General features: G+C 49.2%; 1 protein-coding gene and 2 long non-coding RNA genes across 4 annotated transcripts; 1 reads left to right on the plus strand and 2 right to left on the minus strand.

Moving 5' to 3' along the window:
* Positions 1–5,055: 5,055 nt before the first annotated feature.
* On the minus strand, positions 5,056–35,091 carry Thbs2 (thrombospondin 2). Its single transcript, XM_040728111.1, has 22 exons — positions 34,898–35,091; positions 32,371–32,521; positions 30,345–30,901; positions 28,505–28,589; positions 26,316–26,512; positions 24,613–24,753; positions 23,782–23,878; positions 22,086–22,256; positions 21,654–21,830; positions 20,705–20,878; positions 20,127–20,254; positions 19,898–20,050; positions 18,787–19,005; positions 16,423–16,530; positions 15,693–15,852; positions 13,531–13,649; positions 12,660–12,894; positions 10,807–11,034; positions 10,105–10,376; positions 9,483–9,580; positions 8,222–8,361; positions 5,056–7,065 (listed from the first exon to the last, which is right to left on the minus strand). The coding sequence occupies exons 2-22, from the start codon at positions 32,420–32,422 to the stop codon at positions 7,058–7,060; spliced, it is 3,519 nt and encodes a 1,172-aa protein (XP_040584045.1). The 5' UTR covers positions 32,423–32,521; positions 34,898–35,091; the 3' UTR covers positions 5,056–7,057.
* Positions 35,092–39,792: 4,701 nt separating this feature from the next.
* On the plus strand, positions 39,793–46,041 carry LOC110343367. 2 transcript variants are annotated; one of them, XR_005869560.1, is made up of 3 exons: positions 39,793–39,979; positions 42,319–42,437; positions 45,806–46,041. It is a non-coding gene; the product is annotated as an uncharacterized LOC110343367 (long non-coding RNA). The 2 variants fall into 2 exon arrangements; XR_002385633.2 differs by having other exon boundaries at positions 39,793–39,900.
* Positions 43,537–59,838, minus strand: LOC121132868. Its single transcript, XR_005869561.1, has 3 exons — positions 59,716–59,838; positions 44,390–44,622; positions 43,537–44,167 (listed from the first exon to the last, which is right to left on the minus strand). It is a non-coding gene; the product is annotated as an uncharacterized LOC121132868 (long non-coding RNA).
* Positions 59,839–71,415: the final 11,577 nt, after the last annotated feature.

Consider the following 71,415-nt stretch of genomic DNA (forward strand, 5'->3'; position numbering starts at 1 on the left):
GTGGTTTGCTGTTATAATAGCTCTACTCATGGATATGGGACAAACATGAGGTCATGCTTGTCCAGTCACCAGAATGTGACCCTGTTAGGGCACTCTCTGATCCATGGTGACTCTGATGACTCTGGCTCCCTCCCAGCTCTGCTGCAGCCCTCAGTTCCAGGCCTCACTATCTTTTCCCCACCCGCTCAGTTATTTTTCTAAAGTGCATTAACTCACAGGGGAACTCATTTGAGCATATAAAATTGAATTCCTCTGGAAGTGCACATTCGAGACGGTTTGATTAGCATTTGGGAGTTGGTTAACTCTTCAGCATCTCGTGCAGAGGCGTTCATGGGATTTTTTTTCCTCCCGTGCAGCAGTGACCTCACTGCCCATGTTCTGTGGCTCACAGTTTCTTCATTCGTCATGGTCCCTCTGTTGCTGCTGCTCCGACGGAGGCTTCTGGAAGCCGTAGGTGATTCTCTCACCACCTCAAGGTGATGCACGGTGCATGCCCTGTCCCGGGTCTATTACACACATTTTCTCTTCCTTCACACTGTCTTTTCTTTTCTGTCTGTCTGCTTCAAAACACCCAAATGAGGAGTTTAGTTTATCTTATTACTATTGGTCTCAGTCCATTCCCATAGAAAGTACCCCCTGTCTTCGTTAGGGTTTCTATTGCTGTGATGAGACACCAGGACCAAATTGGAAAGGAAGGGATTTGTTTAGCTAACATTTCCACAATGTAGTCCGTAGTCAAAGGAAGTCAGGACAGGAGCTCAAACAGGGCTGGAACCTGGAGGCAGGAGCTGGTGCAGAGGCCATGGAGGAGCACTGCTTACTGGCTTGCTCCCATGGCTGCTTTCTTATAGAACCCGGGACCACCAGCCCAGTGGTGATCCAGCCAGAATGGGCTGGGCCCTCCCCCACCAATCACTAATAAAGAAAGCCCCCCATGGGCTTCCCTACACCTCCTCTTTATGGAGGCATTTTCTCAATTGATGTACTACTCAATGAGTCTTGCTTAGATCAAGTTGACGTAGCCAGGGCACCCCCACTAAGCAAAAGATCATTCCCGCTCAGTATGGATAAGGGTTTAACACTCAGAATGTGTAGGTAGCTTGACCAGGGTTACACAGCCAGACTGTGAAGGAGGACAGAGTGCCTGTGCAGCTTCCCTGACCAAGAAGTCTCTAGTTTCCTCAAAGGTACGATCAGTGGCACACTTCCATGCAAGGGACAATAATTAAAAACTAATATTTGCTAACAGTGTATACACCAGATCATCTCAGACTACTCCAGGTAAACTGTATGGCTTAAACATCAAAGCACTTGTGAGTATGTTGAACCTCTGTCCTCACTTCACAAGATAAGGCTGAACAATCCAGAGATGACTGCTCATTGCACTGCACTGCATGCCCTACACACCACACACCACACTGTATTCCATCTCCACACACACACACACACACACACACTGTACTGCATGCCCTACACACCACACACCACACTGTATTCCATCTCCACACACACACACACACACACACACTGTACTGCATGCCCTACACACCACACACCACACTGTATTCCATCTCCACACACACACACACACTGCACTGCATACCCTACACACCCACACACCACACTGTATTCCATCTCCACACACACACACACACACACACTGTACTGCATGCCCTACACACCACACACCACACTGTATTCCATCTCCACACACACACACCACACTGTATTCCATCTCCACACACACACACACACACACACACACACACACTGTACTGCATGCCCTACACACCCACACACCACACTGTATTCCATCTCCACACACACACACACACACTGCACTGCATACCCTACACACCCACACACCACACTGTATTCCATCTCCACACACACACACACACTGTACTGCATGCCCTACACACCACACTGTACTAAATACCCTACACACCCACACCACACTGTACTGAATACCCTACACATACACTCACTGCATGGATGCCTGGCTCATGCTAGCCCATTCCTACTCCAGTTCATTTGTTTGTACACCAAGAACAAACAGAGCCTACTAAAATGACTTGAAAATGTGTGTGTGTACACACATGTGTGTGTGCATGTGTGTTTGTGTGTGTGTATATAGAGCATTAATCCCAACAGTGAGCACAGACTGACTCATTATATACACATTTACACACCTGTTCCACCCAAGCATGCACAGACAGACATGCACCTTATATGAACAGAGACTCACACAGTCATGCCCAGTGGTTTCTTAGATGTCTGCTACAGAAGTGTAGCTTTTTTACATCATAAGGAGCCGCATCCTCCTCCACCTCCACAGTGGCTGCCTGTCCCTGTGAGCAGACAAACATCCTACACGGGTCCACAAAGCAGTGAGTTTAGATCTGATCCTCTGGCTTCTGGGCCAAGGCATGGGGAAAGTGTGTCCTCGCGGGCAGCCCAGTGCTAAAATATCGCTTCTCATAACACACAATGTGCTCGGAGTGAAAAGGCCATTCATATGACTCAAAGGGCATCTCAGCATGAAAACCTGAGTTCAGCCTGTAAGTAGTGGGGTCCTGCCACCGCTAACAGCAACACACAGTGCTTCTAAGGAAGCAACCTGGGGATGGCTACTTAGTCTTAGAGCCAACACATGCTCCAGGGCCTCCCAGAACCTCACCTGAAGTGAAAAGGGTCAGGAGTGAGGCTCTCTTTCTCTGTTCCATGGACACAACAAAATGTAAGTGGTGCCTGGTGATGGGGTTGTCCTTCTGTATATGTTTATCTTATCGGTTGATGAGTAAAGCACTATTGGCCAATAGGGCAGCAAGATAGGCGGGTCTAGGAGATGTGGAGGATCCTGGGAAGTGTAGGCAGAGAGGAGTCACCATGTGAGCCTAGGAAGAGAAGGTGGGAGTCAGGTGTTCTCTGGTAAGTTAAGGCCATGTGGAAATACATAGATCAATAGAAATTGGTTAATAATTAAGACAGAGCTAGCCAAATAAGAAGCCCTAGCCATTGGTCAACAGTTTCATAATTGATATAGCACCTGGGCATTCATTTGGGGCAAGGCGGTTGTGGAACCAGGTGGGAAATCCCATAACAGCCTGGGGCAGACACTTGGTGGCTGGCGGCACAGGCTTCTTGGCAGAAATACCTTAGGGGGTTCCCAGGCTACTGTCCTAGCTATCTAAGCAGTGAGTTCTCTCAGCAGAACAGTATGCCCCGCCAAGCATATCCCCGGGGGAGCGGATGAGCATCCTCCCCTGGGAAGGCAGCTGGCATGGCCACCAATGTCTTCGGTTCTCTCAGCTGCATACACTAGCATTGGGGTGTTAGCGCTGGAAAGCATGGGCGAGGGAGGGAATGGTCACATAAACGTCTCTCTTTCATTTCTCAGAAGAACCCCAGTGTCTGTGTCACCAGCTCCAGTCCACTGCTGCTCATTGATCCCTGAACCCCAAAACCAGCAAAGAAACCTTGACTCCCCTAAACTGGTTCTTGCAAACCCAGTGACCGTGCTACTCAACGGGGCTGGAAAGACTGCTCTAGGGCAAACAGGAAAACGCGGCCCAAAGTTCCCAAGTGTTTCCTAACCACAGAAGGTTCCAAAATTCCCCATGTCCAAAGGAACAAGTTCAGCCCAGCACTGGGAGAAGCACACAGCCAAGGCTGGTGTCACTGTCACCGCCCCAGGGTTTCCTCTGCTTCTGGTAACCACATACTTGTGGAACAAGGTGTTTGCTATAACATGGACTCCTTCATTTTTGCACTCAAGAGTTCGCCCTGTGGGGTTCCAGTCAACCCACACACCACAGCCAACAGTCTCAGCCTCCAGAATTGTGGCATTCGGCTGAAGGTGTTGCAGCCTCCTGCAGATCCTGCAGCATGTGTGAGAAGCACAAGGGAGGATTCATGGGGCCATTCCCTCATACAAGCCACCAGATTCCAGGGACCCTCCTCACTCCTGGTCATGTCATAGACACACAAGCCTCAGTCCCTCAGACAGTGACTCTGATGTGCCTGGGGCCGTGGGGGTGGTGGTGGTGGAACACTGTCAGGAAACTTAAAGTTTGTCCATAGACAACCAAACAGAAAAGCAAAACGTACAGATGAGCAACTGTAGCAATATTCCGCATTAAGGCTGGGTTTCTCATCACTGCCCAGTCCCTCCCTGCACCTTTCCTGTGCCCTGAATTAAATATGCATTAAGTGTTGTCCTTCCATACTACCCCACTGACCAGCCCAGGTCATGTCCCACACCTTACCACTGTGGTTCTGAGCTTTTCAAAGTCTTGCTCACCGAGGTCTACATGCCTACCAACCTTTTCCTCTGTAATCACGGGTGCAAGTCCACCAGCTCAGCTCGATCAAACCGGGGGCCTCACGCCCCATCACGTCCACAGAGGGTGTGGTCCTGACATCCCATTGCCTCCTCACCGGCGCTCGGACTCGCTACTGCAGCCAAAGACACCTGTTCTGCTGCTGACCCCACCAGGTTTCCTTCTACCCCTCTGCTGCTCTCTTGGGTCTCCGTTTCTTTAACACCCCCGTCACGTCCATAAACCTTCCCATCAGCTTCGTGCAGAAGAAATCTCTCAGGCTGCGCCCAGTGCTGTGGTCACCCCATTCTCTGCACCAGATCAGGGCTCGTTTTGCTGTGTGCTGTCTGATCTTTGCCCCTCCCTCTGCTTGGGATCATTAGGGGAAGCGGAGGGAGCCCTACTGTATTCACGAGAAGTCCCTTGTGCCTCAACCTTTTCTGAACCCTTTTGTGATTCTTACTGGAGTCACTGAAAGGTTCTGCTCCCCATCTGACAAGAAGAACCATCGGCTGGGGCCGTGAGCACGCCAGGGCCTTCAACAGGAGGAAGGGCCCGTGTTAAAGCTTTGAACCTTGAACCTGCGCACATAGTGGGAAAACTTCCAGTCAAGGGACGCCAGTTTCCTTCGGTTCCAAGAAACCAAATGTCAGTCCTCCCTAGGCGAAGCGCCCAAACCCTCTTCCAGAAGGAATCCCACTAATTCCTTTTTAAAAAAGGGAAAGAGATTCACTTATAGAAACCTTTTTATAATTTATTTGCTGTTGTTAATCTTCAGTATAAAAATGAAGCTCTAGCTAGACGTAGGGTTTCAGTGGTGAGAATTTGACCCAATGAACAAATAAATAAATATTTACAGTCTTTGGCAAGAACAATGTTTCATTAACGTATATGAGAAGCTCTTGTTTTTTTTAAAAAAAAACTACATAAATAATTTACAAAAAAATAATATGGTACATTGAACGCATTCACATCGTCCCCACCGCCTTGTACCAAATGCCCCAAGTGAAAGCCTAAATGTTCTTCACATCCTCACAGTCTGAAGTCTCATGTGGGCCTTGGGAATACAGTCCCACAGAAAGTAAAAAGTGCAGGATAACAAAACACAAGGAAACTCACCCTCAAAGACACTAACACAAATAACTGTACCAAGAGAAATCAGGGAAATTCAAAGTCATGGATTCTTTCAATCTGACTTGGAAATGCAACTACCATTACCAGAAAAGTGACCCAGCTCCACCCCCATCAGAGGGACAAGATCTACTCTGACCAAACTCATGTGGAGTGAAAGAGACAGTATTTCCCGTTGCTGGGAGATCAGGCAGCTCAAAGCAATAAAATAAAATAAACCAAACACATGTCTGTTATGGTATGACTGATTAATGGGTATGTCTGGGGGGGGGGTGGAAGTTGGTTTCTTCAGCACTGAAATATAAAGAACCTATACACAGGAAATAGATAACAGTATAAAGAATTGAATTAAAATCATTGGCAACTGTGCGTATTAAGGTCCCATTTTGTCATGACATAGAGCCTTGTATTTCAACCAGAAGATATTTTGGTAAGGGTATCTTTATGTCATTATATCCTTGTCATATGCTTATTTCTAGACATTACATATTTGTTACTTTGTATGTTTAAAAATAAGTTATTAGTGAGTGGGGGCTACATTCCAAATTCACTTAATAAATATTAACAAAGCAGTTGCACTTGGAACCTTAATGAAGTATGTTTCCAAATTAGGCAAGAGCAACTTTCGCATTATTCAGACTCCTATACTAGGAGTAGGGTACCAAAGTGCGGTTGCCAACTTATCTCCCTGTCTTTTTCCTAGGAGCAGGAGCAGGAAAGGATGCCCAGATGGAGATCCCAGCAGCCACTGTGCAGAGCCCCTTCACTTCCAGCCAGCCTAGGCTCTCCCAAGGCTGGCCCAGGCAGCCATCTTAGCAGGAGACGCTTGCCTCCACTGAGCTTTTGCTCTGAAAGCCCTAAAAAGTCCACAGCTGGAGCCCTGAAAGATTCCCTTTCTCAAGGGCACGCTGCCTTTGTCTTTTGTCAAGTCAGCCATAACTGTGGGCCAAGAGGAGTAAGAGAAGTGCTTTTCATCTAATTTTTCAATCATTTTCCATGTTCCGATTAGTCAAGTGTTTAATACCACTGGACAAGGGGCCACAGTCATGTGACTCTCTTCTGGTCTCTTCCTTACTGCAGCCAAGTTTCACCTGACCTTTCTTTAAAGTTGACCTTAGAGGATTTGTGTGTCATCGTAGAACAGCACGAATCCAAGAACAGTGACAACATTAAGCATCGAAAGTAGGTGAGCAATATTTTTCATGCTTAATTTATGAGAATGACTTATACACAATATTCCCTTCAACTCCATATACACATAAATACTGCAAGTAATTACATTTTACATGTAAACGTCATTCTTTTTAAACAAACAAGAAAAGGCAATGCGAAAGCATGCTCGGTTTTCACTCCACAGTGAGTCTCATAGCTCATCAAACTCTTTCCAGTAGCAGGCTTAGATGCTCATCTGGAAGCTCCCTTGATTATTTGTCATTCGAAGGCACTTGGACTTGGTGCTGATGAAGGAGGTGAAGACCCACTTGGTTAAGGTCAAGAAACAGGAAATGCCGAAAGAGAAAGAAGCTGCAAGTACCAACGTGGACCGAGGCGTCTAGGAAAACAGTGTTTGTAGCACATTGATGGAACTGTAGTAGCCTTGCTCTCTAGACATCTAGAAGAGAAGGAGCAAGGGGATTAGGACGGATAACCAAGGGGTATTTTATTATGATTCGTTGTTTGTTCATCTCATACTTGGAGCCCAGGCTGACTTGCTATGTAGCTTGGACTGGCCTCAAATGAAGCAATCCTCTTGCCTTGAGCTCCAACAATCCTAATATTATTTGTATCCGTTTTTCCTATAGCCCCAGTTATCATCATATTAACTTTAAGATGCATTACATAAGATAGATGGGTAGAACAGACTGATCGATGCTGATAGACGTTTGTATGATCAGTAGATGAGAGATGAGTGGATGGAAGGAATGATAGGATGGATGGGTGTTTGGATTGACAGACGGATAAACAGGAGTTGGGAAAAATGGGTGCATGGGGGATAGATTGATGAGTGGGCACATGAAAAAAAGAAATCTCTTCAATGGAGTCCTATCGCAAGAAAAAAAAGACCTTCAGTGGAAGGAGAGAAAATAATGTTCTTGTCTTTGCTTCCCTTTGATTTGTGTATCATTCTCAAGGCGTGAACCCTGAGAAATATTACTGAGCTTTCCTGATCTGCTCTGAAGAAGGCATGCCATCAGACTAGACTAGAGCCGAGTTTGCTTTCAGGTTTATACTTTGGCTCAGATAAGCAAACTTCTGGCAGTAAAACGTAGACGTGGACTCTTTTCTTCCTTTACTTCTTCCATCACTCTTCCCCTCCTCCCTCCTCCTTTTCCTTCTTCCTTTCCTTCCTTCTTCCAATTTTTAGTAAAGACAGTAATCTAAAGTGCCCCCTAGAAACTTCAACTTCAGAAAGTATGGAAACAGGGAGCTATAGGATTCAATATAGTAGCAGACCGCCTGTGAACTTTCGGGAAAATATTTGTCCTACCAAAGACATTTAGGTTCCACTTAAAACAAAAGAAATCAGAAGGGAGAGGAAGGAAGGAAGGAAAGAAGGAAGGGAGGGAGGGAGGGAGGGAGGGAGGGAGGGAGGGAGGGAGGGAGGGAGGAAGGAAGGACACATGTTGCTTAAACTACATCTTTGCTGGAAGGGCAGAAGCCCCAACTCATCATTCATTTCCCTGGAATGAAGCCTCTGTAGGCAGAAAAGTGAATGTCAGCCCCTCCTGGTCCCATTGGACCATTCCCTAATGAGAGCATGCACTCACCTCTGCATTCATACTTGAGGTCCGAGAAGTAGACCATCTCTTGGGAGAAGACAAACAGGCCCAGCCGTCCACCAGCATAGGTTTGGTCATAGATTGGTCCTGAATCAGCCATGACCTGCTTTCCTTCGTGCACTAAGACCCTAAAACAGGTAAGGAAGAAAACATTAAAAGAGAACTTGTACTTTGCAGCACAGATTCTGGATGCCAGCTGTTGATCAAGACAAATCTACTCTCCCTGTTTGGTGTTAAAGCTGAAAGCATGGCCTTGAGTTTGCTGACCAGGAGTTCTCTGCTCTACAACAGAGCTACACTCAGAGCAACCCAGAGGGATCTGTAGTCCCATCCTCTGCTCAGGGTTTCAGCAACCGTGCCGGGCTTGATTTCCCTGTAGGAACACTGAGTCCCTATCAGGCAGCAGGGTCCGAAGGGCCCATTTCTTCTCACAGGCAAAGCTGCTGCACCCCTGGTGTGGGCGACTACATCACCCAGGTTTGCAGTAGGTTGCCCACAAGAGCCAAGGCAGTCTGAAGATTGAAAGGTGTTTCCTGTTTGCCTGTAGGGGATGGGTGCCTGTTTCTCTTCCCTGGAGTGGGGTCTTCCCCTGAGTGTGGGTCCCTTAGCCTTCACTTTCCATGAAAATCCCGAGTCTCATCTTTGTCCCATTGTAAGAGCTGTCTGGGAGTGGGGACTGTCTTCCTGGACCAAGTGGGAAGTGATGCCACGGAATTCCCTAATGGAGCGCATGGCAGATGAGACCCCCTTTGCAGGGACATCACACCCTACACACCAGTTTGCACCTCACCTGCCCAGACTCTCAAAGATATGTAAACACAAAACAACCAATAGGGGTGTGATTCAGTGGTAAGACATTTGCTTATCATGTACAAAATCCTAGATTCTGTCCCTATGGATGTGGAACGGTTTTCACGCCGCCCAACAAGTATCTTAAGACATAGACTTGTTTCACGATTTTAAAGTAAGTGATGTACAGTAAGAATGCAAGCTAGATGACAGAAGGCATTTAAAACTGAGGGGCCCAGAGAAGACTATAAAAGAGTTCATACTGTTGATACTCTCTGATTGGAAGGATGGCAGAGAAGGCGGATTGTCTACCCAATGAAAAAGCAGCCTGTCTATCCAATGAGAAGCAGACTATCCAGCCAATGAAAAGCCACCTGGCCATCTAATGGGAAAGCCGACTGGTTATCCAATGGGAAGAGAGCTCTGAGGGGCCTGTCTCTGGACTGAAATGTACCCTTACCTCATGTAGCCCGTCTTAGGCCTATGAGTCAGGTGCCACCTGTAGGCAGTATAGTCTTTCCAGCCAATGTTTTTGGGGTCATGCCATAGCGTGCGCACCTGTGGGAAAGCATCATTGTTGAAGGATGAGATATATGCCTCTCCACCATTCTTTGCCCCCCAGAACCGTGCAAAGTAAGACCCCACATGCTGTACTACCTCTCTGACATATTTTGTTTTGTATGCTAGATTTTCAGACACTGTACGTCATCTACCCTACTATGCATACCTATGGGGAACTACAATAGGCACCTAAATCCAAAACATAGTGTGTTACAGTTAATACCAAGAGCACGAGCACTTGGCTCAGCCAGTCATAGGTCTGAATTTAGATCTTCTCTCCTTGTGTGTGAAGCTATGAACAGGACACAGACACTTGTCTCTGTAAGAGACTGGACATGTGTTTAAGGCTTGTCAGCTATGCTGGCGGGAGCACTGGCTATTCTGTGTTTAATGAAGTAGGTATTCAATGCCAACTGCTAGAATGATTTCTGCTTGATTAAAAACTAACCAGGAACATAATTTAAAATTAACAAGAGTGTAGGGTCTGTCTGGAAGAGGCCATCAACTGCTCAGTCCCTCACCTGGCCTTCTGTGTTCCCTGTGTGCCACAGGGCATTCCTCAGATGCTCGCCGGTACCAGTCGTGGAGTTTACCACTTTGAGTGACACGCCAGAGTAGCCATAAGCCCGACTTGGCTTGTCTTCCCAGTAGGTCTGGGTGACCTGCTTCCACATCACCACGTAGAAGCGGCTGCTTGACTGATAGCCAAAGACGAAGCCAGCGTAGTCATCGTCCCGGTCGGTGTTGACGTAGAATGTGCCACTAAAGTCCACAGACCCAAACTCATCAAAACCTGGACACAGGGGAGATATACATGGTCTGGAGTCCCAGGGAAAAGCACCTCAGGGACCCCTCAGGGGTCTGTGTCACAGAAGCATGGGTCTAAGGAGCTTAGATTGGCTCTGCCCTGTGTGTGCACTTCACAGAGAGTAGCAAAAGTTATAGGACTTGTAACCCAACCAACACTTCTTCTGTTGGGCTGCAGAACACGGAGGCACCACTGTGTCAGGTACCTTTTAAGACAGCCCATCATACGAACTGGCTTATCAGACAATAGACATGAGAGGCAAACCTGTGCTTTCCCAGGTTACGGAGGGAGACTGTTCTACGCACCAAGGAAGGGTAAGGCTACCAGAAAAAAAAAATCATCCCGACTCCTATCCACATGATGGCCTCACCTGGCCACTCAGAAGCGTCACCTCACTGGGGAATCTCAGGCTCACCTACAGCGATGCCAGGGTCTGAGTTCGCCGTCTGCACCAACTCTTTGCCTTGGTGACGGATTACCCAGTTGGGATCGATTTGTGTAGTTCCCTTGGGATCCAGAGGGACCATCTGGAAGTTCCTGAAGTCTGTCTCAGTGATAGCGTTGTTCTCGGGGCACACGTCGTCAATGTCTGGGACGTTGTCGTTGTCGAAGTCGTCTTTACAGATGTCTCCTCGGCCATCGCCTGTGGGTAAGAAGAAGCACAGGGTACGAGGTGGGTGGCTTGCACTTGCTCTGCGGTGCATAAGCAGAGACCTCTGGGCCCCATAAGTTCTGAGGCTGAGTACCGTGCAGGTGATCATGAATTGATAGTCAGCTGCCTAAAGACTCCTGGGAATGATTCCAAAAACATTGCAGCAAACCCTGCAGCCGAGGATAGCGCCAGTAAGGGCCCTCGCAAGAGGCGGCTGGCAATGTGTGTCTAAGCTCATCTCTGACTGTTATTCTTAATAAAATAGGAGCCATTTTACTTTATTTGGCATTTAAGATAGAACCTTTGCAGCACACAGGACTTTCCCTAGGGAGATTGGGCCCAAAGCGGTCGGTCGCAAAGGGGATAGGTCCGGCCAGTGACCTTACAGCTGCCCTGCCCTTGGCCACAGTGAGATGCCCCTAGGCAGACGCAATGAGGTAAGACAGGGTGCTCTGCTGTAACCTCATATTTCAAAAGGAAGAAAAGAAACCATATTTGGTATCAAGACTGGTATCTTCACCCCCCCCCATTCTCCAAGCTAGTTTCCAGTTCTGCATCTGCCGTCACAGGCTCCCCTACTGTGTGACACACATAATTAGCTGTACAGGCATTTTCTTTTCTTGAGACAGGGAGGACCTCATGGGGCCTACCACAAGGATGACTTTGGACTTCTGGTCACCCCACTCCTACCTCCGGAGCTATATATAGGTACTCACCCCTATGCTTCATCTGTGTAATGCTGAGTATCATGCACACCAGGCAAACGCTCTACCCGTTAAAGCTACACTCCTAGCCTCAGTGATGGCATCTTAAGAGTGGTAGTAATGTCAGCCTAGGTGTGCCAACCTCTCCTCCTTCCTGGTCCCCTTCCCAGATGAGCCAGACCCCACTGCCCCCTGTCTGCACAGCAATCTGCATCAAGCTTGGAGCTTTCTGCTGAAAATCCTCTTTTCCTGTGCAGGGAAGATCCTGGAGCTGCCCCTGGGCCTTGGCCTGTCTTTTCACGTGCCTCTGAGTCACATTGGCTCAATACCCCAGGACTCCTGATCTCTATTTGTTCAGGATAAGCTCTTCCAAACAGCGCTGGCAGCTGTGAGGGAGTTACTGCCAGCCTATCAGCGAGCACAGCTGTGTGCTTTGTTATTCAGGGCTGTAGACCTTTGTGGGGTGTGACTTCCTCCAGAGCTCCAGCAGCTACAGGCCACAAGACCCTCCTCTTCACACTCTCCCTATTTTAGTCACCAGATGCAAAACAACAGCCCCCGGCCCCCATCCTGCATACAGCGAACCTTTTTTTCTTCCTAAGCAATTGCCAAAGGCTTTCAAAAGTACATGGATATTGGGAGGGGTTCCTTACCCTGGCAACACACAAACTCACTCACTACTCCCCTCTCACTGGTAGAATAGTAGACACAGAAGAAGGGGCTGAAACTGCCAAGCAGGCCGGACAGAAAAGCAGCCATCCCTGCGGCCAGCGCCCCGGAAGGTAGCCATCCTGCCGACTTTGGGGTTTTAAAGTGGCCTCAGGACCAGAGGGGAAGATCTGCCTCCGTGGGACTACTTTATGGGGTTTGCAATGCACATGCGCGTAAGAGCTGAGGGAGGGAGGCGCCCACCATCTGAGTCTTCCTGATCTGGGTTGAAGACCAGTCTGCAGTTGTCCCTGTCGTCCGGGACGCCGTCGTTGTCGTCGTCGGAGTCGCAAGCGTCGCCCTTGCCGTCGTTGTCGTGGTCAGCCTGGTTGGAGTTGGAGATGTACGGGCAGTTGTCTTGGTTGTTCTGGTGGCCGTCATCATCGATGTCTTCATTGTTATCGCATTGATCACCAACAAGATCGTTGTCCATATCCGTCTGGAGGACGGAGCAGAAAGTGAACACCGTGAGTACTCCCCTTGAGGAAGCGCGTGAAGGCTAGGGTGACCCACCCCATTGTGTTACAGGCCAGTACTGGGGGGGGTCGGGGGGCAAAGTGTACAAACATGCTGGCTGGCCTACCGGCAACACAGAACAGAGCCTGGAAGAATCCAGACGCCTGGAGTCAGGTTCTCCCAACCTGTGCCCAGTCCCATAAGGGGACTTACTGTAGCTGGCTACCACTCAGCAACCAGAGGTACCGCTTTCCCTACCATCTGTCACTGTACACTCTGCAGACTGTCTTTCTAGGTCACATCCTCCCTGCCTCTCCCAGAGACAAGCCTGGAGAGTTAGCTGGTTCTGGCTTTGCCTCGGGGTAACCATGGAGACAAATTTCCCCACCTCCCCACTTGGCCTGTGGTCACCTAGATACAACGGGTTGTCTAAGAGGCCCCAGCCGAGATTATAGGAGAATCTACGCTGTCATCTTGGCGGGACAGATGAGAACCACATGGGAACGTCTTGATGGATCTGTTTGAGGATGTGGAACGGCCCTGCTCTGAGATGCCCCCCGGAACACCCTCACAGGCTCAGCTGAGGACCACAGATCCCTGTGGGGAGGCATTGCATCACCTGATCAGGGTTGTGCATTAGGGGGCAATTGTCACAGTGGTCGCCCACGCCATCACCATCTGTGTCTCTCTGGTCAGTGTTGTAGACATAGGGACAGTTGTCTCGTTCATTGAAAACATCTGTTGGCAGAAGAAGCAAAGTAGTGATACGTGGAGTCCAGGGAAAGTACGTCGTTTGCCCACCCTAAGATACGAACTCTCACTTTAAAAAAAATGGCAAGGATGTGAAGATTATTAGATTCATGGAAGAGTGTATGATATGTTTTCCATTAAAATTAGAACTCCCAGTGAGACCATGTCTCAAAAAAAAAAGTTCCAATTCCCTTAGCCTAAAATTAGTTAGGGTTTGGAATTCTCTGGGGGTGATGCTGCCCGACGTGAAGGGGGTCAATGCGGCATGTCTCTGTGTTTGCAGCATTGGCTATTCTCACTTAGATCTCAGAGAATGTGTGTTAAGTCTACAGGAATGTAGCAGGCTCTGGGCAATGCTGCCCCCTCATCTACACACAGTAGGAGAGAAGCAATGGTGGCGATAGATTGGCCAGAATCTTAGCGATCTGAAAATAGGTAACAAAGTCCACCAGCAATGGAGAAATAATAATTTAAAAAAAAAGATACAGTGGCAACGTGAAGGGTTATAACTAGCAAATCGGAAAGAAGAGACCCTAGACGCTGGTCTTGTCCTCAGCCTGAGAGAAGGACGTTTGAGGGAGGCATGAAGGCCAATAGAATGAACCCCCTAAAATGATGGGGTGTAAGAATCTGAGGCCCCAGCCAGTATAACAGATGTACATCAGGATAGAATGAGGCCCCTGATGACTGCATCCGTCTCTGAGAGGGCAGAGTGGTCCAGGCTGCCCTGAGGATAAGGCTGGATGTGAAAGCTCACCGGAGAGCTCTGCAAGAACACATGCTTTGAGATGGGTCCACAATACCAGGGCAGAGCGAGTCAAAGCGGATGAAGGGACTCCAGGCTTGGGAAGGGGTGAGGAGAGGGGCGTCGAGACTCACAGGGTACACAGAGAAGCAGGGAAGGGCAGAGTGATCTGAGTGTCGCCTGGCTCTACAGTGACCCCCCTAAGACAGGAGAGGCCACCAGGCCCCAAGGTCGGATGCCAGCCTGCCGTGACGTCAGAACTCTCAGGGTACACCCATTCACCCCACCTGCCGAGGGACCCAGACCCCGTTAGTTTAGACCTCATCGGTAAACACCAAGAAATGGAGCAGAGGTGAGACAAGCAGCTCTCCCCAAGCCCTTCTCAGAGGCTTGGGTGTCTGAGATGGAGCGTTCCCTGCAGAAGACGCAGGGAAGAGAGTGAATCTGCGGCAGCTGGGGAGCTGGCGCCGAGGGAAGAAGACGCAGAAGACCTTGGCTTTCTAAGAATGGGCCTGAGGCCTATGGGAGAAGGCAAGCTATTTAAGGGATTGATCTCATAAGATGAAAAGATGAGCCCCTCCCAAAAGCTCAGAATCGTGGGAGCAGCTGGCCCTGGCACACGTGGGAGGTTGCTGCCAGGATCCACGGAACGTCCAAACCCATTGCACAAAATGGTGCACATTTACTAACTATCTAGGTGCGGCGTCCTACAGACTTAAAAGTCATCCCTATACTGTAATTTCGCTGTTTCATTTAACGACAACGAGGTAAAGGTCCAGCAGTTAGTGGGATGGCCCCAGTGGGTAAGAGAGCTTGCAAAACAAGCCTGGTGACCCAAGTTTGATCCTGAGGAACCCCACATCAAAACCAAACAGGCGAACAAAGCCCAGATGCGGTGGCTGGCATCTATAATCCCAGCACCTCCAGGGCAAGATGAGCAGAAGATCAAGGAGGATCACCCAGGTGGTCCCAGATTGGCTTGTCTGGAGTGCAGTGAGACAGAAACCGGAGAGGTCCTGTCTCAAGAATGTGGGAGGAGAGAACCAACTCCTGCAAGCTGTTTTCTGACCCCCACATGCACAGGGCAGCACCCACACCCACCCCCTGACACCAAAGATACACATAAATAAATGAACTTTAAAGTCTGCACATGCTCACTGGATGCCATCTCTTTTTCAACTCTCTACCTAGGGTTAGTTGAGGTGTGGCTGTGGACCTGGGTGCACAAAGGGCTCAACTCGCTTGTAACCCTGATCTGAGTCACTGGAAGAAGCATAGCCACTGACCGTCCCCATCAATGTCCACAGAGCAGGCATCCCCTTCGCCGTTGTTGTCCGTGTCGATCTGGGCTGGGTTGTGCACATAAGGGCAGTTATCACAGCGGTCTCCAACCTCATCCTTGTCGTAGTCTAACTGACGGGGGTTGAAGAGAAGCTGGCAATTGTCCTAGGGACACCAGAAAAGGGACTTCAGAACAGACACCAGATTGCCCTAAGACGGCTCAGTACTTACAAGACAACAAACCTTAAAGAAGCAAAGAAAGCAAGCCAGGCAGCCCTCCACAGGCTCCTTTTCAACATCGTGTGGTGTTACAGTTATGCACACAGCTGTCCTGTCCCATAAGGATTAAGATTTCCTATTGCACTGACTGTTTCATGTCCCATAAGGATTAAGATTTCCTATTGCACTGACCATTTCATCCGCTTCGCAGGGAAGCCAAACGGATGACAATATAGGTGAGTGGATGGATGGATGGATGGATGGATGGATGGATGGATGCATGGATGGATGGATGGATGGATGGATGGATGGATGGATGCATGGATGGATGGATGGATGGATGGATGATGGATGGATGATGGATGGATGGATACATGGATGGATACATGGATGGACACTGAACCTCCCCATCAAGAACAGTGTCAGTAGACCAGCTTTGGGGGGTGGGGTGGAGCATTGGTTAAGAGTCCTGATCTCTTCCAACTTCTCCGTGTTTGAGAGCAGCGCCCCTCCTACCTTCTCATCGCTCACACCATCGTTGTCATCGTCCTCATCACAAGCATCTCCGATTCCGTCTTTATCAAAATCCTCCTGCCCGGAATTTGGCAGTTTGGGGCAGTTGTCCTGTGATTTGGAGAGGGATAACAACCATGAAAGCGTTCCAAATTGACCTTCTTTCCAAAACAGGGGGAAAAAAAAACAAAACAAGACTTAGGAAGCCAAGGATATAAATATCTGATACCGGTCCTCACATGAAAGCAGGAGAATGGTGGTAGGAGCCAGCTGGCCTGGACAAAGTCCTACCCTGGGAATTATGTCACTGCCGCACACAGCAGACAAAAGGAGCACTGTCCTGATCCCAGGATCCCCAGGAAGGGATCAGATGCCTGGGAGGACAGAGGAAGGTTAGGGGAGACCTTTCCCAGGAAAGGTAGAGCAGCAGGTGCCTAAGAGTCCGGTTCCCTCCCACAGCCGCAATGAACCAAGAGCCCCGGTAGGTATGCAAAGCTTGGCCCTCGCTGGCCAGCGGGTGTCAAAGGAGGAAGCCTCCTCATAGGCGTGCATGGAGCAAGCGCTGCAATTCCCGCACTTAACGGACACTTAGAAGAAGGCAGGGCTAGCTCTACTCCAGCTTGTCACAGTTGATAGACATGTGACAGCTGCTGCAATCCGTCCACTGTGCTGCAACCCAAACCTGAGCCACTCGGACCCCGCTGCGGGACAAAAGAAGAGTAGGGTAGGGTAAGCGCAGTTTTGGATTCAACCACTTTGACGCCTTTGTGTGTGTGTGTGTGTGTATGTGTGTGCACATGTGCATATGTGCATATACATTGTGTGTCTGTGTGAACGTGTGTGTGCACATAATAGTGTGTGCCTATGTCTGTGACAGGTCCTTTTTGAAACTATTGTATTGCTGTTTGAGATTCTGCAAATGTCTTGCAAACCAGGAATCACCATAGCATCACAGACTGGAAGAAACAGTCTGTGTGTTTTGAGATTTCTTCAGTGTGTGTGTGTGTGTGTGTGTGTGTGTGTGTGTGTGTGTGTGTGTGTATGTGTGTGTGTGTGTGTGTGTGTGTAAATCACTGCCTTGTTTCTGAAATAGTCTTGTGTGGTTAGCCAATACTTGCTGTCTTCACCCAAGAGGCTATGAAAGAAGAAACTCCTGCACTAAGACTTCATCACTTTAAATTTAAAATTAGGATTAAATGTACGAATAGTTATGTTTTTTTAAATGACTTTTTGGTGGGAAGCCTTGCCTTGTGGCACTTATACTTGTGAAGTTCCAGAGGCCCAACCTGTACTAACACCCCATGCAGTGGATCAATGCTGACTCCCCCAAACATGACTGCACCCTGTGGCTCTTTTGTGTCTTTGTAAATAAAACTATCTGATGGGATCTTGCTAAGTGATCCCAACAGGGCTGTTTATTTGGGGTCATTTCAGCCTCCCACACTCTAGGGCCAGGCATGGAGTCAGCCTGTCAGTGCTGCCGGGCCCAGGAACCAGCAACAAGCACCATGAGTGTGCGCTGCTTTTTGTAACAACCTCTGGAATGAAAAGAAAATGAGGGGAGAGACCACCTGCATTCAGTGTTTGAGGTGAACACATGTAGTGAGATATCCGCTGGATCTAAACCCGAAGTGTGACCACACACATTTGGGCGTGGTCACAGGTGTGGATGTGATGGGTGGGTTTAGGTCTAGGATCAGGACAGGTGGCACTCTCTTGCTTTCTGGTTGGTTGGATCACAGAGGACAGCCTGGGGGGATCCTTGGAGCTGGAACTTGCGGCAGTCACCAGCTTCTTGTGTTAAGTGCCCTCTCCCCGAATAAACGTCACTTATAACCTGTACCGAGTCTAGTGAATCTCGATTCCCCCACAATAGACACCTGTGCACTCCACAACCAGACCCAAGCTCTCTCCATGCCTGCAGTTGTAGGAAAATGCGTAGCTCTAACACCGTCCAGGCTCAAAGTAGAAAGTTCATGTGGAGCGTAGGAGGGAACAAGACAGTTTGGAGTTTCTCACTATTTAGATCATCGCTTCCAAATTGGCCCAATCTTTCCTGGCAGTGAATCACTGAAGAGGAACTGAGGGACAGACTTTTACACTGACCAAAGAGGATTGAGGGGCAGAACTCTACGCTGATGAAGAGGGATGGAGAGAAAAATCCTGCACCGATGAGGAGGGATGGAGAGCAAAATCCTGCACTGATGAAGACGGATGGAGAGTAAAATCCTACACTGATGAAGAGAGATGGAGAGCAAAATCCTGCACTGATGGAGAGGCATTAAGACACAGCCCCATGACACTGACTGAAGGACAGACTGAAGCACACAGTCCTAGCTCTTGGCCCGAGACACGTGTGAGTCTCACCTTGATGCAGTGGTAGGTGGCATTGGTGGCACACACCAGGTTGCTGTTGGGCCAGCCATCCAGGTCTGAGTCCTCCCCACAGATGAGCCCGTCACCCGCGTAGCCAGTCCGGCACTCGCACTTGTACATGGGGTCACTGAAGTGTCCCAAGTAGATGCACTCCGCGTGCTTGTGGCAGTTGTGAGTCTTGTCCTTGCATGGGTTTTCTGGCTCGCACACCTGCAAGACCGAGAGTAGTAAGAACTACAGACCGGACGCGCTAGGAAAGAAGGCGGCCTCGGGTACCCGTGAGAATGCCAAGGGGCTGGCTGTGAGTGGGCACGGGGAGTACCACGTCGTGCTGGCTGGGCTCCCAAAGTACTCACCTGGATCTCCCAGGAAGCAGGCTTGAGTATTTTTAATGGTTCTCTGAGCCAGACAAATATCGTTTCTGGATTTACCATGTGACGCAACCCACCATGACCTTGTTGGGATCCCCGAGCCATGTGTTAGAATCTGTATCCCGGTGTGGTGGCCTCAGGAAGTGAAGCCTTGTTGGAGGTGGGTAGTCATCAGGCTCCTCCCACTTAAGATATCAATGCCGAATCTCTGTCTCTCTCTTTCTATCTCTTGGTCTCTCTCTCTCCCTCCCTCTCTCCCCTCCTCTCCCTCTCCCTCCCTCTCTCTTTCTCTCCCTCTCCCTCTCCCTCTCCCTCTCCCTCTCCCTCTCCCTCTCTCTCTCTCTCTCTGTCCTGCCATGCGTTGACAACACAGAGACCTGACTTAGCCTGGTCCTTAGTCTAGGATCTTCAGTCTCCAAAACTGTGATAAATAAGTGTCCTTCCTTCATCTCTACTCTCCTTCGGGCATTCTGCTATAGCATCCAAGAACTGACCAAGGCATCACTGCTGCCCAGAAGTTCACAGGCCCTTTGCATGAAAACATGGAATCCCCATGTCAGCAGGAGAGGCCCCAGACGAACAGCACCCGAGAGGCTTCCGTAAGGTAAGCTCCGTCTCCATCCCTCCCTCAACGATGCTGCCCTTTCTCTCCGCTACCCCATCTCCACTTGCCTAGACTTGTCTGACGTTTTCAAGGCTTTAGAAACACAGGTAAGGCCAGCACCACTTACTTGTTTCTCCGTCCTAGCAGCCTCCAGGCCTACCCCGAAGGGCTGGCTCCCCTTGTAGCGTGGAGGACAAGGCAGGCAGTGGAAGCCAGGGCTGGTGTTGACACAACGGGAAGCTTTGTTGGTTGAGAAGCAGATGTCTGTGACCACAGCGCACTGCGAGGACAAACGGAAGTGAGCCTCTCTCCACACCTACTCAGGACACCCTGCTGCCCAAGGCGGAGGTACCAACCTCGTCTAGGTCCTCACAGTGGGTACCATTGCCCAGGAAGCCCACTGGGCAGGAGCCACAGGACCAGGACCCATCAGGGAAGCTGCTGCACTTGGCTCCAGGGAAACACGGGTTGGATAGGCACCCATCTGCATGGGGGATGAGGGACAGGGCTATGTATATGCATGTGTGGGTACACACACACACACACACACACACAAGTGTGCATGCCCTGGTACCCACCAGTGAGACAGCTCCTTACACACACACACATATACACACATATAAGTGTGCATGCATGCCCTGGTACCCACCAGTGGGACAGCTCCTTACACACACACACACATATACACACATATAAGTGTGCATGCATGCCCTGGTACCCACCAGTGGGACAGCTCCTTACACACACACACACACACACACACGCATATATATTTATATACACACACATTTATATACACACACACACACATAGGCAGACATGCATGCAGACATGCCCTGTTACCCACCAATCGGACAGCTTCTCACACACACACACACACACACACGCACATATGAACACACGCACACACACGCAGACATGCCCTGTTACTCACCAATCGGACAGCTTCTCTTGTTGCACATTTGATGCTCCTTCACGTCTCCCACACAGTCCTTCCCACCATGCTGAGGCTCCGGGCTGTTGCACACACGCGTCCGCTCGCGAATCCCTCCAGCACAGGTGACTGTACAGGCCGACCAAGGGGACCAGGGGCTCCAACGGCCATCGACTGTGGGGAAAACCAGGAGAGATGTCTGAGAGGAGGATGGGGGAATGGTTGTAATACTGGCACTGCCAAGAGCAGAGGGGAGACGAAGCTGGCATCCTGGCTATTCCAAAGCAGGCGAAGAAACTGGCGTGTAAACGGGAGGGGAGGGGCCGGCCTACTGTGAATTTCCACAGCCATGATTCGGGGAGTGGGATTGATTACAGAATTGCTGAATAGGCTGCTCTGCCCCTGAGAGAAAATCCTTACAGTCTTTTTATAGCCAGAAGCCTAAGTTTCCTTACCAAGCCAGGTCTCCAGAGTAGACCAGTCTCCAGTCTGAAACACTTTATGGAATTGATTCTTATTGCATTGGGCAGAGAGGCAGTGAAGATCTGCATTTTGCAGAAGCCCAGCCCCCCTGGGGAGGTCCCGGTATCCTAAGCTGTGAGTCCCCTAAGCTACAAGTTGCTGTGGCTCTGACAGTCCTGCCCTGAGACCTGATCTGCTTTCTAACTGCTCCAGGTCTGGCTTATTTCTCTGAAAATGACAATCTCTGTCCACTTGATTGCTCTGTGCAAGGTACAAAGATGTCAGGCCAACTAGGATGTCAGGGTGGGGATCCAGTGACAGAAACTGATCTCAGGGCAAGAACGACCACGCCCTTGCTGCTCAAGCTGTGCTGGCTTTAGATTTGGGGAGCAGATTTAAGCTTGTGTGGGACCTGGTGTCCAGCAGCCATCATAGAGTGACGTCCCACTCAGGCAGGACATCACCACCCCCAGCATCACCTACTTACCCGGGCATGGAATACCCTGGCAGGCCTTGGTCTCCCGGCCGCTGCCCTTACAGCTCTTGCCACCCATCTGGGGCACTGGAGAGTTGCAGAGACGTATGCGAGTGACGTTGCCAACTCCACAAGTCACGGAGCAGGAAGACCAGGGTGACCAGTGACTCCAGCCACCATTCTGCCGGACTGACGTAAGAGGCACAAAGAGGTCAAGTTTCTCAAGCTGTGATCCCAGGCCAGGCAATCCCCAAATCTGTCTTCCCAGGTAATGCCTGTTTCCACCAAAGAGGGCAGGCAAGACGGCACCACCTTCACTCCCAAAGAAAGCTTCCTCCGTAGGCAAAACCCTCCCCCCGGGGCCATAGCCTCCAGGCCCAGGTAAATAGCCATTGTTGGCATACCCGTGCACCCTACCCCGGAGCGCGACAGGGGTACACTCACTTCGAGTGTCGCATTTGCCGAGGCTGCATGCCCTTGTCTGAATGGAGGGGCCCAGGCAGGTGTTGCTGGTGACATCACAAGACCGGCCTCTCTGCTGGGTCCCCGAGCCACAGGTGACAGAACACTCAGTCCACTCTGCCCACGGAGACCAGTCCTCGTCATTGTCTGAAGCTAACCAAGAAAGCACACGTACACATGAGGTTGGGCTCTCCCTCTTCACACGCCCCAGGGAAGTGGGGCACCACATCCGTGTGGGGGCCGCTTTGGAGACATCTTAACAGCTTTGGAGGGGTTGGCAGGAGGGAAATTCTATGGGCAGAGGCCCACCCTCTGGGCAAGAGTTGGAGCTCCTTCAAAGGGAAGAGCAAATCTCAGGGAGGAGAACATGGAATGATTTAAAGGAGAGAGAGAGAGCAATCTAGATGTGTTTAGGGAAGCTGGTCCACAGAGTGGAGGAGATGGCTCCGAGAGATAGTGTCTCCAGGCAGCATTTTCAAAGTCACCAAGAGGTCATTTCAACACAGATTCTGTTGACTCATGTAAAGTAACAACATGTCAACCACTGGCTGAAATTATGGCTTGCATAATGTATTACCAAACAATTTTTTAAAAAAATATTCAGTAAAAAGACAATTATCTTGAGGAAATTTTTCCACAGGCACCCAGGGTATGGTGTCCCAGTGCTGGGATAAAGGTACAATACACGCTTGGTTTCTTAGTAGGGGTCTTGTAGTCGGGGTCTCTTAGTAGGAGTCCCTTTGGGCGATCAAGGAGGGAAAGAAGAGCAGCTGTGCGGATGACACTGAGCATAGACAGCCAGAGCACCCAGGCTGCCTGCTGTATTCTCACCAATACAAGGGAAGCAGACTCAGGCACTCAGTACTGTGGTAGTGGCCTTGCTGTGTTGAACAAGTAGCTGGGAGTCTGGACGTTCACGAGAAAGACAGACCAGGATAAAACCTGAGCAGAGGCATCCAGAACACTCAGGGATGGTGACTGGGTCGGAAGGGCCCACCGTGAGGGGAAGCCGTGTTTGAGCGTCAGCCCGGAGGCCAGATCCAGAGCTTTGGCACGGGAATCCAAGACCACAGGGGATTCTGAGTGAGGTTTGGAGCTGAGTCTAGAAAAGGCAGCTCGGGGGCTTGTAGAACTCATCAGAGCCTCCAGGACTCCTTCTTGCCAGCCCAGCTCCGTCTCTACAGGGTCAGACCTCGCAGAACGGGCTACCACCATAGTCCAATTCTATGTCACTTGGACCGTGTCTCTGCAACTTGAACGCGTCATTGAGTAACCGTCTCTTGGTTCTGTGTTTATTTACTGTGTTGTGGTTCTCACAGCAACCCCAGTCTTCACTCAGCCCTGGTCTAGCTACAGCTCCTGCTCACACTGGCTACTGACACAGGGGCCTTGTTCTTGGCCTGGGAGTTGGGACTCTTGGTCCCTGCGGGATCACTAGGGGCCTCCTTGTCTGGGATGAGCCAGAACAGGACAGCTGCGTGCACTTTCTTTCTAGAACTCTCAATAGCTTCCCCGCCACTGGCTAGTGGCTGAAGTAGGGCCTTCGCCACGCCTCTGCTCCGCCTCAGCTGCCTGCCTCTAGGAATCCCAGCCTTGACCCTCCTGTAGTCAAACCACAAAACACATAAACAGATGCAAACCACTAGGACTCACAGCCCTCTCCCCACAGGAGACTTACAGTGGGAGCAGGACGGACAGCACTCGCCTTCCACAAAAGACGGGTTGGCACAAGTGGCCGGTGAGCAAGTGATTTGATGACACACCGTTTTAAATTTCTGAAACAACAGAAAAATATTCGGAAAACGGTTATCTGATATAGCAGGCGTTGCCACGGGAGCTGGATGAAAGAGAGATAAGCTAGGTATTTTCTCTGTCTACAAATCCTGCTTCAAATACAGGGTTCCAGAAGGCCCAAGGGGGGCTCTGCGAGCACTGACACTCCACCCCCTCCCCCGCCAAAAGCAAAGAAATGACAACAACTGCTTTTGAGCCCTTTGGGTGGAGGAGAAGAAGAATGTCAGAATATTCCAGGATCCCCCAATTTCTGAGGTCAACCCACGGACAGGGAACGATGAGAAGAAACCAAACCCACTGAGGTTTTTCTTGGTAATGACTAGGCTTCCCAGATATCTCTGTGAGCACTGAGGCAGGCCCTGTCAGAGACAGAACGGGATCATATACACACTAGCGAGGGGGGGGGGGGCGGCTGACACAGATGCATTGCCACTGACTCTCTGCACAAGGCAATGCTGGACAAGCCACTCCACCCTCTGGGGTGTGGTTTCTTCATGCACAGCACCAAGAGGTCAATTTAAGCTACATCTGTGTCCCCTGCCAAGTCTATGGCTCTCACGTTGAGCTTTCCGTGTATCTAAACACCTTTTATGCGTGCGTGCTGAGCAGGTCATCGTCGGCCATTAGGATCTACGTATGTCACTTTGAACACGCCTGCCCTGTGTGTGTAGGGGGGGGCCTTCTGCCTCCAGCAGGACTCGTCTCTGGAACTCACCTTACAGGTACATGTGGTACAGCTGTCTACAACCCAAGTTTCGTTTTCCGCAAAGACCCGGCCCTCCTGCACGCAGGCTGACATGTTCCTTGTCTTCACAGGGCCTCCGATGAGCTCCAGAAGGAACTGGTTATCACTGGACTGAAAATGGAGGTGAGACACTTGGGATAAGGATTCAATGGCCCTCCTCCATCGAGGAGCTTAGGTCAAGCTCCCAAAGCCCCAGGTATAGACGAAACTGCACGATAAAGACAGATGGTACTGCAAAACCGATCGAACTTCTGCAACTAAGACCTCATCACAGAACTTGGCTACACGCACTGGCCTCCCTACCTCTTCCCTGCTCACAGCTAATATCCCAACACACAGACATGCATAAGCAACACATCCTCAGCCCCCGGGCTGACCATGCCTCAAAAAACCAAACAAACAAACAAACACCACTGTGCAGAGTGGGCAGAGGTCAAGGGAGAGGCCAATTTATGAATCTACTCATCCTTCCTTTTGTTCAGCAGATAGGATATGAAAGATGTGTGTTGGGATAATAGCAAGGAAGAAGATGGCCACAATACTGGCCATCTGGACATTATACCGGGGAGGCAGGGGTAAAAAATGTAAAAACCATATGAAATATGAACCTGACCAAATGCCATTAAACATGTACATATCTGCCTTGGCCATCTCAGAACTCTGTAAGGTTCCCCCAAGGTACAATGTCTGTACTTGGGGTAACAGGCCTTGGGGATCAGGAACCTTCAACTACAAGCACACACAGAGACACACCACCCCTGTGGCTTTGTGCAGCTCCAGGGGCGGCTCACTCTTCATGCTGGGTAATAAGTGGAACACCCTGCAGTTGTAGGGGGAGGATGCCAGGCACCATGCTCAACCCCTGTCTCTTCTGAGCTCTGCCATCTGGTCACCTGGCAAGCCAGCCGGGACCACCACTGCACACTGAGCCTCAGTGATTCCCGGTAAAGCGATGAATTAAGTGATGCCGCCCGGGGACCCTGAGTAAGAGGCAAACTGAAGCAGAAGTCTCTGCCCCACAGAGCACTCTGCACAGGCTTTGGCGTGGGACTCCCCCCCCCTGGAAATAGTGGAGCCTTTGAGGAAGTGTTTGCCTGTGGAGCTCTCCCTGCCCCCTCTCAAAATTCCATGGGCATCCCAGGGCACCGCAGCCAGGAGAGGCTACAACCCTCATCTCCCTCTTCAAAGTCACAATGCACCCACTCTGGAGTGTGCGACTCTGTCCCCTGCGTCAACACACTTCGGGGCACACGTATTCAGCCCTAAAACCCATAAGGTTGAGACATCCCTTAAGCCCGCGGGATCCTCCTCCGGACACTCAGCCCTGAACGTCAAATGTCTTCCTCCGCGTGGATGTCTTTTCTTCTCTGGGAGATGCATCTCCCAGAAGCACAGGTTTATCACAGAGAACTTGTGTCCCCCGACTGCATTGTTAATGCATCTCTCTATCTTTCCTCTCACTAACTAGCATCCTGAAGGGCCTGAACCTGGATAGCCTCTTAACGTGGCACTCTAATCAGGGTTTCCCCCCAGACACTGACGTGGTAGCCCTCAGAGGCCTGACTGGCTGGTTGGTGGGAGGGCTGGCTCTTGAGGCTTCCCTGACAGACTACCATCTGTTTCCGCTAGCATCCTCCATCGTCATCCGCCATCGCCATCCGCCAGGCACTCACCACTCTCTCCAGGTTCTTGCTCAGCTGATTCACCATGACGTGCAGCCCAGACAGCTCGTTCATCATGTTGCTGAGCTCCTCACAGGAGTGTGTGCACACCTCCTGCATCTTCTCCACACCCTGGACCACCAGGTCTGTGGTGATGTGAGGGCCCAGGTGGAGTGTCTCTGTGTGCTCGCTGATGGTGTTGACTTCGGCTAAGGGGGAGGGAGAGAGAGAGAGCATGGTCAGTGCAGCACGGCCCCCCCGAGGGTGCCACCTCTGAAGCTATATATTAAAAACAAAACAAAACAAAACAAAATGGCACCCCCATGAAGCTCTCTGCTTTCTCAGAGTGGCCGCTTGCTAAATTGTATCTGTCAGCACAAGGACATTTTGGTGCCAACGGCTTGACAAGAGGAACCTGTCCCACTTTGTATGACTACATGGTTCCCCGGCAGGGCAGAGGTCCAGGCTAGGGACAGAGAAAGTCAGAGCAGAGCAGTAGGAGACAAGTAATTTGTAATGCAGGGCCATACATAACACACCTCAATAAAGCTGAGTTGAGGGACAGAGCCTTGTCCTCATCCTTATCCCCCAAGTCTGTTCCCCCAATACAGTCTGCATACTTACCCCTTCTTACACCCCATGATAACCTGCCTGCTCATTCTGGGGACTTCCTTTCGGAATAAGAGCAAACTCAGGTATCTTCACACTAGAAACATACACCTCCAGCAGACACTGTTTTCTCTCCACACGGTGTGTTCTGCTGTTCAGTGGCTCCTCAGGGAGGAAGGTAGACACCCACAACCCTGGCCCAGTCACAGAGAGTCTGCCTGGACCATGCATTCATAGACTCCCCAGTTCTCAAGTTGCTTTGAGACAAGTCCAAAAACAGAGTCACCCTCAGCTAATCCAGAGTGAAGGGCTCCAGGGAAGAGGGAGCTCCAGGGAGGGAAGAAAGAAGGGATGAGAAGCTTCACTCCACAACTGAGTGCTTACTGCTTGGGCTCAAAAACGTGTGGCAAGCCGGGCGGTGGTGGTGCACACCTTTAATCCCAGCACTCGGGAGGCAGAGGCAGGCGGATCTCTGTGAATTCGAGGCCAGGCTGGACCGACAGCCTCCAAAACAATAAAGAGAAACCCTGTCGCATAAATACCAAAAAAAAAAACATGTGGCAATCCACATGGCTCCTGGAAGCCCAAATGCCAAGTGGACCACTAACCGTACAAGCCGTGCTAATGTAAGTACTTGTGTAACCAACTAGATCTTGAGCAGATTCTATTCAGCGTTTATTTTCATCTATGATTTTTAAAATCTTTAGCTTATCTAAGATACTTATTTTTCATGTCTTAGAGCTAAGCAAAACAAACCAATTTGTGTCCTTGTTTGTTCCTGCTTCTGCTGTGAAGGGATTTGGGTTTTGGGCTGATGACAGACATATGTTTGAGTCAGTCTGTTCCTCCCATATCTGTACCAGTTTCTGCGGCTGTGAAGTTTGAACTACTTAGCCTTGAAACAGAGACATTCTCAGTTTAACAAACATTGAAGGATCCATGCTATGAGACCAGGATCATGAGTTTGCCTTCCAAATGACTGTGATCTTCAAGTCTGGCATGACCAGTGGAGGATAATGGGAGTCCCTGCCAGGCCCACGCTCTGAGTGGAGAACTCATAGTGGTTCCTGATACATGGATCAAAGTATATAAATCCAGTCAGTCCATTCTTACTCCCCGTCTTAAGAGAACAGATTTAGACCTCTGTGTAAGTCCATGTCATTGAGAAGGGCTCAGAACTTCTGGAAATGCTTACGTGTTTGCTTTTAATAGTTCTGTGTATTATTGACTTGTAACTGAGAGCCTAAATTATCCTGTTGAAGGAACCTACATGTTAGAATGTGTTCAGAAGCCATGAGAGGTATGAATGGTCTTGATCATGGACTGGACTATATCCTCAGAACCTACCCCCTCTCAAAAAAATTGGATTGTTTTTCTTAAAAATCTATTCAGAATCAATCCTTGACCATTTTCCATTGTCAAGGACTAAGAAGTCTAAGTTGGCTAGCAAGCTTGCACACTTAGCCCAAATCCACAGCAGGGCACACACACACACACACACACACACACACACACACACACACACACACACACACGGCCCAGCAGCAACCCACCAGGAAAGAACAAAGACTCCTATATCAGAGATCACCCACCTCCCTGGCTGAGTTGACAGCCTTTCTTGCTTAGAATATCTTCTATAGAATCAGCAAACACAAGGTGGACATTCTGCAGCAAGCCCTGGAGGGAGATAGAAGACAGAACTTTAGCTAAACCATGAGCTTCATGGAGACTGATGACACTTTATAGATGCAGAATAGAACATTCCAATAGCATGGAGTAACCTCTGCTTTATCCACTAGGCCTGAAGTTTCTTTATATTAGTTCTCCTATTCCTGCTACTTTGGAAATATTGCTACACACACACACACGCACACACACACACACACTTGCACACATTCATGCAAAGATTTAGCATAAAAATTCTAACTAGGAGGGGGGCCCAGGGATAGGAGAATTTTTATCCCCTATATGTTCCCAAATAGACATGCTGGCTATTTCCTCGCATGGAGCTGGAGTGCCATGTCCTTGTTTGTAATTCAAGTCTCAGAAACATCTACTGGTTCAGATAAGGTAGCCCCTGGGTCACACCAGGATGAGAGAGCCAATGATATAACATGAACGTGTCAGTTAAACAGCCATGGCAGCACCCCACAAAGCATGCACATCTGGGCCTTTTATGCAAATAAGTAAGCTTTGACCTATAGTCATTTCCACAAATAAGTGCATGCCTCCAAGAGAGCGACGTTCAGATGTCCCTTAATCTGCTGTGAGAGAGGAACGGATATACTCATCAGAAGATAAAACACTCTAAGCTGAAAATCCATTTAGCACACTTTACCTAGAGGATGCACCTTTGGTTGCCTCTGCCTAGCACCGAGAGGGACGAACACAGTGCAATATTGATGGACCACAGAGAGTCAAATCACAGAGCCTCAGTATGACTCCACAGTCAGGGGATGAATAAACCCCAAGAAAGCCACTGTAATCGGGGGCATCTGTGTGCACCCAGCATCGCAGGTTCTAAATTCTGTCTTAGAAGGATCCAAACTTCTTTAGCCACAGTGAGGGGACGGGGAGGCGTACACTCACAAGTCAGCAACTTTTCTTTGAGGGACTCAGTTACTCGTTAGTGCCCCAGTCACTTCATTCCCAGAGCAAGGGCTAGGATGCGGCTTCAGGTCTAATAAAGCAACCTGGGGCTCCTGGGAACGTGAGGATTCCTACCTCAGCATCTGACTCAGGCATTCACACGCAACATACCTGTGACACAGCTCTGCCTCTCATAGCGGAGGAATGCGTGTTCCGTGCACACGTACTGAGTTGATTGTGTCTCATGAATATGCACCACCGTTAGCATGTGCGCAGGTGCCATGTGTGCAGAAGGGTGATGCACATGTGTGCACACAACTCCTTGCGTGTCCTTTGTGTATGCATGTATTCATGCATGCATGTATGTAATCCCACATGTCAGTATTGTGTCTTGCTGTGTGCACACATGTGTAAATGTGCGTATGGGGGGCGTGGGGGCGTGGTGTGCATGCTTCTCCTTGCCTGTGCAATGAGTGTGAAAGCGCGGTGTGTTCACACTGCCGTATGAGCAAGTGTGCTACGCAAGTGTGCACCCGTGGTAGACGCATAGGGGATGTGTGGTGTGACTGTACCTGTGTGGCTAGCTCACCCTCTCGAGTGCACGCATGTGTTTGCATGTCATGTAAGCATAGGTGCCACACAAGTGAGCACGTGTGATATGTATGGGATGTGCATGCAGTATGCGTAGGTGCATAGAGTGTGCACATATGTGCCACATTAAGTGCTACATGATTCTCCAAGGCAAGATTGCATCTTTCCAGCACAGAAGCTACGCTGAGTGTGCCCCATGCTGTGAGCCCCCCAGCAAGGCTCTGTCACATGGCTGCCATGCTGCACGCTCACCCTGAAGTGGCTCTCTCGGGATGCACCTTTGGCCACGTACATCCTGCTCCTGTCTGCCTCCAGCTGCTCATAGAATGGCTCTTCCAGGGTGACGCTGTCAATGAGATCGCAGCCCACGTACAGGCTATAGGTGTCGCTGGCCACCTGCACGGTTACATTCCTCCACTGGGAGTCAGCCAGGCCCACATCCTCCAGGAAGCTGGTATGCTGGGTGCCTTCTACCCAGTAGTTGAGGTCCAAGGTATCCCTCGGGCCATTGGACACAATCTCAAACTGCCTCTGGGAGGTGCCAGGGCCTTCCAACACCAGGAGTGTGCCCCGAGACTTGCGGTCCTGCTTCAGCTGGGCTGTGAGGAAGAAACCCTCCTTTCTCCTTGCAAGCTTAGCAATCCTGCTGAGGTCGTCCGTCTTCACTGGGGGGATGTAGTCAAAACGCACAAAACGGTAAGCGGGGACCCCAGGGTCAGGCCCTCGGAACTGCTTGGCACCGATGGTCTTCCGGTTAATGTTGCTGATGCTGAAGAGGTCAAATGAAGTGTCTTCACCCTGGTCACCAGCTGCCGAAGGGAACCACAGAGTGACAGTTACCCACGGGCTGAAGGTAAGGCTTCCCAGAATGCAGGCTGGAGAATCACAAGCTTGCAAGAGACAAGGTGCAGAGTTTACCTTGCATCTCCGTCTCCCACCCTGGCTGAGACGTGGCAGGCTCCTTGCAATGCTATAGGCTGGCTTTCTCCGGGGCTACAGTACAGAGAGTGTTCTGTGCCTTCTTCCATAAATGCCAGCACTGTGACACCCGCCCAGATGTCACTGCAGACCAGGCCTCTGAATCCTAACCCTTGGTCCCTGTTGTTCTTTGTCTCAGATTTGGGTCAAGCGCAGCCAGCCCCCTCCGTCATGTGACTGGGGAAGAGGAGGACCGAAAAAAAGGAGACCTTTGACTTCTGACTGTGGGATTTGAGGGTCCACTAAATCCTATGTTGCTTTCTTAGGATGATATTCTGCCCTAAACAGATGGTATAGACATCTTTTCACTTCTACCGAAATACCTTTAATGGATAATAACTAGTGTGCTCTGTTGAGTCAGGATCCGAGACAACAATGGACCTCATGACTACCAGAGAGTGGTCTGGAATCACTGTCCAGCTGCCAATGACAGAAGCCACCAGATCTCATAAAAATTAGAACAGGCTCAGTAACCCAAAAAGAATACACTTTAACTGACTAGAAAGTTAAAGCAAAGCATAGCTTCTCATCAGGTGCCCAGAAACTGAAAACAAAATTAACTACTGCTTACAGAGACACAGATATTATCATTTTTAATAAAGATATTTGTGGCAACACAATTAAAATAATTAGAATCTGTGACTATTACTCCTAAAAATGGCAGCCCAAGGCTTATAAATTGTAAGTTCTTTTATAAATTGTAATAACGCAAAAAGGCCAAGCTACGTGAAGCAAGTACCTCACTACTAGTTTGATGGAGCATGTTCTTCTGTATATATGTTTCTCTTATTGGTTGATAAATAAAACACTCTTTGGCCAACAGCCAGTAGAGGCAGGAAGATAGGCAGGGCTAGAAGATGAGGAGACTTCTGGGAAAGGTAGGCAGAGAGGCACCGGAGGAGACGTCATGTAGCCGCCAAAGGAGTAACAGGTCTGGGCATTCTCCTGTAAGCCCACGTGGAAATACACAGATTTGTGGAAATGGGTTAATAACTAAGACAGAGCTAGCCATTGGCAAACAGTTTGATAACTAATACAAGTCTTTGTGCACGTATTTGGGGCAGGGCAGCTGAGGAACCTCCAGTAACACTGCTTGCAACACGCTTGTGTCTATTCCTAATGTCTCCAAAAGACAACCTCTCCTCGCTAGACAGACTCAAAAGCCAGTGGGATTTTTTTTTATTTACAAGCGTGTTGAGAAAGTTTCACATGCGAGATGCAGAGTACAAGATGCTTGCTGGTCTCCGGCCTGCAGCTAAGCCACGCTGCAAACACAGACAAGGGTTACATCCATACTCACCATAAGCTCTTGGACCCAACCCCAGAGCCAGCAGGGCCAGTGCCCAAAGCATCCTGTCTCCACCCGTGACGCTCAGGAGAGAACCAGTCTCGCGGGTGATGAGCACACAGCTTCAGCCTGAGAGTCACTGGGAAGTTTGCTTGCACGTGACCTTTAGAAAGAAAGAAAGAAACAGGGTCCACACACAAAAGTCAGAAGCAAACGCATCCGTGAGAAGCAAACCTCTATAGACACGAAACTTCCTTTCCAACTAGGTTCTCCTGATGGTTACAAGCATTCATCTCACTGCTTCTCCCTGACATGGAGATGAGAGGGTTCTAAACACTCTTGCTGTGCGGTCACCATGACAACTTGGGGTTTCCGTGGCTGAGACCACGGCTCCTGCTCTTCCAAGGAGCAAATGGGGAGGGGCACGCCAGAGCATTGTTTCCCACAGGAACTCTGCTATAAACCACTTGCCAAGACTTAACCAGGAGAGCTGGACCCAGGCAAATATCCTGTGGGGTGAGAAGAATCTGGACAGGCATTCTATGTAAACGCCAGGTGTGCATTCCTTAATTAAACGCAATACTAACTGCAGTTCAAAGCAGGAGGAATAAACACGGTGCATCTTCTTAGGACAAGCAGAAACTTTCACTCAGCGAGGATTTCGCTCCACTTTTCTGGTATTCTGCAGGCCTGTTTTTTCCATTCTCAGGGATTCTAAGTTGGCTCACTGGACTCTGGATCAGAAGTCAGGAGGCCTGGCTCGAAGCCCGGCTCCTCTGCTCCTGCTCCGTTAACTCCTTGTGAGCTTCCTTGCGTCCCATTCCCAGCTCCCCATCCTTCAGAGAGGAAGGAGTCTGGGGCGACAATCCAGGCTCTCTTCTATGTCTTACCCTGCTCTGTGGAAACTGGCCCACACCCTGTAGTCCCTTGTCTCTGTTAGATGGCTAAAATGGCTTAGCTTCGCATTGACAAGGACCCCCTAACCAGTCCCCCTCTCTAGAGCACTTAGGTAAGCTGGAAGCAGTGCCCGACACAGAAGGAGGGTTTCCTCTCCGGGGGAAGGCAATGAGGCAGGATCCTCCGTTTTCTAGTCTGGTCCTGATACCCACAGCACTGCCCAGGGCTCATCTACTGGGTCATGTTGCAGGAGGCAGCTGAGCACACCATCCCACCTAAGCCAGTGACACCAGCTAGTCCACCCAGGCAGTCCTTATATCTTCTGACTTAGTTTCCTTGTCTGTGGCTCAAAAAAAATTACTCTTGCAGTAACTGCCTAGCTGAGGTGTTAGAGAGAACAGAGCTGAGGCTATGGAGAAAGTTGAGAATCCCAACTCAGCCCGCCTCTGAAGGCTGCATCGCAGCCTGTTTCTATCCTCGAATCCCCAATCAGATGTGTGCCACAGGACCCCTGCCCTGAACCCTCATCCCCAAACTTCACCTCATCCTAAGGACAGTTGCAAGATGGTAGCTCTGCAAAGGTGAGCTTCATCTCAAAATGACACCCTGCAAGCAGAGTACGTGAAACCGTGTTTTGGTTAAAAATGAATAAAAATAAAATCAACCAGGAGAGTCACAAGCAATTATCAGTCTTTAATACCATCCCATCTCGTCTTGCTGCCTAGCCCAAACTGAAATGGAACAAAGGAGTGATGAGTATCTGGTACTGAACAAGCCTCCTGGCAGCCAGAGTAATCGCATCCCAGCTCCACGGGCACCGGGCGTGTGTGCAAACTACTCCCCTGAGCCCGAGCCTCTTCCCTGACCACACGTCCACACCGAAGGCTTATGGGTAGACGTTCACTAAGGTTCTTCTGCAACAGTGCATCATCACAACTTATATGGGTCTTACGCAAGTTCAGCTCACAGGACCAACCAAATGGTAAAAGACATTGCCGGGGGGGGGGACCAACCAAATGGAAAAAAGACTTTGCCAGGGTGGGGGGCGGCTCTTTGCCCCTTCAATACCTCTCTGCCTTCCTCCCCTCCCTCCTCCTCCCTGACTACTCTCAGTTGCAGCTGCAGCAACGGCGGCATACTAGCTGCAACCCAAACTCACCCCCTTCAGTGCCCCCAGCCCACCCCACTGTACGTTATAATGACAGCAACACTTTGTTCAGCGGCTAATAATGTTTAGAGTTTGGATCGCTGTAATCCCTCTGATTATTTTCACATTTTCCGGGGGGGGGATCCTTCGACATTCTTTTCTCTGGTTCCCTCCTCCGTAACAAACTCCCGTGTAGAAACTTCTTATTTTTGAAGTTGAAATGTCAGTGCTTTTCCCCCAGCATCCTAGGAATGAAGCTTGCCAGACCCTCACCTCGCTGGTATCCTGCTGTGGGAGACCCTGCAGCCAAGACAACAGTGACTGTTCCCTGCAGGTCTCTCTAACTGTGCCCGGCAAACCTGAGCTGAGAGAGCCTCTCTGCTAAGTGCGAGAGGGCACAGCTGTACTTTCCCCCTCCAGCGTCCTGCAAGCCACAAGCCTATTCTGAAAACATCAAGCCCAGTGAAATGTCTGAGAAATTTAAAAAAAAGGTACCTTGTGTATTTGAAAATGAATGATGACCGACGTCAGTATTCTAAGTCTGTCCTGAGGAGTGACCTGGTCAGGGAGGCTGCATGCAGACAGTGGAGGATTTCGCTGCCTCCAGGCAGTGACCAGCTCCTTTATACGCCCTTTCCCCAAGAGGCCTGTCAATCAGACACACGCGGAGGCACGTTTAATTCATTCTTTCGAAGGAGTATCATGATCCCTCCTCTGCTGTCACCATTTGCTCAGAGTACCTGGTGTCCCGGTCCAAATCCAGCCCCTCTGAGCTGACGCCCCTCCTACATGTCCACCCAGGCTTTCCAGACAGGGGCGGGGGGGGGGGAGGAGCCAGACAAAAGGGGCAGGCAGGGACTCACTTTTCCTGTCTTCTCTCAGGAAATAAAATGCTATAAATAAAACCAGCGAGATTGGCTGGGACTCCCCATTTTGCTGAGGAAGAAGAAAAAAAAAGCCAATTCTACGTTTAAATGTGTTTCAAATTACCCAATGTGATACTGGCCTTCCCAAGCCAAGTGAGTGACAACCAAAATGGCAGGGGAGAGACAGCAAGTTCATCACTGTGCTGAGAAGTTACTCTATTCAAAGGATTGATGTTTGTCATATGCATAAAGAAGTCACTGTAAAAGAGAGGCCGCCCGTTTTATCTCTGACCCTGGGAAGTAGCCCTGCTTCTGCGAGAACAGATTTTTAACCCAAACTCACTTCCTCTGTTCAGTCAGGGCCCTGAAACCCTATGCGACCAAATCTCCCTGAAAGAACTTAGTCCTCGGCCAAGTATTGTTGAGATGGCTAGCTTTCCTAAGAGTGGGAATCCTGTAGACAGAGACAGTCTCCACAGCTAATAAGATAGGGTGGGGGAAGGTCAGGGACTCCACAAAAATATAGGAACGGGAGCTGATGCTCTCCCCCATACCCTGCAATTTATACCAACCAAGCCAGATGGGGACAGATCCTAAATACAGGAAGAGGAAGATTAAGGAAGGCCAGGGCCTGCGTGGGTGATAGCTAGATTGAAGGCAGGGTTTAAATGAGTTCACCAGACACAAGATAAATGATGGGCAGGTGTTTATTAGGGAAGGACTTACACAGGAAAGAGTAAATAATCGTCACAGTCTTCCTGCTGTCTCTGTTCTTCCAATGATCTTTGCAACCCAAGAGAGCAGGAGTCAGCCCCTCCTCTACCTTATAATGGGTCACATCTGCATCTAAAACCAAGCCCAAAGGGTGTGGCCATCACTACAAGTTCACCTGCAAGGCAAGATGCCACTACACTAGATGGGAAGAGGGTTGCCACCCAAGGAAGACAGTCAACATGGAAGATGGGGACACTGGTGCCACCACAAGTAGATCTGTGGCATCTCCCACAACCCCTGCCTGGTCTTCATTCTACACAGATGACACATTCAGACTTTTCCGGACATTGCTCCCAGTTGGCACAGGACAATAAATAAGTCAGAGCTCATTCAAAGAACAGGAAAGAGAAATGAAACGGAGAAAGTGCTTAGCCCACTTTCTGATCTTGGTCGGAGACTTCACTGACGTATCCTGGCACTCACTGCGCTGGATCTTCTTAGCAGCCTGGGACCAAAGTGGGCAGGGAGTCAGCAGATACCACCACAGGGGAAAACCCTGCTGGGTGAGGGAAGCTGTATAAGACAGCGAGGGGAGGGAGAGGAGGCTGCAATTGCAAAAGCAATTTTTTCTTATGAAGACTGTTCTTTTATTACTCCCTAAGAAGTATCTGTTTCTACCCAGGTGGTGGTAGTGCATGCCTTTGATTCCAGCACTTGGGAGGTAGAGGCAGGTGAATCTCTGTGAGTTTGAGGCCAGCCTGGTCTACAGAGTGAGTTGCAGGACAACCAAGGCTGTTACACAGAGAAACCCTGTCTTGAAAAACAAACAAAAAAAGAAGAAGAGGAGGAGAAAATAGAAAGGGGAAGAAGGAGGAAGAGGAGGAGGAGGAGAAGAAGAAGAAGAAGAAGAAGAGGAAGAAGAAGAAGAAGAAGAAGAAGAAGAAGAAGAAGAAGAAGAAGAAGAAGAAGAAGAAGAAGAAGAAGAAGAAGAAGAAGAAGAAGAAGAAGATATCAGTTTCAGTTACCAGTTTCTGGACCAGCAACATAACTCAGGAATGAAAGCACTTGCTACAAAGCCTCACAACCTAAATTGGATCCTTTGAACTACATGGTGGAAGAAGAAAACTGACTCCCACAAGTTGTCCTCTGACTTCTATTCACACGCTGTGATACATGTGTACTCACTTCCAAGCACACACACATACCATACACAAATCAACTAATCAAATATGACAAAAAATTTAAAATGAATATGTCTCTAGCTAACAAAATAGGAAAGATTAGCCTCTGACAGTACACATGCCTTCCTTCTTTGAAGGAAGATGCATTGCTTCGAGTCACTTAGGTGATGACCAAAGTCTTAGCCTTAACTAAAATGATTAGATTCAAATTTATATTTGGATCCAAAGCTGAAGGGAAAAATGTCACCAGGCTCCCGAAAGGGGTTTCAGTGCCTAACTGCCCCACTGCTGTTCACAGATTCGCGCCCTCCATGGCAGATGTTACAAGGTGAAGCAGGAGGGGATGGGGTGGGGGAAGGTTGTGCACACTCTGCAGCCTTCTCAGCCTGCAGGGCTCCAAGCTGCTGCCGATGCGTAGAAAGATGTTCTTTTGAAACCTCCCATAAAGAAAACCAAGAAGGGTTTTGATGGGAGAGGTGAGGAGAGTGGATAGTGTGTGATGTGTGGGTGGGATACTGGGAAGGCCAGGAACATCCCAGGCAGAGACACGGGTGTAGTAGAATCAGTGTTGAAACGAGTGTCTAGGGTAGAAGTTGCTGAGGGAAATGGTTGAGTCCAGGCAGGAAGTTGTGAGGCTACTGCCATCTGGCCCTCACGGCCCTACTATAACACAAAGGGGACTCTCCCAGATACCTTCCTTCTCGGTGTCCTTGGAAGGGGTGTGGTGCACCAACAGAGTCAGTAGAAAGAAGATGGGGCGTTTTCAAGCGCATGGAGACTCCCACGGAATGTGCAGAGTGAGGAAGGGGCGTGTCGCAGAGAGGGGTCAACAGTGAAGGTCTGAGGGGTTATGTCCACTGGAATCCGTGGATGCTAATTCCCTGGGACCAGGATCTGCACATAGCAGGAAACTAAGATGCGGTCAGGTTGAAGGAGATCAGCTCTCATCAACTACTTCTGTTTGCGTTAGAAGGGAAAAGTCTCAACCCAGAGAAAGAATGATACTGCTGAGAGGGACCTGGCCACCCCTGGATAGCAGCAGCAGGAGTTGAGCACCATGAAGTCCTGCTGAATGCCGCCATGGTCGTCTGTTCTGTACCGAGCTTGCATTAGGTCCTTGCTACGAACACGCCATGCTGTCTGTGAGTAACTGGAACTTCCCAAAGTGGCCATTGACAGGCCCTTCCCTCTACCTGGCAGCTTTGGGAAGAGAACTGTCAGCCAAGCGGCCTGTTTTATGACAACCAGTCATACTGCCTACACAGCAAGTTGGTGACTTGCTCATTCTAAGGACCCTCGGGCAGTCTCAGAGGATCAATCCAATCACAGCTGAAGACGTGTTCCGGCCATGGCCACGCCAGAAAGCCTACAGTGATGAACTTTCTAGATGAGCCTGCAGTTCTATTCATCTAGGCCAAAGGAAAGCACTTTCCCTGGAAGCCCAATAGAAGGGCTGTGATTGGTACAACACCATCATCTTCCCTTTGCACGAAGAGCTGTGCTGCGACTGATCCAAATACCCTTGTCACATCCCTTTCTGTTTACATATGCAGGTCCGCTTTTCAAGTCAACTGGAGGACACCCTTCTATGTTACCTCTGGGAATGAAACACTGAGCCCGATAAAATTATTCTTCCAACGGTCTTGTCTTTGCTTACTTCCAACTTTGTCACAGCAAATACAGCAGCTCTGATAGCACAAAGAAGGGGCAACAATAGCAGTGGCAGAGCCAACTGTAGGACACATAGCAGCAAGAAGGAGGTTCAGAGGAGTTCCAGAGAGTGCCCGGGGACACAGGCTGTATGACCAGAGATGTCAGAGAGCAGTGAGAGTGTAAAGAGGATTGCAAAGGAAACTTCGAGCTCCAATCCTGGAAATATTCCTAGTCCTAAGGTCGAGGGTTAAGAACTGTGACGCTTGATGCCCTTAGGAACCATGGATCATGACAGAGAAGGCTTGAGAGCTGTAACATTAGATGGTTCTGACTGCTTCTCCTATAGCAGCCGCGAGGAACCAAAGTCGGAAGCTCAGGGCAGTGAGACTCCAACCTGAGTCTCTAGAGCTGTGTGTCTCTGACCCTAGAAGCTCAGGGCAGTAAGACTCCAAACTGAGTATCTGGAGCTGTGTGTCTCTGACCCTAGAAGCAGGACCTCGAGTCTGTCCTCTTCTGCTCAGAGCCTGGCCTAGTCACACCGTGACTTCAGACCCCTATCATTTATCCCTCACCTGACAGAAGACAGACACCTCTCATGGTGGATGTACTGTCTCACAGACACCTTGCCTCGGTACTACAGATACTGTTTAAAAGCCGGCCCTGTAATACTTCACAACCCACAGATGGCAATTCCCACCACAGAGGACAGTTCCCACCGACCCACACTGTCTCAGTTCATCTCCAGAAGGGGAAGCAGAGTAGCCAGTGACTATGACTTAATGGGGGGGGGAGAAGGGGCAGAGAACGGGGCAGTGAGTGGGGAGAGGTGGGAGGAAGGACCCCACGTGTCTCAAGCAGGACAACGGCTTATACTGATGGCAAGACAGATCGAAGCCCAATGGTCATGAAGCCAGAGGTCCTGGCGGGCTGACAAGATGAGCTAATCTAATCATACAAACTCTGCCCCAGAGCGGAAGGTCAGTGTGATCCCCACAGACACAGCAAATTCTGCCAGATCAGTGCTTTCGGGACGTGGGCACCAGACGCCCACGTGTGGCTGAGCTGTGGTCCACAGAAGGAAGAGGTAAGGAAATCAGTTCGAGCTCATCTTTTGAGAGTAGCAGGGATACCGCACACAGGGCAACGGAGCCAACCAGGAGCCGGTAAGAAACAGCAGATAGGGCTGTGGGCATAACTCCCCGGCCCCACCCCACCCCCAGATCCCGAGACTGGGCAGAGCGTTCTCAAGGGACAGACTGACACAGTGGTCAGCTGAGTTCAGTCTGAGCTGAATGTCCAGCTGGCCCAGAGCATGACGATGCGTGTATGTGTGGGGTAAGCGGGCTTACTTTTTTTTTTTTAACCTGGAGCCCATGGTGATTAAAGAGGAGCAGGGCAGCCTAACTCGGTAGCATGGCATCAGAGGCCTTCACCGGGGAGAACTTTTCTCCCAGGTGCCCAAGCACGCTGCCAGTGTTGCCCGGTGGGAGCGGGAGCTAGGCTGGGACGGGAGCCACTGTGAGTAGAAGGGCACCAAGCCGAGGACTCCAGAAAGAGGATCAGAAATCCACAATTGAAGATTTGGGGCTCATGCTCACATTTCCAGAGAGTCATTCTGAATCCACAAATAAGAGGAAGGTCAGGTTTAGACTTGGAGTGGCTGGAGTGTTCTTAAGGAGCAAGACAGGGCCAGCGGTGATAGGGGCGTGGAAAAGAACAGAGATTCCAGGAGTGTCGCCCCAGGGAAACCCGTTCACCCAATGGTGCAGGGGCTCTTAGGAAGCTGGGGTGCAGAGCCCAAGTCCTATAGCAGCAAAGGACAGGTTTGTTTCTCACTGGATGTTAAGGCTTATGTGGGACTGAGCTTCCTCTTGGTGGTATCACCTATTACGTCTTTGCCGGTGGTACCGGCTGATGCCTGAAGCCACCTCATAGGGTTAGAATGTGTACTGGCCTGCTTTGAGTGGATGACTTGGCCATCAGCTGAATAACATAAGACCTTGAAGTAGACGAGGTCACAGAGAGGAGCAGAGGGGGAAAGGGCAAACAGAGCTGTGTACATTTACAACGTCCGATGAGGAATTGCTTTCTATAATCAGGACCAGGTCGTTATCTGGTCAGCACCAAACCCTCCTTAATGGCTTTTTGTAGCTACTGGATCAAAGCTAGGTTAGACTGAGATTTTCCAAGACTGAGATAGGAAATACAAGCTACATGGGTAGGAAAAATAGGGCATCCAAGACCCCCCCAATACGTGGGGTGAGAGGAGACAACTCCACACAGATTCAAATGCTCCACATGCTGTCAGGGCATCCCAGACAGGAAGTGTAGAGGAAGCTTGGGTGACATCTCCATGATCACACAGCTGTGCTTCACGATGTCTGTTATTCTGGGAAGGTGTTCTCAGACACAGTATGAAAAAGGGATTCATCACTGGAGGGGACAGGCAGGACAGTGAGCGGACAGTAAGAGAACATGTGCAGGTGACCAGTGACAGAGCCCAAGAATTCCTCTGCCGTCAAAGACTGCAAAACTGCAGGAGATAAGACCAGTGCCTTACCCTAGTGTGATGGTACAAGCGCTAGTCTTGGCAGTCTAGAGACGGAAGCAGAGAGATTATGGACTTGATGCCAGTCTTGGCACCTTAGTGAGATCATGTCTCAGAAAAGACAAAAATGTAAGATAGGATACATGCATGAGGAGACAGGCAGACAAGCCCTTCCCACTTGTCACAGCATCCTGAGGCCCCATTTACAGGACAAATGTGATACCCACCAGGGACTATGCTTGAAATGGATCAGGGGATTTGGACACAAGACCCTGATAGATGTGAGCCCCCAAAAGTGGAGGGCACTCCTATCCGGATCTCAGTATCTTGGAATAGTATCTCCTTTGAGTTAGATGCTGTTGAACCTCAATTATTTCTAATAAATGGTTGAACAAAAAGATTTATAGATGAATACGCAGAATGGCCTCTTGTTTCTGAATGAGCACTGAGTCACTAAAGCGCAAACAGTGCCAAAGGGAGAGAAATTAACTGCCCAGCACTTGGCCTGTGGACCCCAGGGTTCCGGGCCAAAAGGGTCAAGTCAGTGGGCGCCAGAGATAATGCTGCCTTCTTTCCTTTGCGATGAGGAGGTGTCAAGGGCCTGAGACAGCCTCCATCTGCTGACACAGTGTCTTGGGGATGCCCCCACGGAGTCCTGGCGCTCAAAGGGCTGCGGACAATAAGTCACAGCCTCAGACATCTGTTTCCTCTTAGTGTGTCCTCAGCTTAGTGAGTAAGCGTCAGGCTCCCGCCCCTCCTCTGGGAGGGGAGTTACGGGAACCAACTCTCCTCTAACAAGCAGCAAAAAAGACCGGGAATACGTCATGAGTGCCCCCCCAGGTTGGTAGCAAAAGGCAGGAAGCTCCCCCCAAAGGCTCCTGGGTGGAATCAGGCTAGGGCTGCCTCTGCTTCCTATGGATCAAGTTCCAGAACATTCTTCTCTGCTTGCATTAGAGTGAAGGAAACCCTTCCCGGAGCGGGGGAGCAATGTTATCAGCTTGCCATGCTCTGACACCAGACTTGGCCTTTGCTTCCGTTGCAATGGGTACAACCAAGAAGCCGTGACCAGGGAGGTAAGGAAGACTATACCTATGATCTGCCTGGGTGCTCGTACCAAAGCAAGCTCACAACACTCCCATCCCCAGCCCAACTCTGCGGGCCAGGCCGTTGTCTGTGGGCCCCCGCTGGCTCTATGCAGGTTCCCAGCCAAGGGAACTAAACAGCAGGTGTGCAGTGACCATTGGAGCCAACTCTGAATTTCCCAGCATGCAAAGAGATGATTGAGACACCACGCTGCTGGGACACGGGTGCTGGTCCTCAAGTGAACTGTGTTGGGTCCAGGAATTCGGTATCATCTGAGCCTTAGACACACCGCGCCTGTCTCTTTTCAAATCATCTGAAGCGGAGGGAGGGGGAGACAGCGGGGATAGAGGAGGGGGGAGGGAGTGAAAGTGGGGGGAGGAGAGAGAGGGGAGGGGAAGGGGAGAAGGGAAGGGGAGAAAGGGGAAGGGAGGAGGGAGAGAGAGAGAGAGAGCGAGCACAGAGTTCTCTGGTTGCTGCGTCAGTAAGCATACGATGGAGAAATGGGCAGAATGATTTAGCTGCCCGGGGATGCGCAGAGTAACTTGCAGCTCAGGCATAGGACTTCTCTCTGGCAATGTCACGTCAGACTCTATGTGGATCCCGACTGTCCTGCTGGATGCAGCCACCGTTCTCCTGTCTTTGGGCTCTCACACGGCCTTGCCCTGCCTGTGGGTTAAGCATCATCTCCAGACACTGATCACCCGTTTAGCTGTGGACTCCTCTGTCCCAATGCAAAACTCCTGCCCACAGCAGCTTCCTGCATACGACCAAAGGCTGCTGCTGCACCCAAGCTTCTTGGCCCGGCGAACCCAACAAGTTTCCCACCCTGAGGCCCAGACCAGGGAATAGTCTAGTTCTTCCACGGATTCCCGACACAAGTGCAAGTGCCGGCAGACCAGCCAATCGACCGTCTCCCCCCGGAACCTCTACTTAAAAGGTGACACTTAGGGACACAGAGACACGCAGAATGGGACTACTTTTTGGCCATCTCCTGCCAGAAGGTTCCAGTCACTTCAAGCACATAGTCTGGTCACTTATTAGGCAAAACGTTTTATTTCTTTTTATCATTTTATGAACTTTATTCATGTTTGTGAATCAATAAAAAAAACACATTTTCTATAAACTCAGAAAGTCAAGCCCAAGCCTTCTTGGGCTGACACCTGCTAATGTGATCTACATAGAGCAGCCTGGGACAACCTAAGCACCTCTCTGGGTACTTTGTGTCCCAAAGTGCACGCCATCCCTGGAAATGTGGGGAACGGTGTGTGTAGAAAATGCCCTACAAAGCCTCATGGGGAACCCTCGTGATATCAAGTCTCACAACAAACACCACGGTGCTCCCCCAAGACAGATGCATGCGTCCCCAGTTGCGATAATCTTTAGATGTCCTTTCTCCTAGTCCCAGAGTGGGCACTTAGCCACAATAACTAACATACAAAGATGCCTGAGGAACTAACGGGAACTGTCCCTCAGGTCTTCTGAGTCACCATGAAGAGAATCCAAAGTAAAGAGCAAAGATCTGAAGACAGCTCTTGGAAACTTCCACTCCCTAATGTTCTGAGATGACTGTCAGTCACTGACTCCTTCTTCAAACCTTTTTGTTGGCTTGCGCTGACCGTGTAGGGTGCCAGGTTTCACGTCTGCCCTAACGTATTATACGCTTCAAGCATATTCATTGCCACGCCCTTTCCTGCGATCATCTCCAGTTCTAACCACAGTCCTGAAAAAAATCAGAAGTCAAGATATGGCATCTACAAAGCTCAACATCCAAAATCTTCCTTAGTATCGGTGAACTGAAAAATCCCAGAGACTCAAGCAAGACCCGTAGGAAACAGCCTGCGTCCTTTGCCAGGACCTGGCTCTTCTCTGCGGACCACTGTTGGCTTCTTCGGGCCACTAGGCGCCATACTTGAGTCATGTGCCACACCAGCGGTGACCATACCTGGGGGCCACAGCTGAGCAGGTGCAAGGAGAGGAAACTGGAGCAGAGGATGCTGGGGTTGGAGGTGTGGTCTGGCGGTGGAGATGCAGCTCAGGAATTCGGGGAAGCGCAGCTCTCAGGGGCCAGAGCGAGCTGGTGGGGAGCCGAGGAAGCTAGGGGAGCAAACGCGAGGCTGGGCAGTCACTCAGTGATGTCAGCAATGCGCTGGGAGAGTCCTGGAGCAGGATTATACCCTGTGTGGGGAGGGGGAGGGGAAGTAACCGACAAGAGGAGGCGTGAGTGGAGGGGACAAACACAGAGGGCCCCAAGCTCAAGAGACGACGTAAAAGTGGGATCCTGTAGAATCATGGGGTCCACAAGCAAAGCGGTCTTAGGAGAGGGAGCATAGAGGCGGTGGGACCGCAGCTGCCACCCTGCTTGATCAGGACGCGCTCTAGCACGGGAGAGGGCCGCTTGTGTGTCTAGAGGGTGCCTAGGGTTGGGTCAAGACAAGAGCAGGGAAAGCGAGAAAGGTAGAGTTGCCGTGGGACCTTAAACGTGGAATTATGGGAGCACCCTTTATTCACAGAAGACAGAACTCATGCAGCTGTAGCGATATCTTGTTTGTACTCTAACAAAGTTTGCCTGAGGATCAGAGGGCGGAGCTAGCCACTACTTAACCATAGAGGCCTGGAGGTCTGTACAGACAGGCAGGAAGTGAGATGGCTGGGCAGAAAGAGGAAGTGAGAAGGCAAGAGGAGACTGGGGGCTCAGTCTCTTTTCAGCTGGGAGGTTGAGTAGGTGAGGTGTGGCTGTGGTTTTGCTCCTTCATTAGTCTGATCTCTCAGGATTTCTCCCTATATCTGACCCTGGGGTTTTTATTATTGAGATCTATTGGAACTCATGTCATATGCAGCCTGGGCTGCAATAACATGAGGGTGTTATCACCAGCCGCAAACACGTCTGCTACTCCCCCCGGGGAGGTGGCCATACCGTCTGTGCTCTGAGCAAAACTGTCCCTGCTCATTCCCAGAGTGTGGGTTTGCCCAGGAAGCTGGAGCTCAGCTGCCCAGAACTGAAACACTGTCTGGTATTTTACTAGTGCGTTTGGTTTTCCAAATCCTGCCAGCTGCCACTCTCTGATACAAAAGGGGACTCCAGGGTGTCTGCACCAGCACGGGGCACGGAGACACTGTCTCCGCATAACCCGACTTTGTCGCCGTCACTACACACAACAGCACGAGCAAACTGGCACAGCTCCACCAGATGTTCCCTTGCTTGCAAGGCCTCAGTGTGCTATTCTGGTGACGTCCCGGCGCAGGGTAAATCTGGGGCTGAATCACTTGCCACATCGTCCCGAGAGTATGTGCACATGGCATCCGGGGTTTCACAAACAGATTCATGTGACTGACATTTGGACAATGTTTTTGTGATTAGGCAGGAATTTGCTCGTGGGGACCAAGCGGAAGGCCCCAGCCAATGGCCTCGGCAACCTTCTTCTCGCTTGCTGAGTGCATGCGCACGCACGCACGCACGTCACCTCATCACAAGTCAGCCGAGAAGGCAGAATTCCAACGACCATGAAACACCCCAGTCGGCACACGGCAGATGCAAGCCTGATTCCCCCCACATTAAGCAAGTGTAACCTTTAACAAAGCATAAACCACGGAAGAGTTCGGTCTTCTTTCTTCTCAGAGTCATCAGGGTTCAATAAGACCAAGTGTTACCAGATGTGATGAGCCACACAAACTCATAAGGACATGGGGAGGGGTGGGTACTGTGTTCTCACCTCAGTCCTGGGTTCTTTTGAAAAGTGCTTGGCCAATTGAACACATAACCAGGTCTCTCAAGAAAGACAGAACCAACTGGGTGTGTGAGTGCATGAGGAGGTGGAAGTGTGTGTAGGGATGGACTGATCATTTAAAATACAAAAGGGCCGGGCGGTGGTGGCGCACATCTTTAATCCCAGCACTCGGGAGGCAGAGGCAGGCAGATCTCTGTGAGTTCGAGGCCAGGCTGGACCGACAGCCTCCAAAACAATACAGAGAAACCCTATCTCATAAAACCAAAAAAAAAAAAAAAAAACACAAAAAACAAAAGGGCCATGTGATTAAAGAGACTGACAGGTCCTGAGATCTCATTCAGTGAGCAGGAGAACCAGGAGAGATGTGTAGTTCTCCCCAGGGGCCAGTAGATGTTCCCAAAGCCAAAGAGACCACTTAACCTTTTGCATGTTCATTTGGTCAGGAGGCAGGATGGGAAAACCACTGCTTCCCCATCCACAGAGCAGAACATCCACTTACTGAAAGAACCACTCCCAGACTCACCCAGAGTGTTTGGCGAGTATCTGGGCACCCCAAGGCCACTCAAGTTGGCATTTAAATTAAGCCATCACACCTTGAGGACAAAGATTAAACCAACAAAGGGAGAAGCATGGTGGTTACTGTGCTTTATGGATGCTCAGTGGACGGACACAGGTCAGGGAGAGGTCATGAAAACAGGGCCCACATCTGGGACAGATCATTCTTCATATTGTCACCGTGAAACCTCCATGGATGCTCTTGCAAAATGAGCTAATCTTAAAGCCCGTTTAAACAGAACCCTTTGGTCCTGGAGGTATTTCTTATCACATTCATTCGGTTACGATTTTTATAGAAATTGGGACATGGGAAGCGTGTAATTTTTTTGTAATGACCATAGCTTTACCGAGTATTCTCTTTAATGAACTCAGAAGATGAGAACAAATACCACGGGGACATCAGAGAGGCCCGCGGTTCCCACTGGATTAATTGCCACTGCTTAGAATCGCCTAGAACTCAAGCTTCAGATCCCCTGGGACTCAGCTCTGTCACACAGGGACTTTTGTCTCTTTGTTGTAGAGTAAAGCCTTTTCCTTGCCAGCCACTTTGATTTTTCCCACCAGTCACCTGGGCTCTGCCACGTTGTAGTCCACAAATAACACACACGACATTGTATTAATTATGAAGCTGTTTGCTTGTTTCTTACTGGCTATCTTTGATTTAAGTATTTAACCCATTTAAGTACTTCTCTTACCGGATGGACATCTTACTTCTGTGGCGGGCCACATGATGACTCCCTGTGTTTCTCCTACCCAGAGTCCCCCTGGACTCCTAGTCCCACCTGTCTTGCTTCCCTATTGGCCAACAGTGCTTTATTGACATATACACAGGATTTCTCCATCACTTTGTCTCCATGATTACAGGACAAGAACATGGAGCACATCTGCACCAATGCAGTAGACATCGCAAGTCTAGGGCTATGCCACCTCCTCTCTGCATTCCCAGATCAGGCCCTGACTGTGTGTGCCACCCTGCCATGATGCAGAGGGATAAGTTGTGGGAAGAAGGATGTCCCAGGCATGGCTAGACTCCGTGGTCTCTGTGCCAATGAGGACAATATGTTTACGTACTGAGTGCTGTGGCGTGTAACAGAGTACCGGTGTAGCAGACCCATCCATGGCTCCACTATCTGGGGCTCCACTCTCCATGGTCCATCACCCATGTTCCAGCCCAGCCGCGCTCTGCAGCCGAGTGACAAACGGAGGACACTTCCTGCACTTCCTACATTTGGCCGAGCCAGATCTAGACAGACGGAGGAACTCAGCTGGAACAAGCACAGGAAGAAGCCTGTCTACTCACAGGCTGGGAGTTCACAGCCACAGAGGACTCCAGAGTAAGTAGCTGAAGTCTGAAAAGAAGCTAAAATTTGGAGACTTGTCCATGTGAAAGCAAAGAAGTTTGGAAGCAAAAGCGGTGACTCAGCTACTCAGTCAAGCAAGACGTATCATGTGCTCAAAGATGGGCAACTTTCCTCTCTCCGAACCAGGCCCACCACGGTATTCCAAAGCCTCCAAGAGCTTCATCAGCTGTGAGCCAAGGTTGCCTACAAAATTGGGCAACGAGGCAGGAAATTCCAAGCCAACTCTGAAGGCCTGTTGGTGCCTACCCCCACACACCTGCATGGGGCTTGCTGGCACCTGAGCGCTTTATCGGGCCTTTCTCACTTACCTTTGCTGCACTGAGATGATAGACAGCCACTCTTTTATCAGATGTTCCTCACAGGTTCATAGGGACCCCACCCCACACCCAAGGCTGGGGCAGAGCCAGCCCTAACTAGACTCCTCCCAAGAAGCTGTGTGGCAAGTCAGTGGGCCATATGCCCAACCCTGGAGTCCAAAGCTGGCTAGGAAAAGATGTCTGGAGGCAGCGTCCCACCCTTGTGTCTGCTGGTGAGAGCCATTTCTTCTCCCGCAGAAGCTGTCCGAGAAGCTACCGAACTCCTGTCGTAAACAGGAGAAACAGAAAGGCTTCTTTCCAATCCAAAAAAAATTCAAGACCACCAGCCAGCCAAAAACACAGTCTATATGAAATATGTGGAAAACCCAGATCACGTGAGGTCTTGATGTTTCAGAATCTGGGCATCAAGAACAAAGGGTGTGAGAGGGGGAACTGCTGAGCTGAGTCCCATCCTGCCTTTCACAGACCTGGGAAAAGCACCCAGCTGTGATGGAGCCCAGGGTGATGGAGCCTAGGGTGATAGAGCCCAAGGAGATGGAGCCAAGGGATGGAGCCTAAGGGATGGAGCCCAAGGGAATGGAGCCAAAGGGGATGGAGCCAAGGGTGATAGAGCCCAAGGGTGATGGAGCCCAAGGGGATGGATCCCAGGGTGATGGAGCCCAAGGGGATGGAGCCAAGGGGATGGAGCCCAAGGGGATGGAGTCAAGAGTGATGGAGCCCAAGGGGATGGAGCCAAGGGGATGGAGCCCAAGAGGATGGAGCCCAAGGGGATGGAGCCAAGGGGATGGAGCCCAAGGGTGATGGAGCCCAAGGGGATGGAGCCCAAGGGGATGGATCCCAAGGGTGATAGAGCCCAAGGTTGATGGAGCCCAAGGGTGATAGAGCCCAAGGGTGATGGAGCCCAAGGGGATGGATCCTAGGGTGATGGAGCCCAAGGGGATGGATCCCAGGGTGATGGAGCCCAAGGGGATGGAGCCAAGGGGATGGAGCCCAAGGGGATGGAGCCTAAGGGGATGGAGCCCAAGGGGATGGAGCCCAAGGGTGATAGAGCCCAAGGGGATGGAGCCCAAGGAAATGGAGCCCAAGGGTGATAGAGCCCAAGGGGATGGAGCCCAAGGGTGATAGAGCCCAAGGGTGATGGAGCCCAAGGGGATGGATCCTAGGGTGATGGAGCCCAAGGGGATGGAGCCAAGGGGATGGAGCCCAAGGGGATGGAGTCAAGAGTGATGGAGCCCAAGGGGATGGAGCCAAGGGGATGGAGCCAAGGGGATGGAGCCCAAGGGGATGGAGCCAAGGGGATGGAGCCCAAGGGTGATAGAGCCCAAGGGGATGGATCCCAGGGTGATGGAGCCCAAGGGGATGGAGCCAAGGGGATGGAGCCCAAGGGGATGGAGCCAAGGGGATGGAGCCCAAGGTGCTCTGTGCTGAGCCAACACATAGAAGCTCCTGGAGAGGAAGAAGTGAGAATCCACAGGGTAGATTGTGAAGAGAAACACTCAGGGTGGAGACACACCCTGCTTCAAGTCTTTAGACTTATCCTCACCAGAGCATCTGTGTAGAAACTGATACCGCAGAGACACCCAGGGCTTAGGTGACACCAGACACATGCTTTTCCCACCAGCCCGGCTACAACCTGTGTTTCTGAACATGAAGACTTGGAAAATTCTGGCCTCTGTTGCTAAATGCATTAATCTCAAACTACATTGTGTTCTACTCCACTTCCTAAACCTTAAAAGGGAAAATAGAAAACATTTAACTATTTTAGTAGTTTTGCTGGACCCAAAGGTAGACTAGGAATATTACAGGAGTTGGGATACTTGGTGTTTCCAGGTGTGGTGACCCACACCTTTAATCACAGCACTCAGGAGGCAGAGGCAGGCAAATATCTATGAGCTCAAGGCCAACCTGGGTTACAAAATGAGTTCCAGGACAGCCAGAGCTACATAGTGAGACCTGTCTCGAAACAAAACAGACCAAAACAAAACAGACCAAAAGATGCTTGGTGTACTCAAGGTAAATTCACAATTTGTTGTTACATGACCGGAGATCTGCTGGAACGTATGGTGAAGGAAACAAGAAGGCACAGCTTGGAGAACATGCAATCCAGGAACGATGACCCACCTGATGCCTGTGCTGGAACTCTAAAACCAACTCCCGGCGTGAAGCCACAATGTGTGACACAGGAGATACACATGTACAGGCCAGACACTGCGGAAGAAAAGTCAGGCAGCTAAAAGCTCTAGTCACAGGAAATAGGGAAGCAGAGCCGTTTGTCAGGTGCACCATTAATCATCTGTTGGATAATCAATTAATTTCGGCAGACTTACTCTGCTTGCAATTGGGAGTCCCACAGGAAGCGGGCGGCACAGTCAGCATGGCAGGAGTGTTCCACTCACTCCGATGCACACTAGTAGAGCCAAACCAACGCTGCCCCCAGTAAGGCCAGGAGAACTGTACCGATGTGTGGTGTCAAACGGCCCAGAGTACACGAGAAAGAGAAAACAAGAAACGGGGCTGTGCGCACACACAATCCAGGAAAGAACGGGATGGAAAGAACCACAGTCTGCATAAATGAGAGTACGAGACTGAGACCCCAGTTTCCAAAGAGGAAGGCCGTCCAGTCTCTTATACTCCCCCCCAAAAAATCTTATTTTTCAAATGAAAAGTAAAACACAGATATTTTCAGATGTATGGAGGCAGAAGAACCTTCCCTAGCAGGTCTGTGTGTGTGTGTGTGTGTGTGTGTGTGTGTGTGTGTGTGTCTGTGTGTCATTTCTGTGTGTGTATGTGTGTGTGTCTTATGTGTGTGTCTGTGTGTGTCTTGTGTGTGTGTCTGTGTGTGTATGTGTGTGTGTCTTTGTGTGTGTCTCTGTGTATCTGTGGGTCTGTGTGTCATTTCTGTGTGTGTATGTGTGTGTGTCTTATGTGTGTGTCCGTGTGTGTCTTGTGTGTGTGTCTGTGTGTGTCTTGTGTGTGTGTATGTGTGTGTCTCTGTGTATTTGTGTGTCTGTGTGTCATTTCTGTGTGTGTATGTGTGTGTGTCTTATGTGTGTGTCTGTGTGTCTGTCTGTGTGTCATCTGTGTGTGTGTCGTGTGTGTATGTGTGTGTGTGAGAGAGAGAGAGAAAGAGAGAGAGAAAGAGAGAGAGAGAGAGAGGGAGAGAGAGAGAGAGGGAGAGAGAGGGAGAGAGAGAGAGAGGGAGAGAGAGAGAGAGAGAGAGAGAGAGAGAGAGAGAGAGAGAGAGAGAGAGAGAGAGAGAGAGAGCAAAGTTTCCCCATTTTGCCTCATCTGGAGCCATATTCAGATAGGGAAAAACAAGAGAAGGAACAGGACCTGGGAATACTTGGGGCACCGTAAGGACAGCAGTACATTCCTACAGGTGATATCAAACTCATTGAAAAAACAGCAAGTCCCATGCACAGAACAAGGCTGGGGTCTATGGGAATCATCCCTGACCATGGCTGTACCAAGAGTTCTAATCCGGTGGAAAGGACAGAGCCCTGAGGCTGCAAGGCCGGAGCTCCCGAGGAAAGTCAGGCCATCCACGTAGGCAGCAGAATGGACTCCACAAAAAGTGCTGGTGAGTCATCAGAAAACCGTGAAGTGCCATAATAGTGTCAGAAATGTGAGATCTTTAGAGACGAGACGGGCAAAATTCATGCTCACTAAAAACTGCACGGTAACTCTGCCTAATTGAAGCAGGGAGTGTGCTAGACCAGCAGAGAAGGCCCTCAAGTTCAGCATTTGGTGAGACGCTGGTATGTCACTGCTCTTCTGAGGCCCAACCTTGACCCACACAGTTTGTTCTCTTGCTGGTTTGACTTGAGAATTCCCCGACTTCTGCTCCAGCAAAAGGCTCCCAAAGGACCTGGTCACCTGACATTCCAAACATAAACCTTGCTTAATGCCAGGGGTACATTTAAAATTTCTCCCAAAATGAAAAAAAAAATAATCGCTGGAATGGCATACATTTTTCTAGAAGCATGGATAATCTAAATTTGTTTAGAATTCAGATATCGAGCCTGGTTGGAAACATGTGCCCCCTTCTGTGGATTTCTGAAAAGGGCCATCAGTCCATGGCAGTGAGTCTTTGAGCTTGGACATGTGCTCCCGCGGACACTGAGAGTACTCCAGAGCAGAGAGGCCATGGTCCTCCCCACGGCAGCCATCAAACCTGCCGGAAACCATGCTGATGAAAGATCGGAGTTGAAGTTCAATACCAAGTTCAAGCCGGCCCATTGTAGCTCTTATTTCTCTTTTCCTAATGCTTGCTTCAACCACCCGTCTCTGTACTTGTAGGTTTTTGGCTGGGCCTGGAAGTAAAATAGCCAAGATGCCGAGAAGAGGGAAAAGACCCGTCCCTCCCTGGCTTCAGTGGAGACCAGAAGGCACAGGTGAGCATTAAGATCTACATCCAGCCCATGCTCTTCCTCTCCTGTAGGGCAAACCATCCAGACCTGCCTCCAGGGGTGCCCAAGCGCCCTCTCGGTGCAGGGTGATAGACTACACAGAGTCAAACACTGCTTTTTAATTTTAGCGGTTACTTTTCAGAAGGTCTGATATCACCGGCAGTCAAGTATCAGCTTTAATCTTTCACTCCAAGCAAGAATATTGGGGGTCTGGACACCCAGGCCAGATTCCAACTCGATATTCCACCTCTTCAGGCCCCTCGGGGGAGACGCATGAGGAAGCCAACTCCAAAAACAACTGAGAGTTTTCTCTCATAAGCAGAAGGGGAAACAAGACTGGACGAGGCTTAAACTTTATGGCCTCTCCCCACTGCTTCATTTTAAGGCACCACTGGGAATCCCGTGAAGAAGTCAAGTAGCCGCACATCTGGAGAGCCCAGCAAGGCAGACATCAGGCCCCGGCATCGAAACACCCTAAACACTGAACCGAGGCTATAAGGGGCTCAGAATTCTCCTCACAGAAAACACCTGTCCTTGCGAGTCAGATAAACAGAGAGCCGGTAGAGCATGTAAATTAAATAGCGGCTACAAGCACCAACTGACAGGAAGAGTGGCAGAGAGCTATGCAAGCCAAGGTCCACACGGCTCGTAAGTGTGCAATTTCTCATCCCAAAGCCTGGACATTCACCTCAGAGGGGGCATGGGTGAAAGCATCCTCGAAGGCAAGGCACCGTTAGAGCTTAATCTCGGAAAAGTTATTAGTCAGCCACGCATCACACCTTCCTGTGAGCTAAGCACACTGGACGTGTTCCTGTCACCCATCATCTCCTGTCAACAGCGTGATAAAGAGCTCGGCGAGCGCAACAGACTCTTGTTTACCTGGAAGACACAGAACCAGGCCTGTATTTATTACGCTTGATTACTTACTTGGCTTGCTGTAATTGAGACTGATTGACAGAGGCCCACCCAACATTTCTAAAATGGAATAGCTCCTTTTCCCTCTCACTAGATATTGTGTAGGCCCCTGCTCTCAAGTGTCCTTCCCCCAGGCTGCTCTGCTTGGTTGGCCAGGCATAAATAGACTCAACTCCAGAATACGGCTCTTGGTCCAGGATGGCTGTAAGCACTGCCAGGAACCAGCAGGAGGGCGTGTGGGAGCAGAAGACAAGCCCCCCCCCTCTCCTTACCAGGACTTTGTGGAAGTTGACACCATATTTTCACTTATGTCTTGGAATCAGACTCTCTTAGCAAGATCACAAGCGTCTGTGGAGGGAGCTGGGAGATGCTATCCTCACTTAGACTCTTCATCCATTGGGGAGTTTCTATGGCCACAAACTCAGAGGCTCTCCTCAACACACGTTCCCTTGTTCTCATGATTGTGGAACTCAGCCTGATATTTCCTTAACAGAGATCGACTATCCTGGGATAGCAGGGAACTGTGCCCTCATCCCCCAGTTTCTCAGCCCTGTGACTCCCATATAATCTCTTCCCTTACCCTCTAATCCAGAGTATGTCCTTTGCTCGATGACCAGCAGCCTCTTTGGTGCTGTGGAATGCCCTCTATCTCCCATTTATAACAAACCACGTCGCATATAACACCCAAATAGACATGAAGAAGCACCTATATGTCCAGGGGCCCTGTATCTTGCCACCACATCAAGCCTCTTTTGTAAAGTGACAGTCACAAGTTCCAAGAAATACAACTGAAAACATTGGCTATTTGGGTGACCATGTCAACTGAAGTCACTTGGGGAATAGAATTCCTGAAGATTAGAGAGAAGACAGATACCAGACCACACAGGGCTTCCTTGGGGAGAGAAAGGAGGAAGGCGGGGGTGGAGGGGGTGGGGGGGCGGGGCTCTTCTGAGAGTACAACAGCTATCACCTGGGTAACCAAGAGCTTCCCTGCATCCCCAGCAAGCTATCTTTCACACTGATGTCTGTCTTCCTCTAGAGGGACGTGGAGGAACTTATAAATGAAGTTATTAAGCTCATTGGGGCAGGGGAAGATTCTGGAATTCTCCCATTTGACTCCCTCATGGATCTGGTCTAGGAGGAATAATTGATGGACACAATTTAACACGGTGCGTAGTAACACAGCCTGGGCATGGCTATGAAGACAAAAGCACATGATGGAAACAAGAAACAGAGAATAGGGAGGGCCTATTAATAGCGACTCACTCCCACGGGAATGGATTGGGGTCCCACAAGAAGTCCACTATCCTTCCCGAGAGAAGCGTCCCTCAAGGGTCCCGCAGCTCCTACTACTGTGAGCTGTTGAGGGGACACAACATACCCAAACCAACAGAGAAGGGGGGGGAGAAAAGAAAAGAGGACCCGGGGCAGAGAAATTCCAGTGGCATGGAGCATGCTCACTAAACCGCGGAGACGGTGGGTTGTTTGCACAGAGTGTAGCATTTCCTTCCCACCGGACTTCCGAGCCAACTAACAGAGCAGCCATGAAGCTGGCTAGGGCAGGGGTTGTGAGGAGGGTCTGCTGCTGCTGCTGCTGCTGAGAAACTATAAATGACAGCTGGGATCACTTGAGCTAGCCTTTGATGGTCCATAACCCAGTCCCACTTCCTGCACAAGCTCACTCAGCTCCCTGATCCACCAAGATGCGAGGAGGAACAGCCACGGGTTCCTACCGCCACAGACCAAGACACTCTGGCTGCCATGACCGCCCACCACCATGGTACACTCTACCCTCTGAACTGTAAGTCAAATAAGCCTCTCCTCCCTTAACTGCTTCTGTGGGTAGCAACGAGGACTGTAGCTAATGCCATCTGCATGAAGACTCTTGTTCATGTATGTGTGCATACATGTGCAGACACACTCTGGGATCGGCTCTGGCAAGACCCGTCTCTCTGTCCGTTGCCAAGACATCTGGACAGGTGCCTCACAAACAAAGCATCTTAGCTCCCCCTCCCTGCATAGCTCAGGACACAAGCACAGAAATTTCCATAAAGGGAGCTATTGCACCACAGGACCAGGACAAGAGACATCTGCTTTTTTCTAAGCAGCCACACCGGCAACCCAGCATGCCTGGGTTTCCCACAAGCTTGCACGAGACTCTCGGGCCTGTACAGATCCAGTTTTCCATCTCCCCTCATTTATCTCAGGCCAATGGGCTCAGCTAGGAAAAGCAGGAGAGCAAAGCCAACACGGCAAAGGTTACTGAGTAGCTTGTAAACACATTGCTAAGCTGACTCTTTGGGCACTGACTTCCCACAGTCCTAGATGCTCCCTCAAATACCTGCAGTCAGAAACACAAGCCCAGCTTGGCCATCACGGACACGAGAGGTTTGGATGCTTCTGGTGGAACCTGAATGTGTTTGAACCTGAGTCTGGTACTGTTGAAACCCAAGCTTGTCACAAGCAGGGTTAATGTCCTGTAGGCGGTGGGATATTAATATCTCCACGTAAGCAGTGGATCCAAAGCCATCCAAGGCCAGCTTAGGGGCTGAGACATCCTGACAGTGACATCCTATGACAGGGTCCTCCAGCTGAAGAGGGCTGTGGACTCCTGGCCACCGTTCACCCCGCACGCTGGCTTCTCTCCTGCCCTTTGTCCTCTGGGGCCACATCTGCTCTTCACTTCTTCGCAAGCTGAGTGGCTCCCACAATCTCAACTTTCACCCACGTAGCCCCACATTCAAACGCTTCTCACTGTTTTATCTTTCCGGTTACACAGGAAAGGCTTCTAGGCAGATAATTTTTTCTGGTCCCTCTGACTCATCTCAGACAAAAAAAAAATGTGTTGTTTGTTCCCACGGTCCCTTTGGGTTTTGTGGGACAGGTGATGGTGGTATGTCTCTCCAACTTTGCTCCTCCACTGTGTCCTCTGAGGTCACCCCAGTTGACTGTCCCCGCTGCTTATTGGTCAGCATTTCCTGCCTGGTTAGATTTTTTTTTAATCTGAGTGTTGGTGTCTAACATTCACAGAGAAGGGAGCCAACGGGGTTGACCTGCCTGCTCAAAGCACAAAACAACAAGAGGTGAACCCCGCGAGCTGCACATTCCACCCGCTCGTGAGCCCGACGGACAGATGACCCCAGGCAAAGCCGAGGGCAGCAGGGTATGAAATCAACACGCAGCACGCACGGCCCAGACACGTGAGCCACACATTTCACAACTCCTGGGTCCCCATAAAGATCGGTGAGTCAGAGACCCAGGTGACCTGGACCAGCAAGGCAGGGGGAGCAGGAGCAGAGGGCAGCTGAGTAGATGACCCGGGGGGCAGGGGGCAGGGGCAAGAAAGAAGAGTGAGTACTCGAGGGCTGCCATGGTCAAAGTCCTGACCTCCTGCGCTCTCCAACAGAGTTCCTGCCCTACCCCGGTTTAAGAATTGGTTGTGGCATAAGCCTTTAATCCCAGCACTCACTGGGGAGGCAGAGGCAGGCGGATCTCTGTGAGTTCGAGGCCAGCCTGGTCTACAGAGTGAGTTCCAGGACAGCCTTCAAAACAATACAGAGAAACCCTGTCTCGAAAAACCAAAAAAGAAGAAGGAGATGGAGAAGGAGACGAAGAGGGAGATGAAGAGGAAGAGGAAGGAGAAGGAGAGAGAGAGGGGAAGAGGAAGAGGCAGGAGGAGGAGGAGGAGGAGGAGAAGAAGAAGAAGAGGAGGAGGAGGAGGAGGAGAAGGAGAAGAAGAAGAAGAAGAAGAAGAAGAAGAAGAGGAGGAGGAGGAGGAGGAGGAGGAGGAGGAGAAGAAGAGGAGGAGGAGGAGGAGGAAGAGGAGGAGGAAGAATTGATTGTGCAGACATTGAGGTGTGCACACAGGAGGAAATCTTGGTCAGCTCAGGGCTAACACACTTTAAGCTAAGCAAAGCAACAAGAGGGAAGTAAAAAGAGTTTCCACAGCGTAGGTTGTTGGCCCCTCGATCTCTCCTAGGAGACACAGCTCCTCTCTTCTGTCTTCAAGACCTCTGCGTATCACCTTTACAGCTGTTTTCCTGGGTGATCCAGCCACGGAGGCCCCGCTCCGAAGTGCAGCCTTCTCTGCGGTTGCGGTTAGGGTTTTTTTTTTTTATATCTGAGCCTGGTTTGCCTGCTTGCGCTTGCTCTGAGTCCTGTACCCACTGATGCTACTGCTCAATGCCTGTGTCATTGCAGGAGGGGAATGGGCTGTTAAAGAATGAACTCCTGGCGTCATCTTCACACGCACACACACGCACGCGCACACACACACACACACACACACACACACGCCACCTTCCTTTTTCATAACATTTCACTTCTTCATGTAGACAGTTTACCTCAAAAAGCCTGAGTAAAAATAGCCTGTCCCTGTAGTTCTAGGTGTCCCATGATTACACTGTGTGATGCAGTGCAGTCATGGGTGAGCCTGACTCCCATTTAGCTCGTTAATATTTATACAGACCTCAGCACTGGATCCTCTCCATGGTGAGCACAGTTACTCTGGAAATAGCTTCTGATAGTCTGGGCTTTCCTAGGTTTGGGGCACCTGGCACCAAGCCATTGCCCAGTGATGTACAACACAGTGTGGACAGCGAGCTCACCCAGGGCCCCAGGAACTGTATGAGCTGCTACACCATTGTGCAATTGCCTAGGAGATGACGAGCTCCCACTTGGGAAATGGGGGTGGCTTTCCCTACACAAGGTGACTCATCCGGCCTTTCATCTTCTTGACAGCAGCATTTTGTCTGTAGCTGCCTCAAAATATTCTCTCCATTTCATCATAGCTAATATTTTATAGACTTGTGTTCTTCAACAAATAATTAAAACCACCCATATCCTCTCTGGGTGGGAGCAGCCTGGGAAGAGTATAATGGGATGTTTCCGGCCATTACACATGGCCATTGTATACGCTCGAATCTTTTACATTACTCATTTGGCATCTGAGTGTGACATTTAAACTATTAAAGGGGGGGGTTATTACCAAATCATTCTAAAACGAAACAATTAGGACATTCAAAGGATTTGCTCATACGGACATTCTACAAATATAGCCAAATCAGATGGTTCTAATTCATTATTTTCAGGGTGACAATTAGAAATAGGTGACTCGGGTCGGACGCTTGCAGCAAAGCACACTCTGGTACCATGAATTTTCTAAAGCTTAAACAGTTTCTATACTGTTCCTAAGGGGAGAGTTCCCAACAGAAAGGGAAGATCCCCATAATTCCACACATTTACAGACATTTCTTCAATGCGGATGTATTTCATAGCGACCCAGAAATATGTGGTTTCAAGGCTAGCTCCTCAACCAAAAATAAATACATAGTGAATAAACTCGACAGTCTAGCTGTGTTTACTCAATTCTTTTGGATTCTCAATATTGTTAAAATGTGGTCTCTTGAGAGAATAACTTGGAGGGCCAAAGATCAGAATTACACCTGACATTTTGAACGAAGCATGCTGCGGTATAACTTACATGTGCTGAAGACTCCCAAATTTCAGTTGTCTCATTCCACAAGTATTTCACCACCCCAAAGATTCTCAGGTATCCTGAGGCAGTCAGACAGCCCCCAGCCATGGCCCAGCAAACGGTGATTTTTCTGTGTCTCTATAGACTGCTTTCTCCCTTCTGGAACTTGATATACACTGAGTTACATAATGAGAACTTTTTGTTAGTTCTAATGTTAAATCTTTTACATATATAATTGGATAAGTATTTAGCCATCCAACTGTGAGGCAACCTCTAAGATTATGGGCAAACCCATCACCTCCCCTCTTAAGCAGCTCTTCAATTTGGCTCTTGCCACGGGTCCTTAGAAAATGACTCATCTATTTCCTGCCGCTATAGATTAGCTTTCTGCTCTGCAATTCTGTATAAATGAAATCACGATCGCATGACACTTGGCCTGGCTTTGCTCTCAGCACAGAAGACCGGGTTCACCCGTGCTGCACCGTCATGTGGTCATCCCACATGGCTTACCCATTCACCATTTAATGAAAAGCCACGTCTTTTCCAATCCCTGGCTCTTAAAGATCCAGCTTCTGCTAGTGTTCTCATACAAAATGGTTGCCAAGGCACATGCTTGCATCTCCCTTGGGAAGACTCTAAGTAAGTGGTGGAAACAACCGGTCATTGGGCGGGCTTGTTTAACTATCTCGAGAAACTCTAGGGCTGTTTCCAAGCAGCTGTTCATTCCACATGCCCATTAAGCGTGGATGAGTGATCTGTTGCCACACCTTGAGGTCAGTCCTCACTGTAGCCATTGTGTCCCTGAGGTTAACGATAGAGAGTACTACACTCTTGTCACCTATCCACCTAGCTTGGTGAAGTGTCTCTTAGATATTTATCCTTAGTCTGCTTTTTTTTTTTTTTTTTTTAACCGTTCAGTTTTGGATGTGTTCTCTATATGCAGATACAAGTCCTTGCTTAGGTCGAAAATGCAAATATGTTCTGCCCCCAAGTGCCACTTATCATTTAGAACGTGGAAAGCAAGATGCTTTTAACCTAATTGGAAACAAACCTTTTGTTAATTCTTTCCGAGGAGATATGATGGCCATGAAGCCTGCTGAGGCAAGTGCTCTGAGTATAACCTGGAGATGGGCGGGCTCCTGGAAGCCTCAGGAGCCGTGACCTCCCAGGACAAGTCCATGATAACTTTGATGAATCGCTGGGAGCCAAGCATCATGCAGCTAGGAGGAGACCCCTGGGATAGAGGCCTTGGGAGGGACTCACGCTTCCATGGTTTTAACTCCCAGAAGCCAAGCAACTTCTCACATTAAAAGCCAGGAAAGTTTGTGGCAAAGAAAGAAGAAAACTAACTCTGTTGAAACACAGCAGAGGTCTCCTGTCCCAGGAAAGGAGTGGACTGAGCCTATCCCCACCTAGAAGCGCATGCCAGGCCCAGCCCCTGGGTCCACCATGACTAGGCACGCTTGTGAAGGACGTAGCCCAGCAACCCCACCAAAACTAAGAAAAGCTTCCTTTCCCCACACACAGGTCTAACAGGGACCCAGAACAAAACCAGCTCATCTCAGCTTGAAGTCCTAAGACCCAAACTCTACCTGGGTAGAGTTCGCGGGAAACGAGACACCAGGGAGATCCGTCAAGGATGAACCTGAGTACCTAGAATCTCCAGCTTTAGGAGTTACCAATACATCCAAAATTGCCACAAGATGGCCCACTGAAACCTTGTGTTTCTTTTCCTATTATGCAGTCCATTATGAGCGGCTTTAAACAAACAAACCAAAAGTTACAAGGCACACCAACACCAAGAAGTGGTGTGTACAAGGACGAGGGGCTGACTTGCCAGACAGCTGCAAGTAAACCTTGGAACCATCAGATAATAACTTTGAAATGTCCTTGATTAATAGTGTAAGGGAATAAGAGAAAAGGCAGAAAAATCAATAAAAGAAAGATGATCCTAGAAGAGCCAGACATTTTAGGAAAACAAAACAAAACAAAAAATACAGGAGTTTACTAGGAGACTGGACTTGACTTGCTCATGGGAAGAAATTTGATATGAAATTATGAAAGCAAATGAAATCAAGACAGAAAATAATGTCAAAAGAATTGAGGCAATTTAGAAGGTCTAGGATATGTTTAATTAGGGCACTATAAGAAGAAAAGTGAAATAATGGACAGAATGAGTGAAGTAAAAATGACCAAGAATCTACCAAGTATAGTGCCAACCGCAAGCCACAGATTAAAAAAACAAAAAAAGGCATGAAGATGATTAACACTAACTCATAGGCACATCATAAACCAAACAGAAAAGCTCAGGAGAAATCAGAGCAACGTATCTGTGGGAACAAAACCAGTGAAAGAAACATGCTTTGGCCCTGAAACCAGAGCCAGATCTGGCCCTGAACCTGTGCAGAAAACCAACCAACCCCTGAGCAGGAGATCTAGCCATCCTAAGCTCAGGGATTGAAATCTGACCAATCTCCACCCTGGAAAAACTCCACCCCCTAAGAATCCCTATATAAACCCTGTGTCTGTTCAGCTTGTGAACGTTTGGGCTGCCTGGCTGGCAGAGGGCAGCCACTCTCCTGGATTCTTCCCTCCCAATAAATCTCTCGAATGGGGTTTGGGTGAGACCTTCCTTCGTGGGAATGGAGCAGAGGAGAGGAGGAGAGAAGTAACAACTTTTCACTGGATCCAGAGCAGAGCTGAGCGAGACCAGGCAGGGCTGTACCACTTTTTCTGGGAAACCTTCCCCTAGCCGAGTGATGTTGTTACACTCAGGCGACCTAAGCTGAATGGTAACAACTTCCGCCCTCCCCTGCGAGAGCAGAGCTGTTACACTGGGGAAGCCTTTCCCCGGAGCAAGGCTGTGAGCTGCTTCACTTACTGTCACCTGTGGAATTCTGTGGCTCCCGAGCGCCAGAACATCTTTCCATCAGAGATGTAACACTCAGTATTCTGTGGCTCCCGAGTGCCAGAATTCCTGCCCATGCAATCCGACCAGTCATAACGCTTACACTGGCCTCCGCTTAAACTTTCTTCCACATGCTTACAATACACCCTGTAACATGCACTAGGCTGACAGAAGCGGTTGTTACCAGTCAGTTTGTCATGTTAAGTAAGTCTGGGAAACGAGGGAAGGATCTTCATTCACTGTTGGCAATTCCTATGCAGGCCTAGTGCAGGCAATCATGACTGCTATTAACACGAGCATATTTTGTATATATAGAAATGCCATCACTCAGAAAATTAGACTTACATGTTATAGAAATGCCTATAACTATATAATAATCATGTATAACTCTGATAGATTCATCTGTTAATTCAACTATGATTATATCTTTTTCCTTTTCTAGGCTCATAATTATGGTAAATTCAAAGAAAGACAGTTTTATTTCCTTCATCCCATTCATTACACCTTTTGTTTATTTTTCTTGTATTATCGAACTGGCTAGAAGTCTAGTATAATGTTGAAAGAATTGTATAGACTTCTGATATATGATTTGCATATGGTGAAATGTACAAATCCTAGGAGGGATATTCTCTCAACTCAGATACACAGAGGAGGGCCTAGGCCCTGCCCCAAATGATGTGACAGACCTTGATGATCCCTCCTTGGGGGATTGGATTGGGGTGGGATGGAGGGGGTTCTATGGGGGGGCATTGGGAGGATGGGAGGGTGAGGGAACTTGTATTGATATGTAAAATATGACTGTTTCTAAAGTAACTTAGTAAAAATGTATAAATCCTAAGCATACAATTTCTCACATCCGTATACCCAACGGAAACCAAGATCTGTAATCTCATGATCCCCAAAGATCCCTTCTGGGAAAGATCCGAGCATATTCAAATATTCCAGAAGAGAGTCAGTAGTCACATGCACACCACAGGACCTCAGATTAGGAAGACACACAGCCTCATTATGGCGCACAGGCTTGCGCCACCTTCTGACTCCCAGCATGGCGTTTGTTCGGGGAGTCGGAAGTTTGTTGCTTTGTATCACTAAAAGACACTCATTACATCCACGTTACACTCTTTACGAGCCCTTCTACTGACAAATGTTAGTGCTGTGGATTTTATTGCAAATAAAACTACGATGAACATTTTCATACTTGTCCGCTTGCAGACAATATGCATATGCCCAACGGTGTATTGACTGTCTTTGTTTTCGTGGAGAGTATGTGTATAGGATTGTGGGAGCATGATCAATTAGCTTCCTTCTGGAACTTATGAACTGCTTTCCATGTGATCACACAAGTCCATACTCTTGCCAGAAGTATCTGATTTCCCCAGTGCTGCAGGGCACTATTGTTTTAGCTAGTACAGTGTGTGCACATTGACACCTGGGTGACTAGAATTTGCATTTATCTCTGTACAACAAGTTCCCTGGAGCTCCTTTTATCATGCCCTTGTATTTGCTTTGATGGCAGTATCTGTTGGAGTCATCATGAATTCAAACACCTGGTTCATTTCAGGGCTAATCTCCTTCATTGTCTTTTCTGTTACAACTGGGTTGCACCTGCTTTTTTGCATGCTGAACAAACGTTGGGGATTTCATGGACACAGCTGGTTTAGTTTGTAGTGTATCTTGGCAGTGTTGCAGTCTTGTAGAGAGTACATTATTTTGTTTCAGCGGACTGATCTCCTGGTTGAATTCAGAGCTCAGGTTCTTTGCAGCCCATGATGAGCCATGGTCAACATTCTCAGGTCTGTGAGACTGGCCTCACTCCTCACACTTGCTACAGGTCAGACTAAGCAGATGAGGATTCGCATGCCATATCAGCAGGGCTCCTTACCTTTCCCTATGGACTATAGCACACCCCGTTGGGAAAACAGTGGTCTACACCTCTTTCTGGGCAACTATTGAGGAAATATTTAATCATACTGTAAATGTATTTTGACCTTTGAACATACAGTTTATGTTTGGCTTTAGAGTGGGAGACTAGACATTGTGTACACACCCATCTTAACCTCTTTCGGTTAGAGATGGAGAAACCTGCTTCTGACCATTTTATATTTTTGGATTGTTAGCCTACCCACTAGAGCAGCCCCGTGACTCCTCTAATATCACCTTACAGGAGCCTAAGAACCATAGAATTTATCTGTAAGTCGTACAAAATGCTTTCCTTAACTACAAATTTAAAAATTTAATTGGATAAATATCCTCATTATATCTTTAAAATTCATAATAAATCTTTACGTTCAAATATTCTTTTAGCATTGTTTCATTTTTACCAGTGTTTTCTTATAATAATGATTAAATTAAAACCCAAATGAAATCCACATTTTGTGACTGGTTGGAAGACCTTTATTTTCTAAAGGTTTACTTATTTTGTTTTATTTTATGTGTAATATATGTCAGTGCACTCTGTATATTGTCTCCACAGAAACCAGAAGAGCTCCAGGGTTGTCTGCTTGCTCTGTTGAGTGTAATTCTTGTTTTGGGCTGGCATTTCCTTGCTATTTTTCTTTTTTTTTCCTTTCTTTTCAAGTGGGGATATTCACTATTGGAATTAATGGAAGTATATAAATTGCTTTTGATCGTACAGGTGATCACACTTAAGAGATTTTCTTGACCTTGGGATACGTGGTGCTAAATGGAATGTCCCCCATCAAATGGGTCTGTGGAGATGTATTACTTATGATTTATTGAAGTTTGCCTGAGGGTACAGAAAGCAAAACCAGCCACAAGCTATGGGGGTCAGGCAGCGGCGATACACACCTTTAATCCCAGCAGCCATACTAGTTAGCTATAGAAGTTTAGCAGTGGTGGCACACACTTTTAATCTCAGGACTTGGGATTAAGAGGTAGACAGATCTCTCTTAGTTCAAGACCATACTGATTGCACGAAATTGATCCAGTCCTAAAAAGAAACAACCCACACAAAGGTGATCTCGGCACCTGGGAACACATGCCTTTAATCCCAACACTAGGGAGGTGGAGACAGAGGTGATATGGTTAGATGGAGAAAGGAATATAAGGCAGGAGGAGACAGGAACTGAGAGCTTTTGCCTCTGAGGTTTCGTGGAGACAGGATTGCCGTTTCAGCTGGGTAGAGGTGAGATCTACCGGCTTGGCTGCTTTGCTTCTCTGATCTTCAGCTTGAAACTTGAACCCCACTATCTGTCTCTGGGTCTCTTATTTTTCATGCTACATCCATCCTTAGTAGACACCAGATGTTTGAACAGTGCTGAGCCTTTTAAGACTATGGGGACTTTGGACATTGGGCTGAGTGTAATTTGCATCATGAGGACAGTCATCGGCTGATGGTGACTAGAAGCAGACTATTAGGGTTAGGGTGTGGAATGCCCTTAAGAGGTTCACATGGCTGAACACTGGTTCTCATTTGGTCACGCAGTTCTGAGACTTTGTGGGGCCTTTGAGACTATTATCTCCTCAGTAGGAATGGGTCACAGGGCAGGAGGGAAGCCTTGAAGGTGAGATAGGATTCTAATTCCCGCTGGGGTTCTCTGCTTCTTGAACCTCTAAGAACTAAGTCACCTAGGAGAAAAGAACCTCAACTGAAGATTTCTTCATCAGGTGGGCCTGCTGACATTTCTTTGTTGCTAATCAATGCAGGGTGCTCCTCCTCATCTTGAGAAATGTATCACTAGACTGGCAATCTATAACTGGGCTATATAAACCAGCTGAGCAAGTGGAGGGAATTGGCCAGCAAGCGGCCTTCCTGCCTCAAGTTCCTTCCTTGACTGTCCTCAATGACATGCTGTGACCTGGAACTATGAACTGAGACCACCCTTTCCTCCTTGAGTTGCTTTTGATAATGGTATTTATTACAATAGAAAGCAAACTAGAGCATTCCTCGTTTGATACAACACTCTCAAACTTCTCTAATATAAAAAGAGCTGGGCGTTGGTGGCGCACGCCTTTAATCCCAGCACTCAGGAGGCAGAGGCAGGCGGATCTCTGTGAGTTCGAGACCAGCCTGGACTACCAAGGGAGTTCCAGGACAGCCTCCAAAGCCACAGAGAAACCCTGTCTCGAAAAACAAAAACAAAAAAAAAAGATATGTGTGTAGTTGTTTTCATTTTCATCTTAGTTTTAATGCCATGTGTCACAGAACCATACCTCGGGACACTGTATTAAGCTCATGTTCCCAAAGGAATACCCTCATTAAAAAGAAACAGGAAAGAAGCTTTTAATTATTTTAATTTTTTACTTATGTGACTGTGTGAGTGTATGCCCTGTGTGTGCCAGAGGCCAGAAGAGAACATTGGATTATCTGGTGCTGGAGTTAGAGGTGGTTGTGAGTCACCTGATGTGGGTTCTGGGAATTGAACGCCAATCCTTTGCAAGATGAGGCAGAACTCTTAACTGCCAAATCATCTCTCCAGCCCCAAAGCTGGACTGCTTTTTTTTTCCAAATATGCTATTCGACAATACTTGTGTATTTCTTCTCTTTCATTCCATGAAGAGACTTTGTCAAGTAGGGATTACTGTCCCTAACTTCAGGTTGACAAAACTAAGTATCAGAGGTAATTGTCCCCAAGTCACATGCCCAGCACCAAGACAAGCCATGATGTAGCATCACAGCACCCAATCCCTTTGCACAGTGCCCTGCAGGGTTCCATGGCAGCCCAGCTCTGGCTGTGACATCTCATACACACTCCTTGGCTGCTATCCAAGCCTAAGGAAAGAGACATCTTCCTGAATTTCACTTTCCTTGTGTGGCAATAACTGATCTTCCATCTTCAGATTCCATCACCACAATAACCAAACACGGTCTCCTTTGATCTCTTAAAGGAATGACTCATAACTGTAGACTTCTGTTCTCCTGTCCAATTTCCAAAGAGATAGAACAAAAGCTTCAACTCAATCTGTTTCCTGTGTGGAACTCCAAAGGATGATTTCAAGAGACAGACACGTGTGTGGGAACAGCTGACGGGCACCTCCTCCTACAGACTTAGAAGCCGAAAACAAGCTCCCAGCCTGACTCAAACTCCAAGAGTGTTTTTGAAAATCCCAGCAAAACATTCCGTATGACAGACTCCTGCTGAAGGGGCCAGGCTTGACTCAGAAACAGGCCCTAATGGTTAGTGAATGGAGCCTCATCAAAGAAATCCAACTGAGTGCCCAGCAGAGATGTTCACTGTGTTTTTATAAATGCGCACATGCTCCACAGAGCATTACCACACACAAAGGAATATTAAAAGTAGAACTGAAAAAGAATTTTTGTGGTTTTCATCCTAGGGAACTGTTGCCTAGCAGCTCTGAAAAGCAAATGGACATTGCACAAGCTCACGGTAGCATAACCCGTGATAGGAAGAAGGACAACGAGTCTGAGAAGCCAGAGAGACATCGAGCACCAGCCACAGCCTGATCCCTGAGTTATACCAAATCCTTCACAAGGAACACTGGTTTATGACTGGCCTATTCATGCATCTGTGTATGTGTGTGTGTGTCTTCATGCATGTAAGTGTATATGCACTCAAGTGTGTTTCTGAGTGTGTGTATGCACCTATCCATGTATCTGGTGTGCGTGTGTGAGAGAGAGTATGTGTGTGTGTTTGTGCATGCAAGTGTGTGTGTGCGCACTCAAATGTGTTTCTAAGTGTGTGCATGTGCCTGTCTACGTATCTGGTGTGCATGTGTGTGAGAGGGGTGTGTAGAGGTGTATCCCCACAGTGTTAACTATTAATGAGTGAAGAGTTCTATCGCTTGGGGAAATGGGCATAACAGAATTTTTTTTCTCCTTTGTAGCTCCGTCTTGTGTAGGTTTCTTTTATTCATGCAGCAGATTTCCCAAAGGAGGGATTCGATATTAGATGATGGTTTAAACACTGAAATGAAACACACATCAGAGCTATCCCAAGTCCGGTGGTAGCCAGATGGTGATGTTACCGAGAGGTAAAGGAGGTGATACTCTGCTCTGAAGCTGGTCCAAGAACGGTAGGGGAGCAAAATTAACAGCCGGGTCATGACGGCTGTATATGCAGTGTGTTAACTGAGAAGCTGTGCTCAGGGTACGCTTATCTCACCCTGAGGTTAGGAACCGCTAGCGAAACGCTGAGTTCCCAGCGTGTGCTGAACTCGGGGATGCCTGGGAGCTTGTTACCTGATCTCTCCAGAGTGAGAAACAAACCCCCAGATATATCCATGCAGTTGCCTATAAAAACAAACAGCTGGATTATAACTGTTCAAAGCAGAGTGACACCAAGTAAAAGTTAAGAGTTTCTATGCGCAAAGAATGATTCACGATTTGACTCACAATCCCCTCACAGAACCTGTGAGTGCTGAAACCAGCAGGAGGAGGAGGAGGTGATGGCCTCTGACTCCCAGGCTTCACAGGCAAAGGACAAAAAGCACAGGAGAAAAACAGCCGGATGGCCGTCACTGGCAGATTACCCTGTGCCGCCATGGTCTGCTACATGGGCCAGATAAGCTACCTGACTGAAGTTAGGTTCAAAACTATTCAGCTCTGAGACGCCTCTAAGTTAGGTTCGTATCTGCTGGTATCAGCATTCAAAGATCCAACCCAGGCCCCAGAGCCTCCTACTGACCTGCTTTGCCTGTTCTCACTCTGAAACTTGACGTACTGACCAAGACAGGAGCCACTCATTTGCCAGCACGGCTGCTTCGCCCCGTCTCCGAGTGAGACTCAAGGGAATATGGGGGCCACCGAGAAAGGTCCTGCATTCTTCCCCCTCAACTATCTCGCTTGCTGCCGCTAACTGCAAGTCTGCACCTGAGAACCTGGAGAGAACACAGGGCAGCAAGGGGGTCGCAACAGGAACCGTGGATCGGATTCCTTCTAGTGACAGGAGACGTCACTGCCAGCAAGGCCTCAGGAACCAAGCAATGGAAACAAAAGACAAGTAGACACAGGTCCCTAGGGGGAAACTGTGAACATCCTTGGGTGCAGAGGACATGACAGGAGGCTCTAAGATGTGAGCGCAGAACCATGCTGCAGCCATGACTGATGCCACTCAGCTGCCCAGTGCTAATCTGCAGGGTTTCAGAAGCGGGTTAGTCTATAGTCGTTGACACGGTAGGGACGTAACAGAACCAGGAAATGACACCCACCAGGCATACTGCCGTTCCAAAATGGAACATAATGTTTTCTCCATAACTATCCCCATTCCTATCAGAGATCATCACAGTAAGCCCAATTTATTTTAGACTCATTAAATATAACTTGGGGACTTATGGTAGCGCAGGAAGGCCTCTGACTTGACAGGTTCTGTATATGTCTAGTCAACTGCAACTTTCACAAGGAGTAAGCCACCAAACACCAGAAAGATAAGCATGATAACTATTTTGAGATGTCCTAGGAGCCCTCTTAGATACCCTAACGTTAGTATCAGAAGGACTGAGTGCAATTTCATTGTGAGAGGCTGTCAGAGATTTAAAATGCTTTATTAAATAAAATTACAAGTCACCTTGAAGCCATACCTAGTTATCCAAAGTTTCTAATACAAGATCTAAAAACCAATCCAGGAAGTTGCATAGTGGTAGGAAAACCTACCAATCCTAAGAGAGATACTTCTTTCCCTTAGGTGATCAAGACCAGGGAAAATTGGAGGTTACCACAGGGGGTAGTTTTTGTGTTTAGGCTTCATACAAAGCCTCAATTGTCCTAAACTGGGGTTAGATAGAAATGGTGATGGCATTCTTGGAAGAGTCACCATCATGCTTGGAGCAGCGAGCGCGCGCGCATACGCACACACGCGCGCACACACACACACAAATGCACCTCACCCATTCACAGGTATACACACTCATTCATACTCTCACAATTGAATTTTACACATACCCATTCCCATACATTTTTTTATGCACACACACTTCAGTGCCCTCCTGCAGGCCCTGACTGCGATGCCAGCAAAATGTCCAACCCTGATTACTAGTGAAGACAGCCAAGGAGGAAGAGGCTCTCCACAGGAAAGCAGCAGCTTCCTCACACAGACCCAGATCGAGACCACTCCCTCCCCAATGCTTGTGACAGTAGTTGCTGTCTGTAAGTGTGGGAGAAATTGTTACTTTGGGACAAAAACACTCATTTTTTATCTCAGTGCTATTCACCGTTTTGTCCGTTTCCCATGATACTCACAAATGGATAGATGGTTTCTTAAGGTCAAGGTCCAATGGAATACTCCAGAGACGAGTGAGCAGCAGCCATCTCTCCAGGACAGGATTCAGCATGACTTCCCATGCCAAGTGTCAGGCGTTCCTTCCCCGTTTTTGTTTCCAGCGGCAGCTCAGGAACGAAGAATTCAAAGTCTTGGTCTAACTTGGAGATCAAGTCCTTGTGGAAACCGCCAGGCCATCTGGATTTTTTGCTAACAGCCTGCTGCTGCATTTTGGGTGTTTTCCACTGCCTCTGACTCCATTTTTTTGTACCCTCACCGAATTGGTGCAGACAAGTAGATGCCAAAGTATTTTGGAATCACCCAAGAAAGCTAAAAGAAACACCATGGGCTTTTCATAAGAACACGAGATTGAAAAAACAATAATAAAGCTCCCTCGGAAGCAATGGGCCTTGTGATATGTTCTCTGTCAGCAAAACCACTGTAAGGCCCATCTGTGCCCTAAGCGTTTAACAGCAAGATCGTGTAGATTGCTGGTCACTGTCCCAGAGTGAGAACAGGTGGAGCCAGCCCATAGCGCAGAGACACGAAGGCATGGACGCCTGTTCCTTCCTGCCCGCGATGCTCCCATCCCCCTGGGTGGACCCCAGAGTCACTCCTCACTGGGAGCTGTGGCCCAGGATCTCTTCACAGTCACACATGGTCCTTTCCCCTACTCCACCCACACTGACAGGTTCCTTGTTTTCTGTCTAGAAACCAGGAGGCTGTAGGAAGGGTCTCCTGGGTTAGCATGATTGTTACTTGATACAACGAGATGCCCGTGTTACTGCCAGAGGCCGTGCTGATGTCCATGGCCTGGGTTGCCATTGAGGGCCGTGATGGTACCCATGGTTCATGCTGCAGTCCAGCACTGTGTTGATGTCAATGGCTTGTACTGCCACCGGGGACCATGTTGAGGTCCGTGGTCCGTGCTGTCGCCAGAAACCACATGGAAGCCCACGTTCTCATGCTGGGAAGGAAGCTTCTTGACTGGAGAACCACCCCCCACCAAGTTGAGAATGAGAGGCATGGAAGGCTTCTGTGACAATGCCCCCCCTGCAAAAAAAGAAACAATCTAAACAGGAAGCCATCGAGGAGAACTCTTTAAAAAAATGTGGCAGAGATGCTGAA

Source organism: Mesocricetus auratus, unplaced genomic scaffold, assembly GCF_017639785.1.
Source record: "Mesocricetus auratus isolate SY011 unplaced genomic scaffold, BCM_Maur_2.0 Super-Scaffold_100018, whole genome shotgun sequence".
NCBI lineage: Eukaryota > Metazoa > Chordata > Mammalia > Rodentia > Cricetidae > Mesocricetus > Mesocricetus auratus.

Excerpts from the sequence above, each read along its gene's own strand:
- Thbs2 (XM_040728111.1), bottom strand. The coding sequence starts at position 32,422 with ATGCTTTGGGCACTGGCCCTGCTGGCTCTGGGGTTGGGTCCAAGAGCT. Across the intron at positions 26,513-28,504 it reads CTGTCAACTCAGCCAGGGAG|CCGAAGTCAACACCATCAGC; the intron begins GTGGGTGATCTC and ends CCTCCCCCTTAG. Across the intron at positions 24,754-26,315 it reads GCAAGAACCTGGAGAGAGTG|TCCAGTGATAACCAGTTCCT; the intron begins GTGAGTGCCTGG and ends CTCCATTTTCAG.